Genomic DNA, 60,672 nt, shown 5'->3' on the forward strand with positions numbered 1-60,672 from the left:
CCAATGAGGGCACGAGATAAGTTTGTGCACAGATGGAAGGCTGACAGGCAGGTAGGCCATCCAGTTATTTTAGCCGCGGCTAAAATAACTGGTCGTGCTTTTTACAGTATTACGGCTTCCACAGATTATATTTTTGTATGGATTTTTTGTCAAAGCACTTAAGATATTCATTGCTATCGGGATGGTAAGAGCATTCCATGGAATATAACAAAAAGTGTATCTCGAGCCGGTTTCTCAAACGTACCTACCCCACCTTTAATGTCGTGTAATTAACAAGGATAAACTGATGTTTTTTAGTGGATGAGTACTGGAGGGGAATACGGTTTTATCAGTGGCGACCGGCCCATAGGGGCGCTAGGGGCGCCGCCCCCCCTCTTCCCACATTTTAGATTGTCATTAAAAAAATAATATATATATATATCAACCCGGTATCACGGCAAGACGTAAACATGTGACGATTTACCATGCTGGGAAACGTGAAGATGTCACAATTTCGTCCCTTCAAACGTGACAGTTACACGGTTTTGGTAACATGGCCCAACCAGTGGAGAAATACCCGGAAATGCCAAGCAAATGCTCTACCCCGACGGTCGGTTGTTATTGTCAATATTAATATAATAATTATTTATTTTTTAATAGTCACACTCGATTTCGCCGATTTTCTTGTTGCCCCAGCTGGTTGACACCTCTTTTAGCAGAAAAAAAGGCTACATTAATGTATTAAATCGATGTTAATCCATGTGTGTAGTTGTGGAATTAACGGACGTGACGTTGTGCGATTGCGTTGCCAGTAAGTAAGTAAGCATTCTCTCCGCTTTACTTGACAAACCCTGTGATTAGTCCTCAAGCTCTGTGATTGGATGTTTGAGTGGCAGTGCGCCGAGGGTTACACCGAGCGTCAAACAGCACTTTGAAATGGGATGGAACCACGGCAGACTATCCAAAACTGGATTTGAATGGGTCCACCACCCCCCTCCCGTCCCCAGAACTACACATGCTGGCTATTGTGTGTTTCGCAACATGTTCTATGGCACGTCTCTACTGGGAATTGTAGTTTTAAAAGACGTTTTCGTATTTCCCATAATAAGAAGTTGCCAGTATTAAACTGTGTACATCCCTGGAGGTTTAGGGGATAGGAAACACTCAAATTTAAAACATATAATTAAAAAATGGGTGAAAATTGCTTGGGTCCATAATGGGCAGCATTAAAGGTCCCATGTCATGCTTTTCCCGGTTATTACCCGTCCCCTTGTGTGTTATGAAGGTTTTTATGCATGTAAACGGTCTACAGAGTCAAAAACCCTCAAAGTACACCCTGTAGCGAGTAAAACTCTAACACAGAAAATACCTCCCCAAAACGCCTCGTTGGAGATTTCTCATTTTTCTTCCTGGGTATCGCTATGTAGGGATACAGTAGCCACGCCCAGAGCTATGGCCTGAAGTAAACTCCTTCCGGTTCCTTCGACAAAAACCAATGCAATATTCTCCATAGGATTTTGGAAAATAGCTCGAAATAAGGTCTGTGGTTGACACAAATTGAAGAGACAGATCACGTTTTGTTCAGCCGGATAATATCCACATAATAATCCACTATTTCAAATGACATGGAGGGAAAAGAGCAGTGTGATTTTTTTTTCTGTAAATATGACTGGCTGAGTGAGGTGTCCAGAGCCTCCTTTTATCTAGTGAGGCACACCTGTCTCTGTGCCTTGACATTTGTGTGTTTGTGTGTTTCATGTGTATTCACACAAACACACTTAATCTTAGTTCCTGTGATCCCATTTGGCTTTGTAGTTGTATTTTGATGTATATTATTGTATATAGTCAGTGGCGTTTTTATATGTACAAAAGTGGTGGGGCACAAAAAACTTAGATGTCTATATATAAGCTTCTGCAGTTACGTGCAGTGAGGTTCATGGCTGGTGAGGCACTGGCACTGACTCTTCAGGTTTACAAATATTATATTTTGATGTAAACCAAAATATTATATTATTTTCAAAAGCTTTTTTTGTCTGATGCTTCGATTAATTTTAAACAGACAGTTCAACAAAAGGATACCCAAAAAATGTAATTTTATCATTTAAATATTGAATTGTTCTCTCTTAGTAAGATCCCATTTTCAAAAAATTGCGGTCTTACCTTGACTTGAAGATGAAGTCCATTTGCCTATCCTTCTGGACAAAAATGTCTATAACTTTTTTGTAAAAGTCCTCCTTATCTTCTTGTAGTTTCAAAAGTCTATCATAAATCTAATCGATAGATTTATGATAAAAAAATTATAAAAGTAGGGTAGACATGTGGATGTTATCCGGCTGAACAAAACGTGCATTTATCTAACAGGTACGTTTTCCACAGATCTTATTTCGAGCTATTTTCTAAAATCCTATGGAGAAACCTCATTGCTTTTTTGCAGCTTACTTCCTGGTTTTAGGACGCGTCACTGCAGCTCTCTCGTCTCCTCTTCACACACCACACTTTTCGCGGCACACGTACTTACAGCCAATCAGCTCTGAATGATGTGAGATGACGTATGGTGGGGATGGCAGCTCTGTGCCCCTATGGTCTTTTTTTTTTTGCCACACACATTACATTGAAAAATACTCTGAGCATGCGCAGTGTAGTTTTTACAGTCACCGTTCACTTTGACAGTGAGAGGGTGGGGCATGATCAGGTTTTGTCCCACATGGCTCAAAACGGCACTGTAGACACTAATTAGAAGAACACAGACTAAAACAGCAATGTACAGACGAATCAGATGATTAAACATGACCTTAAAATATATTTTATACATTTTTTTATTTCTTTTTTTGCATCTCTTTGCATTTTTTGTAATCATTATGTGTAATACTTTCTGCTGACACTAGGTGGGGCTGTGCCCCACCTGCCCCTAATGACCAGTCGCCACTGTATATAGTTGAGTTTTGACAGCATCCATCAAACTAGATGTGTTGCCTGAGTGCTCTGTTTTCTAATATTTCTGTGTTTCTGAACCACGTCTGTCTGCATATAATGTTCGTATTTAGTCTCCTGATTTTAAATGGGAATTAAATCATTTGAGTGTTCCCAAAGTTCTGCAGTGTATGGGCCTACTGTACTGTTGCACAGTTTATACTGTAGAAACTATGTCCAGGACAAGGTGTTTTGGTAGATTCATAGCTAACCACACTAAAGATTATGGAGGTATTGATCAGTTTTCTCATGTTTTTAAGCCTCAATTTGTCCTTCCCCCCCCTCTAGCATCACCAGAAGTCATAATTTAAGGGGTCATTTCTCACATTTTTCTTCCCGAGGAGCATCCCCCCGGACCCCCCTAGTATTGTTTGGTCACCATTTCCACAGCCCCAACTAAAATATTTTCCACCAGCCGCCACTGGGTTTTATTATGAAAACTTCGAGACCGGAAATACTGTTTTCACCCCGTGAGGGTTGACGCTAACTTTACATGGACGCTGCCGCATATACACGTTCTCCTGGCGAGACCTTAAATCATCTTCGTAATATCTATCAAACTATATCCTACACATCCACTGGACGTGGATTCTGAAAGTACAATATACACTTCTCGCTAGAAATGATTATATTTCACATCATTAATCCACATCTGTAAAGTAACTAAAGGTATATTAAATAAATGATGTGGAGTAAAAGTACTTGATTTATATCTGAATTGTAGTGGAGTAGGAGCACAAAGTAGCAAAAAATGGAAATACTCAAGTAAAGTATTTGAGTATTAGGTACAGTACATGAGTAAATGTACTTCTCAGATCTTTTAGTTGAGTAAAAGTAGTAATCCAACAGTTTAGAACATTCTCAATTATAAGTAAAATAACTGCATTCTAAATGTACTTAAAAGTACTGAAGTATTAGCATCAAAACATAGTTAAGAACCACAACTGAAAGTACTTATTTTTGGGATAATATAGATTATATCACTGGATAAAATTAGTAGTGCACACACATCTGTAAAATATATCATATGTATCACAACAAAGACATAATGCATGAAATAGACATGAATTGCATTACATTATTTCCACTGCATTCCATAAATCAGGTTTCTGATGAGGTATCAAAACGTAAAATGCCTTGTTACTGTAACTGCTACAAAATGCTCTTTGTGTTTAACACATGCTGCTTTAACTGCTTTGATAAAGAGATAAAGCTCCTTCTTTTAATTAAGTATCTCTGTTGTTTCCATTCAAATACAAAGCTAAAGGCACACTGTGTCTGCAGACAGTAGAGGGCGATGAAGATGGGTATAAATTGAGCAGAGGCATCTAAAGGGAATTCACATGAGCTGTGTTACTGTACTGCAGAGGGGATGAGGCTGTCACAGGATTAGTCAAAATGCAGACAAGCTTTACAATGTGCCCCTATTTTAAGATCAAAACATCATGTTGACACAGACACAGACAAAAGTTTGCATTTATTTCAAGGGAACGCATAAAGTAAAAACATTCACATATTATTTCCATGACCTAAGAAAGTTAAATCAATGAATGTGAACATGAGCTAGTCTCTCTCAAAGCCAGACACCTGAAAAGAAGGTTTCAACTTGTGATGTCATCAAGTATAGTCGAGATGCTCTAAACAATGAAGGAGAGATCTTTTTTTAATATAACAATTTTCTTATGAGCAGTTCCACACTTTGTACAATGGTAAATGTTATAGGTGGATTGCATTTATAAGGTGCTTCTCCAGTCTTTATGATCCCTCAAAGCACTTGAGGATACTAACATTCAGAGATACTCAGAGTTGGTCATAGGAGGAAGTATCTAGCCCAAGGAAACATCAACATGTTGAATGTATAGGCTGGGATCAAACCCCAAACCTTCAGACGACCCCACCACCTCTAAGCCACATAACAGTCGCCTAAACTTGACGACATCACACATTTCGGTTTTTCGAACTCTCGTTTTTTTGATTTAGGAGAGAGTTCACCATATTGTTTTCGGAATGTCTTAGACTATAGGAATAACATGAATATAAATGGTTCCGCTTTAGGACCTCCACTCTGGGTCTTCCAGGATATCCACCGCTGGTGTTCCTGGATTGTCCAGCAGGGAGCTCCACTTTGGGGCTTCAATGGCTTCCAGGAGAGCAGCCAGCTCAACCTCCAACTTCTCCACTGTGTCCTCCACTTTCTGCAGCAGGAACAAGACATATTTGTGTGGTTGACATAATGAATAATGCATTCATTACTTGTATTATGAATAGTAGAATTATCACACATGATGAGTAAGGCAATCATTTAATCATATGACTTATACAGATTAATCGTTAATACTTTTGTATGCATGCTTAGGTTACATTAAGCTGTGTTTGGCTCTTTCCTGCTGTAACAATGTCCCCTCTGTGGGACTAATAAAGGTATTCTGATTCTGATTCTGAAAACATCTGGTTTAGCTAAATTATCTAAGTTAGCGTGGGGGTTGTCCGATGAATGTGGGCTGATCAGCGTTTTTGGAAAAGTAGACAAATATTTGGGTTTTAATGGGCAGTGAGCCACAGCTTTGTCCACATCTTAACCATTAAAGGAAATACTGAGGATTTTCTGGCAGTTGGAGAGAAAGCAAAAAATTTGATAAAGCTGAAAACATTGGCACTAAAAATAAACATAGAGAATCCTGATGGTTTAAACGACCACTGAGCGCTGAAAGTAGTTTGGTTTGGAAACAGCACCTTCTCCACTACATCCAGGCGGGTGTGTAGGCTGTTGTGTTCTTGACAGGCACTTGAACGCGCCACTCGAGGCAGCAGATCAGCTTCAGGTCCTGCAAACAGAAAATAAGCATATCAGAGGGAATCTTAAGAATACCTTGTTAAAATAACTTTATTTAAACAGGTATTAGAAACAAGATCTTTAAAATAATGAGGGACAATTGGAAATGCTTAAGTCTAACATTCAATCAAGTAACTTTTTGCACTTAATATAAGGAGAGTGTTCCGCCTTGAGTCTTTCCCATGATGCTCTTGGTGTGACTTCACTTCAACATGGTGGTTAGGGCCACATGCATTGTTCCAGCCCCCCCCCCCACAGTAATGTTTCCAATTATCTGTTTCTCTTTGAAGCCAACATATTTGTTTGAAGCCAGCAGTCTCTGGCAGGATGTGCTTCCTTTTCTAGCACCTTCTGTGGCTGCAGGCCATCTCCCATTGATAGCAACAAGACTTTATACATGAGTTAGCATTCACTCACTGGAGTCTGGCACTAGTGCTGTTATTTTAATGAAACATGTGTATGCGTCAGCTTGTGCACGAGAGTGTTATCGAACATTAATCCAATCCAACTTTATTTCTATAGCACATCATTAATGGTTTAAATATCCTAATTCCGGGAATTGAAAAGAAAAATGGTTTAAAGGCCAAAGATGAATTTTCTTGTTGTTTTTAATGTTTCTTTTATTATCTTTACTTTTTAATGACTGTTTTTAAATGCCATTTTATAATGTGTTTCAACTGCACTATTTCTTAATGTTCTTAATGTATTTAATTGTTGTGAAGCACTTTAAATTGCCTTGTGTTGAAAGGTACTATATAAATAAACTTACCTTGCCTTACTATATATAATAAAAATAATAAAAATAACAAGCAGATAGGACATAAAACAAATGTATAACACAGGACAATAAAACCATACTTAAAGCCACAGACTGAAAACTCTCATACGTGATGTAAAAACTATATAAAACCATAGGCGGATTTTGCGGGGGGTCAGGGGGGGCATTGCCCCCCCTACTGGCTGAAATATGTTACAGCATTACTACGTTGAAAACTGTTCCAATACAAATATTTAATATATCAATATTTTAATAAGGTAGGACACTGGTTAATAATATTGTAGCGTGTTCAAGTAACCAAGGGATATAGTAGTTATCAAATAAGTATAAGATGTGCACAGTCAGGGGCGGCGCCAGGGGGTAGCTTGGAGTTGCTATAGCAACTCCAACAATTGGCCTAGCAACGGCTGAGCAACCCCATTGTTTTGTTATGAAGATGTATCTATATATATTTATACTAGGGCTGTCAGTCGATTAAAATATTTAATCGCGATTAATCGCATGATTGTCCATAGTTAATCGCGATTAATCGCAAATTAATCGCACATTTTTTATCTGTTCTAAATGTACCTTAGAGGGATATTTTTCAAGTTTTTAATACTCTTATCAACATATGAGTGGACAACTGTGCTTTATATGTTTGTTTATTATCATTTGAACAATGACAAATATTCTCATGAATATTAAACACAACAACCTCTGAACATTACAAATATTCGCCTCAATTCAACCTGGAACCTCTCTCATACAATAATACAATACTGTGTGTGTGTGTGTGTGTGTGTGTGTGTGTGTGTGTGTGTGTGTGTGTGTGTGTGTGAGAGAGAGAGAGAGAGAGAGAGAGAGAGAGAATGTGGAGACACTGTGATGGATCGTTGGAGCTATGTGCAGCTCAAGGCATATATGCCTGTGTGTATGAGCTGTGTTGCGCGCACTATCCGTGCTGAGTGTGCTGTCTGGCTACCTGCATAAAGTCAAGTGCTCGGCGCAGTTGTCGGCGAAATGTCGCTCCTCTGTTTTCATTGAAACAGCTCCTTATATCCGTTAGCTCAGCTAGCTAGCACCAGATGCTAACAACAACACGTAAGGTGTGCTTCGCTCGCGCCACACATACACACACCCTCCCGGTCCTCCCGATGGCCAGTCCGGGCCTGCCGGTGAGCGTGGAAGTGTGGTCTGCCACAAGCGGGCAGCAGGAGCGGGGCTGTCAGCATCAGCTTGTAGATGGTGTTTTACACTCGATGCGCTCTGAAACTACGGCGGCCGAGGACAAAAAATACACATGCGTTAATCGCGTTAAAATAATTAGTGGCGTTAATTTTTTTTTGCGTTAACGCGTTATTAACGCGTTAACTTGACAGCCCTAATTTATACACATTCTCGCGAGATCTATCAGGGGTCATTGTAAGTTAAAGCGCAAACTGTTACTTGGCTAATGTTGTTATAATTCTCAGTATGTGAACACAGATCGAAAATGGAAAGATTTCTCACAAGTCAGCGTAAACGGCCGCGATCTCCAACGGAGCCGGTCCAGCCGGACAACCCTGTGTGTTTGTGTGTGTGTGTTTGTGTGTTTGTGTGTTTGTGTGTTTGTGTGTGTCTGTCTGTTTGCGGTGTGGTGATGAGGTTAAATGCCACAGCATGCCAGTTGAAACAGTGAACGATCGCTATTGTGTACGCTTAGGGTGTAAGCGACGTGCAGTCAGGGGAGGCAGGGGAGGCAGAGCCTCACCTGTCATACTCCAATGTAACGGAAAAACAACTAAAGAAAAACTAAATAGTAATAATAATAAAATGTCTCCACTGATCTGTGTTGTAAGTGTGATTTATGTATGATTCCAATCGCTTTGTATAGTCAAAATCAGCAAATTTGCAGAGCTCCGCTACAGGAGCGATGAGAAGTGAGGCAGGGACGTGCTCTGCCTCTCGTAAGCCCACAGTAACTTGCACGGGCACTAATTTAGCACGGGCACTTATTTTGTGAGCGCGCTCAAGCCAGTTACTGTGGGTTAAGGTGAGGCACAGATGAGATCTGCCTCACCTCAGAATGCGTCACCCCACAGAAACTGTCTGGAAAGTGGGCCCTAAGCGCATGCCTGTTACCATCTCACTGTAGGTCACCAATGTAATGTTTGTAGATCCCTTTATTACATTTATCCTCGCCATCCATAGTCTCTAAATAACTTATTTCACGTATAGATGATATTTAGGCTCGCTGGTCTCATCATACAACGGCAATGAAAAAAGCACCAGGGGAGGCAGCCATAACCTCTACCGCACTGAAGGGGGCGCACGTGAGCCCACAGGTTCTTGTTGCTACTGTAATTCTACGCAGAGACGGTAGATGCAAACAACAAACTAGACTTTTGAAACTACAGGAAGATAAGGAGGACTTTTACAAAAAAGTAATAGAGATTGTTGTCCAGAAGGATAGCATGGACTTCATCTTCAAGTCAAGGTAAGACCACATTTGTAATGAAAATGGGATCTTACTAAGAAAGAACAATCCAATATTTAGATTTTGGGTATCCTTTTGTTGAACGGTCTGTTTAAAATGAATCGAAGCATCAGACTAAAAAAGCTTTTGAAAATAACCGAATATTTGGATTAAAGGGCCCATGTCATGGCCATTTCCACTGATCATAATTACATTGTTGAGGTATACTAAAATAGATTTATACTGTGCAATTTTCCAAACTCACATTGGTTTCGCATACAGCATCTCTGTCAAGCATGTGTATTCAGCAGTATTCACTTTCTCCACTAAACGACTCGTTGGAGCTCTTGCCCCCCCCTCCCTGTGAGCCTAGTGTGCTCCGATTGGTCAGCTCGGCCACTCGTTCTGATTAGTCAACCACCAGAGAGGCTGCGCCCATGTCAGTGCTTTTCCCGGCTGCTCTCAGCGTAACATCAGTCTTATCATGGCGTCGGTACAGCGGTATATTTTATATACATATATATTTTTAACTGTTGTTATAGAAGAGTGTGACGGCCCCAGGGCCTTTGTCTTACGGTGGAGCTGAAGAAGCTAATCAGCACGATCACGGACACCTCCGGACACTACGGCCCCAGTCTCTCTCCAAAGCGGCTGCAGGAAGACTAACTCTGCGATCCTCTCAACCACCTATCTTTGCATTTACCACAATAAATGTGCCGTGGTTTTGTAAACTCGTGTATGTCTCCTTGTCTTTCCGTTGTGGCCTACGAGCTACTCTCATAACAAAGAGTAAGTTATTTTTACCCGTTATAAACTACTACTGTTTGATGAGAAATCAAATCATGGTTTGCTATATATGAATTCAGGGAAGAAAGGATAGGCCTACTAAGTATTTCCATTAAACTTTATTTTTAGAAATGTACAAAATGAACATAAATATACATATATACACGGTATATCATCCATTCCTCCTCCTCTTGCCTGCGCACAGCCGGTGCGGTGCGGTGCCTTTTAGCACGAGGCCTCAGTAGTAGTAGAATCCCTTCCCCGTCATGGATTGTCCGCCAGGATCTGGCTGGACGAAATCAAATGCAAATCACAAAATATTAGAGAAACTTAGTTGTTTTAGATTCGTTAGTAGTAGTTGTGTAATGAACAGCTTGCCTGCTAATATGCTAACCTAGCTTTGTTTACCTTGGTAGCTAACACGATATGAACGTTAGCTTGGAGGAAAGGCAACTATAATGCAGTGTAATAAAACTACTATGAACAAAAGCTAGTGGTTCATATTAGGCTAGCAATAACGTGTTTATAATTGCAATCGTATACGGGTATTCTGCTACCATACAATGTAACTTGCATGAATACATTGTTTTGCGCTAGCATACAGCTAGCCTCGTTAGCTACATGCAGTATATGTACGGTCACAATGTACGGTAAACCGGAGTATACTGTATGAGTATTCCGTGTGTGTGACTGCAGACATTCTCCTGCCATGACAAACATGTAAGGCCATCTGCTGACATTGTAGTTGATATATTTAAACGCTAGCAACGTAGCATCACAAAAATGTTTTTCTGACCAAAACTAGCTCAAGCTCCGTGTGTTAGATCGCTACGCCAGCTATAATGTAATTACGTTTCGCGACTGACCGGCAAATCACCCGCAGTATACTGTCAATAGGTATTTTGTGTGTGAATGCAGACATTCTCCTGCTATGAGATACATGTATGCAAGGCCATCTGCTGATATTAGAGTTGATATATGGAAACTCTAGCAACTTAGTTAGCACAGTTAGCACTGTGTCAATGGCTTAGCAGTCCAACACAGTTTACACATTTAAACAGTCTTGTTTGATAAATACACAAATAACAATGCAAACTTACAGGTTGTATACCCAGATCTTCCCCTGCTCCAAACGGTCCAAACAAGCTGTGCATATCCGGCCTCAAACTGGGCAATGTTTTTGGAAGCTTTCGTCTGTGAAATGCCGGTTCTTCGAACCTCTGGAGGAGGAACACGCCGCTGCTGGTGTGGCCATAGCTCTTCGGGATTGGTCCATTTCGTTCCGGGTACCGCATGACATCAGGCGGTACCCGGAACTAAATGGAAGACTCAAATGGGCAGTGACGTATCTCCAACGAGGCGTTTTGGGGAGGTATTTTCTGTGTTAGAGTTTTACTCGCTACAGGGTGTACTTTGAGGGTTTTGACTCTGCACACCGTTTACATGCATAAAAACCTTCATAACACACAAGGGGACGGGTAATAACCGGAAAAGCATGACATGGGAGCTTTAAGGTCAAAATATAATATTTGTAAATCTGACTCAGTGAGTCTGTGCCTCACCAGCCATGAACCTCACCGCACGTCACTAATGGTATTATACACAAATATTGTAGGAGCACAGAAACAGTGTTCAAATTCTGCTTTTACAAACTTATTTTGGTTGTGCTTACCTTGCAAAGTAATGTTATAAGTGTCAAAGGAATGTTTTAATGTAAATATTAATGATAATATTGTAGCGTGTCCAAGTTAATAGTTATTTCAGTTATCAGATGTGCACAGTTTAGTACATTTGTAAAGTTATTTAGCCAATGTTGTTGGCGGGAGTTAGGGAGAGACTGCCCTTTCCAGGTGTGTGTGTGCGTTTTCCGGTGTAGGGAGTACGAGACGGTAGGAGTTGTGTTCGAGTGTGGGGATTCTGGGGAAAAGTCATAATGAGTGTTATACTATTGATTGGCTCTGTAAGGCGTGGCTGTGGCCGTCAATACCATAAAATAAAGAGAACGTTTTCGACATTGAAGGCTCGTGATCTGTGATCTTGAATAGCGATGAACGCTACAATATGAACAGGCTCGTGCTTGGCCCACTGGTATTGTTTGTTTATTTATTTTAAACTAGCAAATTAAAATTAACTAGCAACGCCGTGCTGTCATATAGCAACTGCTAAAATCCTGGCGCCGCCCATGTTATGATAAGTTTTACAGTTATGTAATGCACTGTTGTTGGAGGGAGAGACCGCCCCTTCCATATGAGTGTGTGTGTACGGCGGGCATGAAAAAGTCATACTCAGTGCGGTGAGCGCTGGCTTTATTGCTACTGTATCCGTAGCACCCCACGCAATAGTTGGGACTGTGTACTGACGTCAGTAAAAAAGGTTTGCCCCCCCCCAAGTGCAAATGTCAAACTCCGCCCAATTTAAAAGCACAGACTGACATGTCCTATACAGACCCGGCGCCAGAACAAATCTACAGAGAGGGCATATGATTTTCATGGGAGGGCACACAAAACCGTCATGTGCCGCGGCCAGTGTCGACGCCAGAGATTTTCTTTTGGTGGTGCTGTGGGGTAGCTTGACGTTTCATAGAGGGTGCTCAAACATGTAGGCATGGGTTATTATTTGAGTAGGTGTGTCTGAGCTTCTGGTACCGGGCGGACCCAGTGGGGCGCAGACTACATCATGCTTCGCTCTTAACCCAATAGCGATAGCCTTAGAGGGTGAAGCCTATACGAAATAGAACTGAAGTTACCTACTGTAACTCCAGCTTCTATGAGTATAGGCATAGGTAGCCCTCTAATGGCGCGTTTCCACTACAGCGCGGAGCACGGTTTAAGAGGGCTGTGACGTCAGCGGCCCGTTTTTGGTTGCGTTTCCACTTGGCCTAGTACCGGCCGGCGGGTCCTAATTCACAGTTTTTCTGGCCTCATAAAATCGTGGGTCTAGGGCCAGAGACAACGAGGCTGAGTCGGGCTGAGTATGCTAAACTAGAGAGAGAATTGCTGGCAAGGGGGCTACAACTACAACAAGATGGACATATTTGACCGTGATTTAATTGTAATACACGTTTCAAAATGATGCCGAAGTAACAACATACTGATACCGGTTAGTAAAAACCATGAATTAATGCTTTGACAAGTCTGCAGACAGACGGCAGGCGAAAAACCTTTTAAAATGCGTGTTTTCTAAATGGAGATTGGCTAAGCTAACGCAGTATATGCTCCGACCGTCCACACTCACAACAACGGCCAATACAGACATAAATAAAGCAGCGACTGTATTCGCCATGACACAGGCAGTCTGTGGTTTGTACTTGTTTAAGTTTTGTCTAGTTTCTGAACATATATGAGGAGCTGTGAGCTCTGAGTGCAAACAGCTAACGGCTGTGTTGTTTTTCTGGGGTTCTCATTGAAGATGACGTCACGGCTCCGCCTACACTGCGTTACTATAGATACTACCCCAGTTCCTAAACTGTAATGGAAATGCGCCATAAAGTGAGCCAGTCTTAACGAGGCCTAGCCATACCGAGCGAGGCCGTGCGAGGCCGTGTAGTGGAAATGCGCCATAAGTTCTGGGCCCCAATGGCTCCACGAATAGCTGAAGAAAAGCTGTTTGTGTGGGAGCAGATTGTCGGGCCTCCTTCCTATTTATACCGGAAGTGAGTCCGAAGGTGGGGCCCACCTCGCTGGTGGGCATGGACTACAAGTGTTTTCAGTGCTGCGCGGGTGCGCAGGGGATTACCCAATAGCGATAGCCTTAGCCTGTTAAGCCCCAAAGACCCCTTCGGCGGGTCTTTTTTTAAAAAAATTCACGACACTGTGTCTCAGGGCATCTTAATATTTAAAAACCTATTAATGTGTTATACCAGATTAACGGGAAGAATCTCAGCTAACTGACAATATGAACCATTTTTACCAAAACAAAACACAAGTCTCATAAAAAGCATCTAAATGACCCCTGAGCGAAAAAAATGCTAACGCATTTGGCACAGAACTCAAGATAAAGATACTTTACTTATCGTGACTGCACATACAAGATATCCGATTAAATCTGAGACTCCACAGATTATATAGGTATAGTATCATCACTGAGCGATCAGAACTCGCGACAGGGGAAGCAAACACAGACATCACAACACGTAGCATTACGGAGCAAAAACGGGACATCGTCTCACCTTAGCTGTCATTCTGATCAAAAGTCGTGTTCAATGGCATTAAAACGATAAAAACGCTGCTGAAGTCCATATCCATAGGTTATACCAATGTGTCTGTCACTTTGAAAAAATTATTTATAATCCATAATTCAATGTTTATGTAAAAATCGGAGAATAAAAGTTAGCTGCTAATGGTAGCCACCAGAGTTATCTCAGCTTCCGGTTTTGGCTACGCGTCACTCTCACTCCTTATTTGGTAACGTGTGTGTATGTGGGAGTTCCCCTCGATTCCATTGGCTCTAGCGGTTAAAAAGAGATGTCAATCACCAAAATCCACCCAAATGACCCCAGAAGTGGGTTTTTTGTGCTAAATCTCTCTTAAAAAGGTCAAATTTCACTTGTTTTGCTTCAATCTTGATACAGGGTACTTATTATATGCTGTACTTTGGATTCCTAAAGCTTTTAGTCTACCATCCCATCATCCAAGGGTAGTTTTCACTATAAGTAAAAAAGAATTTTTGGACGGACACTATAATTTACAGTTTTTTACTATGTTTAATCTGAATTTTCTTTAAAATAAAAAACATCTATATTGATTCTGACTTTTCTACATCCAACTCAAAGGTTTATCATTACTTTGAGAAAAAAGATTATTGATTTTCCCCTTTTAGAAGTGTAGTTATGGTCATTTGTTCTGGAAATGTCATTTTCGAGCCTGAGACCTGAAAAACAGGCTCGGGGCTTAACAGGAGGGCGAAGCCTATACTCATAGAAGCTGGAGTTACAGTAGGTAACTTCAGTTTTTTTTTGTATAAACCAAAAGGCAAAGAGCTGGTCACCTCCAATGAGCCAACATACCTTGGGCTCTTTTCAAACTCAACTGTACAACCCTAAACTGGTTTTATTAAATGGAAAATATCTTTGTTTTACATTCTCAGTTTTCTGGGTTAAATAAATGATTTTCCGACACCTACCATTTCACACCTTCATATTACTCATATTGTCCTCTGCTTCTTTTTCCTCATTGGAAAACCACAGAGCTTCACATGTGCACACTTGGAAATAAACATCAAAGAACAAAAACACAGAGTCTGCAGTCAAATAAACTCAGACTGTGAATTCACCAGATTTACATCTAGATTTAACTAAAGAAAATTAAGACTTTTGCTTTCGCAAGTGCACATTTAAATACATTTTAATACATTTAATTTGGTTTAAATAGAAACAAAGGTGAAGTCAAATATTCCTGGGCAGGGAATAATTTATTTATTTATTTGTATTATTAATTTGAATTTGAATACCCATTTTTTCTAATAAAATCTATTAGTAATATAATAATAAATCTGTATGCTTTAATGAATTTATATTGTAAACATCACGCAATGAAGAATGCTTTTTCAAACATGGTACATTAACATTTTAATGTAGATTTATTATTATATTACTAATAGATTTTATTAGAAAACATGGGTATTCAAATTCAAATGAATAATGAAAAAAATAGATAAATAAATAAATTATTCCCTGCACAGGAATATTTGACTTCACCTTTGTTTATATTTAAACCAAATTAAATGTATTAAAAAGTATTTAAATGTGCACTTGCAAAAGCAAAAGTCTTAATTTTCTTTAGTTAAATCTAGATGTAAATCTGGTGAATTCACAGTCTGAGTTTATTTGACTGCAGACTCTGTGTGAAGCTCTGTGGGCCAGAAATAATTGTGGCCCTCTCAGCTTATTCTGCACATTGTCTCCCACAAAGCCATGCCTTAGCATCAAGCTGCATACAGATGGAGCCTCTTATTTTGGACCCCAGCATACAGCTTCCTGCCGACTGCCAGCCAGTTGCCAGCCAGTTGCCTGCCAAAGACCAGTATTCAGGAATGTTAGGCCCTCCCACTATTCTCCAATTTCAGGGTTTAACCAGGAGATGGCGCTATATATTAAATAACTAAGACTTAGTTTTTCACAATAGAAAATGCAGATATTATATAAAAAACTAAAGTTAAAATCTTGTTTTTAATGCCCCAAGAGCAATAACATCTTGTCACAAGCTTTTTGGAAGAAAAAGACTGACTCAAGAGACCTGTAGTTGACTAATTACAGGCCTCAATAAAGTTCTGCCATTGGTTGTGAAAAACAACGGTGGACATAGTGGAAAGTGAAATTGACATTGTCGAATTTAATAAAAATACAAAATAATGTATCTGTGTACGTGTTTTACTATGTGATCTGCACTTATCAAACATCTAATTAAGGCGAGACACCCCAGGTGAATAGGGTATTTTTAACTTAAAGATATCAGCTAAATATTTCTCCAGTTAATTACTTACAATAAGGCAATTGTTTTTTGTATTACAAGTTTTCTGAAATAGCATGTTTAAATATCCAAATGAACCATTATCTCATGAAATATGCGCATATTTTAACACATTTCAGGAACCGAAATCTGAACTTTGGATAAAGCCAGGATCAAAATTATTGTTTCATTTTGTAGTCATATTAGTATCTAAGGCTTTTACAGAAGGGATTTTGGATATCTCTTTTTATCACTCCATAAATCAGAAAATACTGTCAACAGCCCTAAAATATCAATTTTCACCATGTTTTTAGGTATAAAATGTTATATAATTCAGGCTATGAATTATATATGACCAAACCCTTCTGTAAAAGCCTTCATAATATTGATAGGAATATAACTGGAAGGTTTGGTGTATGTAACTGCTGAGTGATTCTACAATTTAGGGTACATTCCATGTCCATTGATGTCCATTGATGATAATTATAATTATTCTAACTATTTTCTTCAAAAATATCATATTTTGCCTATTATTGGAAAGCATGTTATAATATCACACAAACATTATGTGCATCCTATGCTTTATTTAGCTTGAAATGTGTCATGATGTTCTTAAATTGTCAGTTTTTGCTATGTCCGTTTTTCAGTTGAGGGTGTCTTGGATTCAAAATAATGAATAAAAACCATTAAAGTAAATTTAAAAAATGATTCATTTATTTCAAAAGTCTAAATACTAAAGAATAATAACATATTTTTAATTGATTTCCCCCTTTAAATAATTTAAATATCTTAATATATGAATGTCCGCAAAAGTTCTGTCAACTATGTTACTAACAGAACTTCCCCCTTTAACTCAAAAATTGTTTGTCCCAATACCATGTCACCAGCATCACATGATGCCATGTTCCTCTTTGGCAGACATTTTGAACACACTGTGGTGATTGTCCTCTACATTTTTACAATATTTTATGTATAATAGCACATGGTCAATTAATATACTCATTGACAATCAACAATGTTACGTACATTGTTATGGTTTACAATTGTTTAATGATTTTAATTCAATTATATGTGCAAATGTGATGTTAACCTGTTCAAGAAAATGACATGTGGTCATCCAGGCAAGGCCTACCATTGAAATGATGGGTCAAAATAGGGAAATTGTCAACTAGGTTACCTGTCAACTGAGTTACCCAGTACTGTAATAACTGTAGTAACTTAGTTGACAGGTAACCTAGTTGACAATTTGTACGACATGTAGACGTCATTACACATCATTATCAATGGAATTTTGCACTTCTGCCTTGAAATTAACATAGTGCTGATGGTTAATAATGTGTCCAGTCAACTATGTTATTTGCGTCAAATGTTTGACTTTCATTGTCAACTATGTTGCACCTCATTTTTTCAAATTTAAAATATCTAAAATAGTGCTTCTGATATCCTTTATAGTATAATGTATATCTACACAGGTTGGAGTTTTACATGACATCTCTTAAAACTATCAAAATGACCTGTATGGTAGTTTTATAATACAAAATATCCCTAAACTTAATGACAGTGCTGAACATATCACATGAAAAAACAAAACTTTAATACAATTATTTTTTAAACTTTAAAAAATCTTTGGATATATGGTAGAATAGACTCAAGAGCCTTTCAAATTTGATTTTACTTGAAGTGCAGGACTTAATCAAATGATTGTAATGACATCAAGTTTGTCCGTAACATAGTTGACAAACTGAGTAGTGAAAACATCCTTTCCCTTAAAATAAAAAAATATATAAAAATGTTTAAGCTTTGCAACTAGTGGATATGTTACACTGAGGAATATACTAACTTGAACCACTGATTGTTCTATCTATACATTTTATTTGGCATTAGTAAATAATTATGCACATTTACAGATATTTTACATGATATGAGTGATAACACGTGTTATAAGGGCTATTTCGCACAATAGGTGTGCCTTGAGATTTTTACTTGTCCTTTGGTGTGCCTTGGGCACAAAAAGTTTGGGAACCACTGCTGTAGAGAAATGTAAACGTTCACCATCCCCCACCCGCCTACTGTATGTTGCTTTTTGACATGTAAATGGATAACTACCCCCCTCTGAGTGAATACCTGTTGTACCTGTCCGGGGCTAAGCCCATAGGACGATGCTCTGATGTCATCACCCTCGCACATTGGTCATATGTTTACAAAAAACGATGTTAACACTTTCTCGTTCTTAATATATGCTATATTTAGGGTCGATATGTGTTGAATTTACTTTAAAATAGCAGATCACTGTGATTCACTTCTCCGCGGCTCCTCCGTGCAGAGAGGCCCCCCCCCCCGTTGACAATTCACGAGCGTCTAACTCTCTCCCCCCTGTGAAGAGATATCACAGGGGGGGGTTGGGACACACACATTCCGATGGCCAATTCGTTTTAAACAAAGAGTGGGGTGGGGGCTGGTGAACGGTATGGTCAATGTTTGTAAACACTGTGACATTTTGACTTTATTTGATCATTTCAGTTAAAAACTAACATTCATATTTCATATTACTGTTTTGCCTGGCTGGACCTGTAATTTACAGGAAAGGAGTGCACGCTACTAAAGAGACACGCTACCATGGAAACCAAACAATGGTGTTGCTGTATTGAAGTCCGAGTGGAAACAGTCATATTTGGAGCGTTATGTTAGAATGAAACAGCGAGGTCGTGACTCACAAAAAAAAAGTGTTACTTCACTAACTGTAAGCTTGTCACTCAGAGTAACCTACAGTTAACTTAACTGTTGGAAAAGAAAGATCAGAGTTAGGAGTGTGAACACACAGCTGAGAGCTGCCGTTTCATTCTGACTGTTTAAAAAACGGTAACAACGGACTATTTTTCTTAGCGGATGCATGTAAATTTAAATCAATACATAGAACTATGTTTTAAATCAATAAAAATATTTTCTAAATCCATAAAAGCATTTTAATTAATATTGGGAGTCATGTCGTTACTTTGTTGAGAATGTGGCCATGTAATAAGCGGGGTAATTTGCAGCGACTTGGTCATTATGGGGAAAAATAACACCCAGGGATCAAGATCCCTCCGCGACGCGGAGGGATCAGTAATTTTTAGTGAATTACTGAGTTTAGGCACGTTAATAACATTTTAATGAAGTTGAATACAGTATATTCATATTTGTCAGTGATTTCATGTCAATTCGGCGAACATAAACGATTAAATTAGGATTAAAAATCGAGAGCCGGCTACTGTTCGTTACGGTAACCCAACTAGGACACTTGACACAGTGGCTTTTGGCAAAGCACACAAAGAAAACAAAAAAAACCGAGAGAGATGAGTTATTGTTATTACAACGTGACTTCACTATTATTTAACAACTATTTTTATTGGGTTCTTTTATTTGGGGTTATGTACATTGTCAGAATAAGTGAGAAATGGATTTAACTTCTGTTAGACAGCTATCATACTGAATAAATATTTATGCAAAAATGTATGGCATTAATAATGTATATCTAATTACATTTAAAAATGTATGGCATTAATAATGTATATCTAATTACATTAACTGTGAATGTCTTTCATTTTATTTAAAATGAAATAAAATTACATAAAACATTTTCCATAAAAAAGTTGATTCAAGAACAAATCAGTACTTTTCTTATATGACTATTATTGCTAAATTTGAAAGGTCTTTACCAGCTTTGGAATTATATATATATATATATATAGCACCTTCTGCCATCCCATCTCTACTGACATATGGATCTTAACAAAGATCCGCTATACATTAGTACCAGATATACTGTACACGGACATTTTAGTGAACCAGACCAGCTGTTTCCGCCGGGTCTTCGCTTCCCGGGCATCACGTTGTTTACAAGTGTGTTCAGATGCTAAATGACAAGTGCAAGTGACAATTGTTGTCGTCTTCTCTGTGAACGTTTTTTTCTCCGTTATTTTGCCATTTTCAGATTTAAATTTCGAGCGGAAAGCTAACCAGGAAGTAATAATTACTTAAGCGGAGAACGGAGAAAGTAAACGTTACAGCAGGCATAACAACAGCCGGTGTTTATTTTATTATAATATATATCATTTGTTTTAAAGCTCAATATATAGTTCTATCCGTGACATATGGATCTTAACAAAGATCCGCTATACATTAGTACCAGATATACTGTACACGGACATTTTAGTGAACCAGACCAGCTGTTTCCGCCGGGTCTTCGCTTCCCGGGCATCACGTTGTTTACAAGTGTGTTCAGATGCTAAATAAAAGTTTAGCTTGTACTTTTGATACCCCGCCTCTCGGCACCACAACATCCAGTTTACTGTATTTCACATGAGCGATGTCGAACATTGAAAAGTCCTTATAAAATCTCTGTTATTAGATCAGTACTTTTCTTATATGACTATTATTGACTTGAACACTGAGAATGTATTTATTAACTTCAGACATTTGAAATATTTGAAATCAGATGAAAACAAACTGTAACGGACCCTGCCGTGTTATCTATGATTACTATGCCTTACTGTACATTCATAATTTCAGCCGGAGGTAGGTGGTAGGCGTTGCGGAGGAGCAGATTGCGAGTGAGGTGCCTGTTCTAAACGAACTATTCCAGCTGTTATAAAGCATTAAATAAAAAGTAAGCAAGGAATACAGAATGTTTCGTTACGTAACTTTGTTGAGAATGTAGCCATGTACATGTAATACATGGGATCATTTGCAGCGACTTGGTCATTGTGGGGAAAAATAACACCCATCCTGATCGTTTCAATGAAGTTGAATACAGAATATTCATATTTGTCAGTGATTTCATGTCAATTCGGCGAACATAAACATCAATGATGATGATTAAATTAGGATTAAAAATCGGGAGAGCCGGCTCGTTCGTTTTTTCCGACTAAACAACATCTATTATTTAGAAGTTGATTTCACATGACTCCAGTGTGGAACCCCACTGCACCCCCTGGTGGATCAATGATCCATTGCAGCTGGCTTCACAATAATTAAATGTATTTATCATGGGGGCGGTATCAAGTCTGACTGGGGGCCGGCCGGCCATCACGGAACGTGCATGAACCGATCACGACCCTCGCACTTTAAACTGTCCAAAATAAGACGCTTCATCTGTAGATTTCACACATACTCAAACATGGAAACATTTTACAAGCTCCATTACACTGATGGGAGCGGAGCCAATTTCATCACAGTTAGGGAAACAAGATGGATGGAGGGTACAGTAAGTACATTTTCTCACAGATGTCTGCCCTGGTGTGTCCTCCATTACAAAGCTTTGGTTTGGCAGATGCATTATCAGCAGTGTGACTTAGAGACTTATGGCGCATTTCCACTGCAGGGCCTCGCACGGCTTAGTACGGTATAGTTAGGCCTTGGTAGGTCAGGCTCACTTTATGCTGCGTTTCCATTACAGTTTAGGAACTGGGGTAGTAACTATAGTAACGCAGTGTAGGCGGAGCCGTGACGTCATCTTCAATGCGAAACACAAAACCAACATCAGCCGTTAGCTGTTAGCCCTCATATCTGTTCAGAAACTAGACAAAAGTTAAACAAGTACAAACCACAGACTGTCTGTGTCATGGCGAATACAGTCGCTGGTTTATTTATGTCTGTATAGGCCATTGTTGTGAGTGTGGACGGTCGGAGCATATACTGCGTTAGCTTAGCCGATATCCATTCAGAAAACACACATTTTAAAAGGTTTTTCGCCTGCCGTCTGTCTCCAGACTTGTCAAAGCATTAATTCATGGTTTTTACTAACCGGTATCAGTATGTTGTTACTTCGGCATCATTTTGTATTACAATTAAATCACGGTCAAATATGTTCATTTTGTTGTAGTTGCCAGCGATTCTCTCACTAGTTTAGCATACTCAGCCCGGTTGTTGGCCTGGAAAGAACCTCAATTTTTGAGAGCCAGAAAACTGTGAAAAAGTACCCGCTAGCCGGAACTACGCCTAGTGTAAACGCAACCAAAAACGGGCCAGGCACGGCACGCTTAAACCGTGCTCCGTGCTGTAGTGGAAATGCGCCATAAGAGATTTCCTACACAGCATGTGGAGTTAGAAGTCATTAAAGTGTTGGTTTCCTGTTGTTGCATTTCAAAACGACCACATTTTTCAGCTGTAGCGGAATGTGCTGCTAGATAACACATCAGCACAATGTGCCTCAGTTTGAGTGTCAGTGTGTGTTGATGTGGAAAGCTGCAACAGAGAGTATACATGCTGATGTTCCTGATGAATGCTGTTATGAGAAGGAATAAGTGTCTGTGCTGGATGCAAGAAGCAGATGTGAGGTTTTATTATAAATCTGATTTTCCAAACTTCCAAAAATGTTTGTGTTGGCTTTTGCCTTTTGTCCAGCTCATATGAATAATTTCCCCCTGCCAGAAGTATTCCAGGAGGTTGTGGAATCACACAGGAACCCCTTCACACTATTAGGAAATACAGCACCGGAAAAGCAAACAGATATGATGAACCCACTGACAAACTCCACCCAGGGATAGAGGTGAATGACCGTGTGTGTGTGTGTGTGTGTATGTGTGTGAGATAGTGCATGTGCTCTCTCTGCAGGAAAGAGGGAGCTCAGCCAAGTCCACAATTGTTTGTGTGGCTCTGTGTATGTGAATGTGTGCATGTCGCACCTATTGCAAATTTGCACTTTTGTTCAAACAACTAAATGATCCATGATCATTTTTTTCACAAATTATTTCAACAATTTATTTGAAACTTTTGTAAAATGTAATCACAGCAGCAAGACACCATCTAAACCCATCAGGTTACACAATGAAAATAGTTTCCCCAGGGTTCTGCAAGCTTGGGCGTAAGTCTGGCCTGAGCATCTTTTTCAAATGTAGATTTAAGAAATGTATTCTACTAAAGTAATAACTCAGGTTGGTTAACAGTATCAAGTTTGGTTGAGAGACACTCTGACACAAAGAGATGTTTTTCAATGGCTTTCAGTGCTTAAACGTCAACTGACATTTCCAGTGTTTAACATTTCAACCCAGATATCTCACCTGCTAAAGGGCTGCGACCTCATCTGTAGCCAACCACTTACAAACAACACAATGTTTCCAATGCGCACTTATTTCCTCAGAAATATGAGGCCATATCTAGGGTTTATTTCTCATTGTCTTTCCATTGCGGGTTAATTGTTTCTGACTTACATATCCAATACTATATTTTTGCAGGGAGGTGGCCTAAAAAAGGCGTTAAACAACTACTGCTTCTATCTTTCAATATAACTATATTTAAATTAGATTACATGCTTGTGTCTGTGTGGTTGGAAGCAAGTGTGGTTGGAAGCAAGTGTGTGTGTTCACTTTGCCTCCTGCAGTTGGTCATTCCTGCAGTATGCAGTCAGAGTAATTCACACTTGAGGCTGTCCCTCGCAGATTTGGCTCTCGAGGATTGACTCACATTTCTGTGATTTTCCGTTGGACTTTAGTAATACTGGTAAACACTCTGGTTAGGAGCGGGCAGAAGAACATGAAGAGTGACTGTTTTCAAACTATGTCGACACGCTTTGAAATTAGAAGCAGATGTGCTGAACACACACACACACACGCACACACACACACACACACACACACACACACACACACACACACACACACACACACACACACACACACACACACACACACACACACACACACACACGTATGGACATTAACTCCCATGATGTCCAGTGTTTCTCTACACACACATCTGTGTGCAACAAAGACATCATGTATGTACAAGGCATGACTGGCACCATAATATATTTTAACTGCACAACATAAGTCATCTTTATAGTCAATCAGCACACCTTCATCACAGCTGACCCACTCAGTTCCCAGCTGTCTGACCTTTGACCCCTCCCCCCTCCCTCCTTTCAACACCTAGCTACATCTCTTACCTGCAGCAGCGTAGCCAATCAGAATGAAGATGAGTCCAACCGAGGAAGTGAAGAAGCCGGTCATGATGAACCCTGGCGAGCAGCTGAAGAGTGAAGCGTGTTTAAGAGATAAAACACAAAAGACAGAAGGATCTGCTCTGATTCAGACTGAAAGCTAAACTATTTCTCCTCACCCTCTCTCCCCCTCTCCCTCTTTGCCCTGCACGCTCTCCTGCTCTCTTATCCTTCCCACGTTGACTCGGTTGCGCCCAGTTTTCTAATGAAAACATGAATTGTAGAACAAAAAGCTCAGTATCTGGGAGGGGGCGGGGGGATGTTCTGGGGAGGGGTCTCAGATCGGAGTTCAACCACAGGCTGGCTTCAAAACTGGTGAACTGTGCTTGGTTCGTCATGTGGCGTTAGCTTTTTGTTGAATTTGTGATGACTGGCATCAAAATGCAGTTAATAATGTTATTGTCGGGAGGATAATGTTATATCAATCTTGGACCTAGTCATAGTAACTAGGTATGTTATTAAGTTACAGTTTCCATAGAATCGTCTCTTTGCTAATTATTACGTTAAGTGAGCTGACGCCAAGCTCAGAGGAAATGCAAAGAGGCTACATTTAGATATAATACAGTTAAGTGTTAGTTAATGGAAGAAATGTATGTGCGTTCATGTGCAGACGTATATATAGTTTGTTAATTGGATAATTCATATCCGGCAAGACTCCTAAAGACGTCATGAGATGATGACCTTTCGACATCTGGAACATGTCCAAGTTTAGGAGAACTGACAATGTGTGTGCGTTAAACATGTTTAGGGAACATGTTCGTGTGTCATTTAGGAAACGTATATTTGCCCCTGTGTTTCTTGTATTCGTGGGGGCATTTCTGCGATTGGTTGCTGTTGAAGCAAGGTAATGTTTCCCCATTGTTGTTTGGTGGTGCGCAACTAAATAATAATGATTAATCTCAACTATTTCTGTGTTTGTGTTTCATTGATTCCTCTCTGTTTCATTCTTTCCTGTTGTGTGAGTACTGGATCGCCACAACAATTACAGGAGCTGCTGATCTCTTTCTGAGAAGATCAGTCAGTGTTTGTGTTCGGCAGGAAGTCAGAGATATCAACATCCATTCAGCAGCAGAGAAGGCCCTTTATGATCACAATGATTGGTTCCTGTTATTGTCACTGAATTTACTTTTCTCTCTCTGGCTCTGTCTCTGACTCACACACCTACCAACACACACCTCTAAAAAAACACACCTTCCCACACACACACAAACAGAGCCTGGCTTAATGAAGATAACCACGAAGACAATCACTACGTAACGTCTTGGCTGTCTTCGGCCTCCGGCTCTCGTCTGGCCTCTTAACTCTCCTGTTATCCTTGGGGTCAATTTGACCCCATTCAATGTTTAACATATCTAAAAAAATGGTTCACATTATTTTTTTTGCTTAGTATTTCATGACTTTTCCTAATTTAGTGAGGATTAATGGGCAAACATAAAATGAACATGAAGATATTTTTTAAATGTCCTGTATACACTTTGTACGCATCGGTGTTCCTTGGGGTCAATTTTACCCCAGGCTGTTTTAGTAGTATAAAACATATACAAATGTCAATATTTTACACATATTTGTGTTGATTGTGTAGGATGATATTGAGGTGACTATTAAATGCAAATGCATCATTGTAAAACAAAACTACCCTCTGCTTTAGTTATTGCTCCTTTAACAACATCAAAAAGATCTTACTTTAACATGTTATTTCTGTCAGTGAGTTTTTATGGTGATTTATATATTTGTCGATAGTCACATAATAGGAATTCTGGATGTATAAAGGGGTCTGTAGGGGGGAAGGTTGGGGTAATGTTTTATTTAAATGGTTATTTAGGTAGTCAACTAAGATACCTAAAGCACCAGAGACATACATTTTGGTTAACATTTGGAATATGATCATTGTCTTGAGTTTTAAACTACTGGGGTCAAATTGACTCCAGAGGATAAAGGGTGTAAAGTAAATCTGAGGATAACAGGAGGGTTAAGCAGATCTTCAGGTTAAGCAGCAGAAAAGAAAAATGGAGGAAAAGTGAGTGAAGGGCTCACAGGAGAGAGGAGGGTTCTGTTGGTCAGTGGATAGAAAACAGCAGAGGTGGGATAAGTACTCAGATCTTGTACTTGAGTAAAAGTATAAGTACTCTGTTGAAAGTAAAAGTCCTGCATTGCAAATGTTATTCAAGAAAAAGTATAGGTCAGCATCAAAATATACGTAGGTACCAAAAGTAAAAGTACGCCTTATGCAGATTGGACCATTTCAGAAATATATATATTTTATGTTTTGATTATAAAATATAAACTTTACACCACTGCAAAACAGGACACATACAAAAACAATTGTTATAGGGAAAAAAATATATATATTACTAATATATATATTTTTTTATATTACTAATAATTAGTAATATAATAACTCTATATACTATAATACATTTGATATTCTTAACATCACACAATGAAGAATGCTTTTTCAAACATGGCCCATTCATAAAAAATGTAAGGTGCTCCTTAAAGGTGGGGTATGTAATTTTGGAGAAACCAGCTCGAGTGCGCTAGAATTTGAAAGTACAACACACACGAACGAGCACATGACCAATGAGGGCACGAGATAAGTTTGTGCACAGATGGAAGGCTGACAGGCAGGTAGGCCATCCAGTTACTTTAGCCGGGCCGGCTAAAATGATTGGTCGTGCTTTTTACAGCGCTACGGCTTCCACAGATGACATTTTTTTATGTATTTATTGTCAAAGCATTTAATTTAAATTAAAAGTTTTTCTGAAATAAATTACATACCCCACCTTTAAGGTCCTGACACACCAAGCCGATTTTCGGCGCCGATAGATGTCGATAGATGTCTGGCCGTCGATGAGCGTCGTGTCGCCCTACTCAGATTGGTGTGTCCGGCCCCGTCGTGTCTTTTCGCCCGTGCCGACACCTTCCGCCACCGGCTGTCAGTAAAATGCCGTCGGCTAAAGAAATCACTCTGATTGGCTGTTCAGCTTAGCGAATCAGTGCATGAGAAGCGAAATGGAAGTGAGGGACCCAAACAAACAATTAAGAAGGCAAATCTGAGATTTAATTTAACTCCAGCTCTCGACACAGGTTCGGGAAAGCCCCATGAGCTTCTCGCTGTAGAGTGAAAATAAAACGCACACGCTATTTGTTGTTTGTTTATATCACGCAGTCTGTTCTTCTTCTCTCGGTGTATCACGCAGTCTGTCTTCCGGTTGTTGCCTCTTTTGAATGACGAATACACACTACCGCCGCCTGCTGGTAAGGAGAGTTATTGCCACTCACGCATGCGCAGTTCGTACGTGCTACTTGGCCGTCGGCTGAAGTCTTTGCGGTGTGTTCCAGTGCGACTGTTGGCCAAGACGCAGGAGACGTGAGGCGACACAACAGTCGGGTCCGTCCAAGCCCCCACGAAGTGCGCCGGACTCTGATGAAAATATTTGTTGTGTCCAAACGGCGGTACTACAATTTCCGTATCAGTCCGTGACGTCACTGGGCCCAGAAAGACTTTTTCCCATTGACTAACATTGGGAAAGAGACGTCTGTATATCAGCGGATCTTTTTTTTAAACGAAATAAACTACCCAGTATGAACTGTTTTATAGCCCTTATTATAATCATTAGGTCCTTAAAGTTGTAAAACGCACTAAAAGCCGAATCTAGATTTATTTTCTGTCTCCATTCATTCTACTGAGCCGAGAGTGGGAGCTACGGGGGCGGGGCTTAAGGGGCGCATGCTCTGTGAGTGCACATACGGGTTCTTCCGCTCTGACAGCCAGGCATGATGGGTAATCTGTGACGTTTCGCTCTCTCAAAAGTTGGGCCATTTTGTCCTCATGCGCCAATGAGCAGCTCTCATAGGAAAGAACGAGACCCCGCCTCCGACGCTGTATCCAGTTCTTATTATACATCCATGGGACCGTCGGGACGTGTTCTTTGGTGTCAGTTTGGTGTGTAGGGGCCTTTACAGACACCCTCAAAAGGTGAATTCAATCTATTTTAGTTCTGAATTATTCAAAAGACAATTAATTTTTGAAATTACTCATGCAACAGGGACAGTGTATACTAGCATTGCTCCTGTCCCTTTACGGACATTACATAGTCCCGGTAAAAAAGAAGATTATATAAACATTTTCAAACTAAATCAAATTGAAATGGTTTATGCAGAAAAATAATGTACACGTTTGTTTTATGTTGGAACACCAAAGCACTGCACCATTAGGTCTTATTAAAAACATGCAAAACAGAAGTAAACAATACAATTAATGCAATAAAACTGAGTTATAAATGTTAAATGTGGGGCATTAATAGTGGCTAAATATTGTGATTTGCAGCAAGCTGCAACATCTGGTTCTGATTGTATAGAAGTCTATGAGAAAATGAGAAAACTCTTGTCATGTTGACTAGTAGGAGTTAGACAAGGAGTTATTTCTTACATTTTAAATATAAATGAAATTAGTTTTCAATTAAGTTGACCCTCTAATTGCAGTTTGTTAAATATGGGTACTTTTAGGCTACATTTTCTAGGACCCACAATTCTCAAAATGGAATGGATCATTGAAAATGTATCATGAAATTATTATAGATATTTCAAATGTTTTCGTTTTTCATTATCACATGAATGTGTAGCAGAAATGAAATAGTATTTTAAACCAGTATGATATTAAATGTGAATGTGTGTCAAGGTTCATCTCGGATCAGGTAGTACATGCAGAACAGAGTGTCTGCCTGCACACAGAGCCAGAGGATCCTGGCATCAGAGTTTGGGCGTCACGCTGATCTGTGGTGTGACAGACTGCTGGAGGTGGGGTCACCTTCCCTCCGGCTATTCCTGTCCAGTTCACCTCTGTGAGCTGTCTGTTTGTCTGCTGCTTTAGTTCAAAACGCCTACCAGTAGGTATGATGATGTCCTCACAAGCAGGGTGAAATTGAGACCCTCATCTTCCCCTTCATCCCTTTATCCTGTCAAACCATTATCTTCTTTTGAACAAAGAGCTCATTAACCTGGTTGTTGCCAAGAAGAGTGCTCAGCTCCCTCAACCTGTCTGGCCCCTGGCAAACACAGTGTTCCTGACACTTTTTAAATCTAATTTGGATGAGGTGTGTGGTAGTTAGTGTGTGTACGCTCTGACTCTATCAAAAGAATCAAAGCTCAACCCTTTGCTTTTAAAACAAGTCTTTAGTTGACCTTTGATTTCCTCTGACTGTGTCCTAATCCTATTGTAAGATTTGTTGTACTTACAGAAACAACAGCTTGACTGATAGGATTCCTCCAGGTTTTTGGAGGTTTGTCATGTGGTCAGCTTGGGGGAAAACTGGGTGGGTTGTCCCATTCGTTCTTGCTATTATATCTTTAATAGTCAATATTATTTTGGTTCATTTGCATAGAAGTTATCTTGTAAATGTTTACATTTGGTATGTCTAAATGTCCCGTTGTTCATACTTTTTCTTTCTCATTTTCTAGGCGAGTCTACCCTATGTTTAGGTTGGGGCAATTTTTTTTTCTGTACCAAATAGAAGGGAAATGTTAGTTTAATAACCAATGTTTTGGGCTTGTCAACATTTTATAATAAAACCAAATGTTGGTATTGAAATGTTCAGAATTGTGGTCAATAGGTCGCCTACAGGGTAAATTCAGGAGTACAGCACTTTTAGTAAATGTTCAGCTCTTCTGTGTTTCTTATCTAGGCTTTTACACAATGGGTTTATAATAAATAACCATCTTTCAATCTATGAAAGTGAAGCATACGTTTAAGATATAACAGGCATGATATGTGAAACATTCTTAGTTTCCTCTGCTGTGACTGACACTGTACTTGACATTATCTGCACTATGCGAAGGCTTTTAGCTCCACCCACCCTACTCTCCAGTCACTATACCCTTAGATGTACCTGCAAATAGAGTTTGAGCCATGTCTGCTAAAAGGATTATCTCTGATTATATACATTCCTGTGCTGATTTGAGGTACATTTGTTATCCGCAAGGAACCGGTTGAATGCTGGCACCCTGTTGCTCCAGATTCTAGGGATACGATGGACATCCGATCAGTGGCGTATAGGATCTGGACCGCCTGCTGAGAGCTGGCATCAGCCAATTTACCTCTTCTCCACTTTCCCCCCTTTATTTACAGGCTGTTTGTTTTTCTTTACAGTTCAACTACATGCCCTTGTTTATACAGTCCAGGAAAGCCTTGCTCTTCTGCAGCAACATCCTGCTTCAGTTTCTTTCAGATGCGAGTCCTGACAGTGAGCAGAAAATTCAAGGCTTTTATTGTCATTTGTGCATAGCTACAGTGTAGTTATGACAATGGAAATCTTAGGTCACAGGCTCCTCAAACAGCGCAACACAATAAAACAGATAAAATAGTGCAAGTAAATAAAATAAAATAGAATATAGTAGAAATAGTGCAGAATAGTCTATAGTAATTGGAATATTGATATAAGTTGCAAACAGATTAATGTTATGGATGTTCTTTAAAAAGTTCAGGTGTTTAACAGTCTTACGGCCTGTGGGATGAAACTGTCCCTTAGTCTGGTAGTTTTAGACCCGATGCTGCATTAGTAAAATAGTCTACTAGTTAATAGAGAGCACTTTGAAGGATTCTAGATATGGGAATGGACATTTGGGAATCACCTATGGCCCCTTATTAGCTATTTTGCAGGAACAATTATTGGATTCTGCTGTTTTTTGGACACAAACAAGCATTTGTACCCTTTCAAGCACAAACCGCCCCACTTCTGTCATTTCTAATCCTCTAGTGGTCACATATGTATCGTTGAGCCTCCAGATCACTGCTTCCTAGATAAACCCTAAGTCTGCATCTATCTTCTTAGACTGTCTGATTAGCACAACGTCATAGCATGGGGTAGTAATCCCAGTCTGGGCCCAGGAATAGAGCGCTGGGAGGGGCCAGGCCACTGGAGAGACGGTAGAGCCAACGTGCATGTGTCACCTGGGTAATCCCTAGTTAAATAACCCCCCTGGGCAGGAAAAAGAGGGAGGGAGCTGAGGGCAGGGGACGTGACACCGTGGGAGCAGCTCCAGTCAGTGTCCTCCTATCCCTGGGACACAGCACAGCAGCCGAAGAAGGAGAGGGATTCAAAGACTTGTTGGACTGTAGGAAGACAGTGCTTCGATCAGGATGAACTTTGCCGCCCAGTTTTTCTATTCGAGCTACTTGAGTGAGCGACTTGAGCGTTTGTACTCACCCAGGCCTGCACTTAAAGACGGAGATGAGAAGGACCCCTTCTGGCAGAGGTGGGATATTACAACATGTAGCCCTTTGGATCCTCAAGACCCCTCCCCTAACCAGCTTAGTCCAGTAGGAAAATATTTACCCTCTGTGCTTAGTTTGGAAAAAGCTTCTACCTTCATCGATTCAGCTCTTCCTTTAGTTACTTCCTTCCCTCCTCCTTATCCACTTTTTTTGAAGCATTCCCTGACAAATACACCCTCAAATCTCCAATCTATTCCTCTGCCACCTCCTCCTCAACTCAATCACAAAAGGAAATCAACTACCCCACCCATTTGTCTTCCAAATCCATGTTCGGCTGCTGAGATCCCCCAATCGAGGCTTTATGAAATCCCTTCCAACGTTCTTTCTCCTCAGATGATTCTCCCAAAACCTTCTCCAGCTCCATCCAGGTCCCCAGCAGAAATGGCTTCTATCGGTGTGTCCCCTTCTTCCTCCTCTTCCTCAGTTCCTGCCCCTTTGAGAGGAGAGCTCCTCCCAACCTTCCAAGCCCTGGTAGACTTGCTCCTTCGCTTGGTCCTCTACCTTGTTTTCATCTGCGTCCCCAGGTTACTCTCGATAAGAGAAAGACAGAGAGAAATCAAAAGCAAACAATCAAAGAGGTGGGCTGTTCAAGAATCATTAGAGTGCAGTACTCTGCCACTGCTTTGGGCAATATATTCTGTCAATGACATCACATCTAGGGTCACATGAAGGGTTCCAGTGGTTCTTAGCAAAAACGGAACAACCATGATTGTCATTGTCATGATTGGGTCGATTTTAAATGGACATGTCCAGACAAACTAAGAAAAACAACTTTCAAGAACTTTGGTATGAGTATCTAAACCATCTGGTGCTACTTGTGGTACTTTGACTTAAACAAACTGTACAAAGCATGCAATTTGGATGTCATACCCATGCCTGAATGACAGAAAGATGAAAAATGGCACTTACAACAATGCATCATCAACAATTGGGGTAATATAGTGCTTGGAGGACTTTTCTCCTCTCAAGGGATCATTGTTCCATTATAGGAAAAAAGAAGCAAAACAGCAGCCATTTTGGGCTTTTCGTTTTTAAATGGACATTAGAAGCTAAGATAACCAATGACCAAAGTCTGGCGGGCTGAAATATCTTTGGCCTTGTAATAATTTGTGTTGCCAATTTTAATTAAAATAACCTTCTTTACCATTTGAGGGATGCTTTTTGAGGCTTCATCCTGGCGGCCATTTTGCTATTTTCCCCCTTTTGATGTTGTTTTTTAACTCTGCCTTTGATCAGAAGCACCCTCCTCAGAGGTGCAGCCTCTGACTGTTCAAGTCATAAGTGCACACTGAGTGTCTTAATAAGGAACTGGAATTAACTGACAAGTAGAGCAGAGGGCAGCAATGGACCCTGTGGACGCGGTGAAAGGTCACACTCTTGTTTATGCCAACCATTGTGACATAAATAGACTGGTGTGTTCTCTGAGGAGTGCAGATTTAGACGTTTCTTAGGGAGAACTGCTCTATCTGGTGGGAGATTGGTATTCAAACACACTAATACCTAACGCTAAAGCACTTTCATGACTGGATTATTTTTTAGTTATTTTTAGTTACTCAGCTCTATCTGGACTGATACAGCAAACCCTGCCCATCTGAAGACATAAACACATATGTTCATACCGTAGATCTGAAGACGACTTGGATCCATTGACTAAGCTTATTCAAATTTAGCTATTAACTATTTGTGATCTGCTTATGTGGCTAGGTGACAAGGTTAATCTCCAAAGGGTGTAATCCTATTATTATGTTTATATTGTGTACAGTGCCTCCGTAAGATGGTTAGAGAAGTGTCAACAATTGATTGTGAGGTTTAATCCAATTTTGGCAATGTCATTTGAGAAATTAACAGTAAACAAGAACTCAGATATTTAACTTGACTAAAATATGCTATAAATAAAGTTACAATTAAAAGTATTGCATTCAAATTGAAGAGGTAGGGCTCATTTTAACCACCTACTATATTGCTTGGTAACCTATTATAACTTATTTGCAAATGTAGATCTTTAAAACTTAAAGTGGACCTATCATGCTATATTTTAATAATATAGTGTAGGACCATACCTATATAAGGCATATTTATACTTTTTTTTGTTCAAAATACCATATCAATATCATGCACTTTAGCCATGCCTCATTTCGCTCAATTTGCACTTTTGTAGCACTGTTTTTGCGAGGGGTGATTCTGTGAGAACAGCACCACCTACAGGCCTGGCATATGTACTACAGCGTCTCCAGCGCTTTCGAACGGCAATGGCCGTGGCTGTCTCCTCCTGATTGGTGGAGTTGGCCCAATAGCCGTAGCGCCACCGTCCTGACGTCAGGACAGTGTTCAAATCTGGATCAGTTTTTATCAGATCCGTTGCAGCCCCTTTTTTTAGAGATTTGGGTATGGAGGAAAATAGAGAGGGTTGTGTTTTCTGACACTTGGTGAGTTCCCTGGAACACCGGGGACACATATTCATGTATAAAAGACGTACAAAAGTGCATTTTGCATGATAGGTCCCCTTTAAATCTAAATGAATGTACTAACTAGTAACTAAAGCTTTAAATTGAATGAAACTTGGAAATGTAGTAAAGTAGAAGTATAAAGTAATAGACAGTAAGTTGTAAATACTCAAGTAGTGTAAAAACACCTCAACATTTTAAGTACATTTCTGAGAAAGAATGAACTATTTAAGTGAGTTATACTGTTTGGTTATATTCAATGGTCATGTACTGAGCTGTTATAAATGTAGAAAAAGTCTTCCAGGGTGGTGCATTTGTGTGTTTTGGGGAAGTTCAAACTTTATGATCTGAGGTCTGGATGCTGAACACCAACCCTTTTAATTCAAGGAGCTATGAAAAGCAAATTATTCTTTTGTTTGGGAATTGTTTTTCCTCTGGGTTGGAGTCTTGCCAACTAGTTCAGTGACAGATGCATCTGGATTCCCAGCTTTTGGTCCACAAATTAACCAGAGTTGCTCACTGGTCTCTGTCTGATTAAATTAATCTGTATGTTCATCGTAATGAAGTTCAGGCAAGTTTCAAGGTTTTGAGGATATAATTAGGACAAGGAATTAAGGTACTTCCTACCTCGTCTAATCTGTGTATCATCATTGTGTTGAAGTACATGTCAGTTTTCTCAAAGGCATGATATCCCAATCTAAAATGAATTACAATATGTCTACCTGGTGTTTCCTTCTCAGAGATGAGTTGTGTCTGGGCCCCAGTCAGCCTGGAGGCTCTGACAAATGTGGCCACATCACTAACGGTAATGCAGTCCGTGGATCCACCCTCATTGAACCGGAGCGTCTGAAGGACTTCGGTGAGGAGGAGCTGTTCAATGGGGACGTGAAGATCTATAGCACCAAGGTGGTGGGGGGTCCTGCTGAGATCGTGCTCAAGGACCCCCCTAAAACCAGACGTATGAGCGAGTTCAGGAACAACCCCAGACCTCTTGTCCCGTTTCTCCGCTTTGAGGACATCAGCGCCGCAGCCTTCAGGATCCAGGCTGGGATCCAGAAGACCCCCTGCACGGTAAGCTATAGAAGGACTATAGTGATGTGGTGGGGAAAGAAAAGGTTAACAAAAATGATATAGAGTGCTTCAGAACCCTCACTAAAAAATATAAACACACATCTTTGGAACTATATATTTCTATATTGCATTTATACTTAATACTGTAAAATCTTTGACAATTTTGCACATTTCTGCTCCAAATTACCATTGTAAAAACTACAGAAGTCTTGTCATGTTAATTAAAAAGTATTTTATATATTTATATATATTATATATACTTTTCATAACTTTATAGCATTTTTCCTCTATTCTTTTGTATGTTTTAGGATTTTTGTAATTCTATTTTTTATGTTATTTCAAATTGCTAACCCTAACCCTAACCCTTACTAACCAATACACCAAAGCAGATTCCCTGTACGTGAACACCTACAATTGGCAATACACCATCTTCTGAATAAATATAGACAACATTTGATGAACAAACAGACATTACTGGAATGATAGTTGCACCAACAGGGATTAAAGAATGAATAAGTAGATAATAATATCTGAATACATTGTCATAGACTAAAGAAATGTTGTTCCAGAAGATGAGCTAAAGTTATAGCTTTTGACCTATACAGTACAGTTCAGTTAACTCAGTTCAGTTAATTAAACATAGAGCTTCTCTTAAAATGCTTCTTCTTTGTGTGTTTGTGCAGTACTCCAGACTCTCCAAGCAGTATGGGATGGAGATCTACCTGAAGAAGGAGCACCTGCACTACACAGGCTCTGTGAAGGAGAGAGGAGTCCGGTACATGCTCAGCTCCCTCACACAGGTCAGAGACAGAGATAGATGATCCCTTCCTGTCCGTCAGGTCACAGCTAGTGATCTACTATTTGTGTGCTCCTGCAGACACTGACCAATACTGACTTGCAGTTACAAAAATAGTCTGAGTGCAGCTTTAATTGACAGTGGCCTGGAAACGTTTCCCTTAGCTTATCTTTGAGAGAACTTAAATAATGTTCAACCAACCTTACAAATGGCCTATCAGCAGAGTTGTGTTAATACGTTTCTTATATATTCTTAGGTTTAAGCCAACTGTTGAGCACACTGATGGAAAAAATGACTTCAGACGCCTTTATCCTCGCCAGTAAAGCCATGCAAAGATCTGCTTTGTGTCAGGAAGCATCAGGGATTATGGAAACTGTGGTTTACATTTTGAGAAACACTGGCTTTACATAGAAGGCCTCATTCGGTCGAGGCCAGAAATGAACCTAGAACATCTTTTGTGGTGATGGAACTTGGTGCAATGTTAAACCTTTTAAAGGACTAGTTTGCTATTTTGAGAAATATGCCAATTTGCTTTCTAGTGGAGGGTTAATGAGAACATCACCATTAGCTTAGCATAAAGATAACAAAGGGAAACAGCTAGCCTTGTTCTGTACAAATGTAACAATATCCACCAGTATGTGTTAAGCTCACTTATTAACATTGTATCTTGTTTTTTTAATCCATCCTTGAGTGTAAAATAAACCAATTTGCTAAGAAGTAGTCCCGCACAGAACCACTTGCAAGACAGCGGACCATTCTTATGCTGGAAGTGCAAATGTTAGTTCACACTGTGGAGGATTCTTCATTGACTTCCACTAAATCGGTTGACGTTGGCTGTGTGTACATACATTATATGACATATGAATACATATCAACGTGTTTTTGTCCCCCCAGGCTCAGCAGAGGAAGGGCGTAATCGTTGCCACTGACTGTAACTTCTCCATGGCCGTGGCCCACCATGCAGTAGAGCTGAACATCCCGGTGTTTGTCATCATGCCGTCATGCTGCTCCTCGCCTCGCCTTCGGATCTACAGAGACTACGGAGCCATGGTCATCTCCTACGGCAGCACCGGCCACGACTCCCAGAACCACGCCCGTCATCTGGCCTCAGAGAACGGATACCTCTACCTGGAAGAGTCAGTGTTAACATTCTCAACTAATACTTTTTATACCCAGTAGTTGTGGTCTTTAATTGACCAGGCACACATTTTGGGAAAGCACTGATGTAACTAATAACGTTAAGGAGGAACTCCGTTCCCAAATTCTCCATGCACTAGATACTTTCACAGTATTCATACACGTTCCCTATAGTCAAAAAGACTTTCTACAATATGGGACCTTTAAGGGGAAAAACTCCAGCAACACTTGTAATATTAAAGACAAACTTACAACCGAAAGTTGAGTTTACTTCTTTGGAAACCACTATGTTCTTCGCGTGTTTTCCTATTGGCCAAACGCTGCTACTACACTTTCGTGTCAGTCCGTGAAGTGATAAAATAATGACTAATAATGACTGTGATTAAATATTTTTAAGGTAAATCAGCTTGCCAGTTGCCTCATGGGCAAACATTGTTTAGTTGCCTCATGGGTAATGTAGGCTTATGGAGGTCGGTTTGGCGTGGTTTTACAAAGGAAATCTACAATATGAGGTCTGCGGATCATCAGGACTTCACCTGTTACACTTTTTTTTCTGATTTACAGAGAAGAAAATGAAGCATACCTGGCAGGACTGGGCACTGTTGGCATGGAGATCTACGAGCAAGTGTCTAAACTGGACGCAGTGGTTATTCCGGCAGCTGGACAGTACGGGCTACTGGCTGCTACAGCTGCAGCCATCAAACACCTCAACTCCAGAATTCTTGTCATAGTAAGTACACGCTCAAATTAGGTTGTTTAATGATCTGCATAATTGTCTACCTACTGTAATGTTTAAGTATATAATATAATTAAGTAATGGGTTGATCTGTAGCCCAATCTAACACCAGCACATTTCCCATAATTCTTTCTTCTGATTACAAATAAGTACAACTCCCTGGTGTTAATCCAAGTGTGTGTTGCCGATGTTGAAAGGTATCTGGTTATAGTATTCAATTTCCAAACACTAATGTGTTTGGTTTACGTCTTGTTTATACATGTGGTAATATGGTGAAAATACATTGGCTTTCTCCAACAGGGAATTGAACCAGAAGGATTCCCTCTGCTGCAACAATCTCTGAAAAGTAACGGCCCAATCAAAAACATGAACAGCAACCCCAATAAGAAACTCTATGGAGGTAAACTCAGTTAAACATTTAATAGTCAGGTCTTGTTCAAGGCTATTAAAGAACTGTGACATGCATGTTCAACAAACTTCATAATTATCTGCTAATTTTTCTAAGAGAAGCTTATGGCTTTTTTATTTCTCTATTGCAGATCTAATGGAGCATTCCCTGGGAGATAACACCTTCCAGCTGGCAAAGAAATTTGTGGATAAAGTCGTCTCTGTCAGGTACTTCACATTTACACTTTCACGCTTCATCTGAAAACATTTTCAATTAGATATTGGACTCCCAGTGTGTGAAAACTCATTTAATATTCTGAATATAGTTCACTGTAAAACCCCATTTGAAATGATTACTGCTCTGAAATGTAGAATTCCAGGTATTTTGATGCAGATATTGAATATTTTAGAAAATACTCACTGTTATAATCTTTTTATATCAAACCCTAATTTGAAAACGTATAGACCGGGAATTCTAACCGTGTTTTCCAATTGAGGACTTATATTTCTTATGGCTGCTGTAACTTATTTTTCTTTCTTTGCCTCTGCCTCACAGTGAGGAGGACTCTCTGGTGGCGATGCTGCGGTTTCAGGAGTTTGAACGCTCCACTGTGGACACAGAGGGAGCTATGGGACTGGCAGCCATCTTGGCTGGAAAACTACCAGAGCTGAAAGGCAAAAGGTGTGTCAAACTTGTTAATATTATTGAACCTTACAATGCCCAATTGGCAAATTATCTTAACAGTGTACTACAGCAGTTATATTCATGTTATAGCAGAAACACTCTTCAACTAAGAAAAAAACACAAGTGGTTCTTTTAACGTTTGGCTGCAGATAAAACAAGACTTGTGTGTGTATGTATATATGTTTATGTATGTGTGTGTGTCTGTCCTCTGTAGGGTTGCTGTAGTGGTGACCAGTGCTAACATGGAGCTGGAGCTGATGAGGCAGTGTGTGGACCGGGCCCTGGTGCTGGATGATCGGATCAGTAAGTTCTCCGTGCAGCTGGGGGAATATCCAGGAGACATGGCTAAGCTGCTGGACGTCCTGTCCAGAGAGGAAGTCAGGTAGGGGCAACCCCTGTTCATTTGAAAGATCTGTTGATCAATCTCTCGCTTCACGCTGAGGTCTAGTTTATGTATAATATCTCTTGATGCCACCTTTTATTCCTTAATGTCTTCGTCTATTTCCTCTAAGGTTGTTGGATGTCTGCCAACGGAGACAAAGTGACAAGTCAGACCTCTTCAAGGCAAAGGTATGCAACATATCTCTCCTCTACACATCATCATTTGTTGTCCTCGTCTTCAATTTGCACATTTTCTTTTCTTGCATTGCCATGAAACTCATGGCTTTGAGTTAATGGGACAGATTAGTGTAACTAAAAATACAATTTAAGAGAAATATAGAGATATCAGTGCTCTTTTTTCTAGTTTGTTTTATCCCGTAAGAACATATGCTTACACTGCAAGGCACAGCCAATAAAAACCCAAGATTTCACTTTTTTTGTCAGGAATAAAGTGTATTGTAACTTGTGTTATGAACGATTTATGAACTAACACCTACACAAAAAGCTTCAGAATATAGATAGGGATGAAACTGCAAAATATGGTGTATGTAAGTGCTACTGAAGTGGAGATTTCTGGCTCAGTATGAGGAAAAAATGACTTGAATACATTTTTCAACAGGTGAATAGGGTAAAATATAGAACCAGTACACATTACCATGGACCTTCCCTAAATTGATTGCTCGCATTAAGATTATGTATGTTTTAAAGGTTTTCAAGTTATGTTTAAATATGCAAATGAATAATGATCGAATCTAAAAATGCAAAGAGACCAAAATAGTCAAATAAAAACCAACATTTTTATTTGGAGTGTTTACTATCAACAATGTCAGAAGACATATTATGAAATCAAAGTAGCACAAAACCAATTTACAAGTGCATGAAAAAACGGTGTTGTTTGAAATAAGACCTCATTCTTACCATCCAAAGTAACATGACCTTTATCAAAATCTGAATAATGTCATATTGTGAAAAACAGAGGAACATGAGTAAGCATGCACCTAGTCTCCTGGTTCTCCTCTGCAGTTTACACTAACAAATTGGCACCATACTGTTTTTCTTCACCTTTGGTCAACAGCCACGACAAAAGGTGAAGGTGTTGCATAATTCACTCACTGACCTAATTCTAGGGTGTGTGATGTTAGAGGGCTAACTGTATGTGGATGTGTGTGTGTTGGCAGGTGGAGTGTGTGGTGGAAACCAGGGATAAAACACAAAGCATTCAGCTACGCAAGGTCCTGAGTGAGCGCTACCCCTCTATATGCTGGCTGGATCGGTGATCACAACATGAACACAAAGACTAGAACACGGAAAAATAACATGACATGACACATGAATATAATGTGAGCTGCCGTGCAAACACACCCTGCTACATACACTACTACAATATATGAACTCTGTTATAGGAATACCATTAAGACAGTGGCTGTTAAGCAAACCTAAGTGCATAAAGAAAAGCCTTGAGATTGTGTAGAGAATACTATTCATGTAACTTCTATTACTTATGCTGCTATCGTTCTTTAATTATGCCCCTGTGTAATTATGGTAAAGTGCATAGGCTGTATTCAGAAGATGAATATACTTATAGTTCACAGAGCATTATTCAAGCACTGAATATGTACTCCTTTAGTGCCCTCTACGTAAAGTAAGTACACACTATGCAACTTCCTAAACCATCTGCATCAAATATGTATTTTATTTTCAATCCATATTGTATTTTTGTATATATTTCTGTATTTATTCTGCCTATGGTAGAGTAAAATTGTAAAAAGTGTTCTCGAAATAAACATTGACTGTCTATGACTTGTTTTTGTGGTTTTCTGATGTTGTGATGGCTGGTGTAAACTCTCAAGAAAAAAAAATGAAACATGATGGGAAAGTGAAATGTTTCTTTACTGCCAACTCCTGATAAGAGCAGAGGATTGCTGCAGTGGAGGCTGGGCTATTTAAGACGGGCTAATGCTCTTATGTTCATAAGCAGAGGACATTGTGCAACTGCTTCGTGCAACGTCACACTTGTAGACCTGCAGAATATCTGTTTGTCGGTTGCTTGAAACACAACTTCAAATGAAAGCTTATGTTGCCTAATTTTTTCATATCTCAATATATCAAATTAAAAGTATGCTTTTGTTGAATTGTGTACTCACATTATCCCAAATGTTTCCAACACTTTACGAGCATCCTTTATTTCAGTCAAGTTTATTGGTCCGTTTCATTCACAGTGGTTGTCTGCCAGAAGCTTTTATGAATGTAACTTTTATCGGTTTGTAATCTTTGTTCTAATGACCATTGGTTTTAGATCTTGGTGATTTAAAATGATAATGTTGTGGAGATCCAGCATTCACACAACAGGAAATAATGAAACAGAGAGGAATCAATTAAACACAAACACAGATATAGTTGATCAGTAATTATTATTTAGTTGTTGCAACAAACAAACAATAATGGGGAGTACATCACCTGCTGCCACAGCAGCCAATCGCGGAACTGCCCCCCCAGAACAGAAGAAACACAGGGCTAGATATACTTTTCTAAATGACACACGAACATGTTCCCTCAACATGTTTAACGCACACACATTGTCAGTTCTCCTGAACTTGGACATGTTCCAACCTTATACAGTCATATATGTTGCATCCTCTGAGTTCTACATGATCCCAGATTTAATGACCTTATTTAGCAGCTACCACACATGCCAATGTATACAACTGCTGGTGAAGAGTTTCAGCTGGTTGCCTATAGATGGTCCTCCTTCCAGCAAACCAAATGAACAACACACCGTCCACTATACTGTTGCTTAATACCATGTGACATTAATGAATATACCAGAAATACGCTGTAATAAACATTCTGCTATAACAATATTTCAGCCAAATTCAGGAATTTAGTCTTCTGTTAAACACTCCCTCCTTTGGGGTTTTCTCCCCCTCTTCTTTGCTCCCTTAGCGTGCTTCTGATTGGCCCTCGGCTCCATCTTTGCTCAGGTGTTTCAGATCTGCCCTCACACATATTATATAAGGAAGGCTGGAGGAGAAGTAGCTCCTGTATTGTTTTCCTGCCAGACACTGCAGAGCTCTGTCGTCCTTAAATTAGGGTTTTACTCAATTTTTTCCCTTATTTATTTTGAAGATGGAGGATCTGGAGACCCAGTTTTCGCAGCTTTATGTCTTAGCTTAGTTGGTCTCAAATTCCATCGCACAAAACTGGTCTCTTTGGCGTCTCAAATATATGTTGCTGGTCACAAACTAAGCCACAAAGGTTATGTGATGCCAGGTGGCTGTAACACATTGGACATCTAGCAGCGTCAGTTAGCTTGCAGCCTCACCAACCTATGTCTGCATTGAAAAAACTAATATTTTTTTAACATGACATTGCTTTATTCTATACATTTGAATTCATTTTGATTTGACCTCTATGGATGATTCAGATTCCTGTAAAAGTTCCTGAACATTGAACAATGAAGAAATCCTGACTGGGAGAAGCTGACTGCAATGACAGAAATGTTGGTCAAGAACATATAGCTCCTTAGCAACTACCTGAAAACTCAAACGGTCTTGTCTTTGTTTTTGGATTTAAAGACCTCTAGAGTCAGAGAACTACATAATGTGCTTTCTACATTTCCTGACGAAGAGCTGGGCAATAGAGGACCCTGGATAAATAGGGATAAGGATATACAGTATAGGAAATGTAGCAACACGCTAACAGCTAGCTTGTTCCTGGTGGTCCAACAACCAACAAATTATTATTAAGGTAGGCACACAACCTTATTATTACATGCATACTTTAAAAATGTTGATGTTCTCTTAACATTATACTTAAAGCCACCATCAGTTCAAAGTTTTAGTTTTTTAACAACATACCCCATTAGCCTCAGCTATACTCTTTTTGAATTGGAAATTAGCGAATGTTAGCATGCCAACACGTAGGATAAAACAATAAATCTTACTCATTATTTCCCCCTAATCTCGGGTCCTTCTGTGCCTTACTATGGCTTCACAGGTCCACTGTAAAATCTTAATTTTGTATTAACTGGTTTAGAGGGAATTCTTAAGTAAAATGTAATAAACTAAAGGATTAAGTCAGAGCATTTCAAGAAAAATAAATAATTCAGCAAAACACATTTCCTGCAGTTTGTAATTAACTCTTTATTTTTCAATGTTAACATTAAGAAATTCCAGTCTTCAGTTTAAAAAGTTGAACACAAAGCACTTCAGTATATTAAAAGGCAAATTCAAACAGCAACTCACTTTATTTTTATCCTGGAGAAGAGGAAGATGGCAGTGTACCATCTGCAGTTCCATCTTCATTACAGCAGCTGAGAAAATATCCCAAGTACCATTGAACAGTGAGAGCACAACATCATGTCATTAAAGATAACCCTTGTATTGCACTAACATTTTCAGCCCGGAATCATCAAGAGAACTCTGATGCTATATAATATAAAAATAATGTTAATATTATTATCCAGAAAAAACTTCCCTGGTTTATTAATAGAAAATCCATGGAATTAAATTGTGTCCATCATATGAACACATTAAGTTATATGAACTAAGACGGAAAATTGTAGTGTCTCTATAAAGCTGTCTTGACTTCAAATAAGAGGAGGCACAAATTGATTTTGTTCTTTCAGCTTATGTAGTGTTGTTCTTCTGGCTTCATCTTGCCGGACTCAGTGCTGTTTGGGGCGCTCTGGGTCGTATTTGACCAGCAGGCCGAGGGAGGCGAAGCCAAACAGGAAGGTCTGGATGAACCACAGGCAGCGAGAGGTCAGGTTGGTGATGCCTTTCTCACTGCAGGGGAAAAGAGAATATAGAATGAACAACAAAGTTAAGTTAGAAGCAGCTGTATAAAACCCCAATCCTTATAGAATTTGAAAGGGAGGGGTAATCCGGTAGTATTAAGTTGGTACATTTGAGTTCAAACCCTAAACACTGGTCCTTTTTTAAATATACTTTAAACTACATTTAGATTCAGGGTAGGAATTACCTTCAAAAACTTCCCATCTCTGCTGCCACTGCTAGCAAACACAGAGGTAACTGAAAAAGCTTCAGTAATTGTTAACACAATATAGGATCAAAATTGGACATAAAGAAGTGCTTATTTATTTTTTACAGAAATGTCACTAAATAATAATATCCCTGGTGCCTGAAGCACACACTAAAGCATGTGAGAGAAGGTAGCTTTTGGACGTCTATTTATACTCAAGTATGATGCGTTTGAGTTTTAAAGGCTGTTGCCTAATTTCATTGGCAAAAATGTGACTACATCACCATCCAGTGGACGATCAGGTTCTTGTCATTCTTACCGGCACATCCTCATTGCAATATAGGCCTCATACAAATGGATAGCCCAGGCAGCCCACCATCTGTAACAGACAAATGTGTGTTATAGTCCTCGGATTTTATATTACACGCTTTCTATTTTTGCACTTTTTCTTGGTACAGCATTACAGGCGCCCCTTTTAAAGTCATACAGTCTGAGAACATGGTGAAACTGCACATAATGTTTTGTTTGTCTTCATGTAAAGTTATGTAACACCCAGCAATGAGTCCTGGGGTCACATGACTACCTAAAAACAGATTAAATTACTTACTTCACAAATGTAAAAACACCAAGTACTGGATGGTCCACGCAGTATTAACGGCTGTCTTTACTGTCACATGACTCAGATGACAACAAAACATTATGTGTTGATTGCTGTCTTAATTCTCTACTGTTGCTACGGCAGTCATGTGACTTAAACGACTAATTAGCAGAGTGCTTTAGCAGTGGAAGTGTGTGTAACGACCTGTGAATGGGAGAACCATTAAGGCTGTAGGTGATTAAAAACTGTATTCAAGTCTTGTGAGGGTACTTTGCACATTATCTGATTGTCTTTGCTCTTCAGTAGAGACAGTCATGTGATTGCCTTTATTCTAATAAGGCAAAATCTCGTTTTTTGAGCAAGTGAGAACTGTCAAAACTGTAAAAAAAAAAGTAAACATTTGTCTAAGGCAGATTTAAAAAATAATAATGATAGCAGTGTTTGCTTCTTATCACTTACCCTTTGTACATAATGCTAGCATAGTTATCCACGAGATGAGTGCAGAAGCTGCCAAATGGACCAAGGTGCTCGAATGGGATTTTTTCAGGTGCAAACACAATGCACTGCAAAACAAAGAAAGAGTAATTTGACATTAAACAATACTCATACAGTATGCTGTTTATCTTATGAGATACTGCTACAAATGGTTTTCTATAAAAGAAGAACATTCCAATAAAAAAATAAACGGTGCAGTTTCTAATTTTTGCCAAACACTTTAGGGAATTAATTTTTTAGGATCAAACCGCTTATGAATAAAGTTTGACAAATCTAAAACATCTTTAATATCTGAAATTCCTTTACCTAACAAGAATTAAAAAACGTGGCCAGTTTGTTATCTGAAAAAGTCATCCTTTAACTTCCTGCCTTCTCAAAATCCTTTTATATGTTCAACACTCCAAAAAAGGTGGATTTGGGTTTGATTTATTTCTCAATCATTATTTTCAAGAAAAGATGATAAACAGCAAAAGTAAAAAGAGAAATAAATGGAAGATCACATGACAATATTAAAGAGGCCCTATTGTGCTTTTTGGGGTTTTCCCTTTCCCTGTAGTGTGATATAGGTTTTAGTGCATGTCAACGGTCTGCAAAGGCTATAATCCCAAAGTTCCCTCAAGAGGGAATTCCGAGCTATAATAATTTCATCTTCCATCTAATTTGACCCTACATTTCTCTAATATAATAATTTTCATATAGTTTCTTAGCCTAAAAACAGATTTCTTTCTTTCAGGGATCTCTAAACTTCATATTGAAGTCAAAGGACTGTTTGTTTTAGAACAAATTTGAGTTCTAGGTTCTGCCTCTGAAGGTTAGCTCTGTGTTCCCTGAATGTTCCGGTCCATTAACGGGAAAGTCCAGAGCTGGTTAAAACCATAGACTGTATATATAAATGGACATAGTGTCCGTGACATCACCCATAGGATTCGGCAGAGTTGCAGAGAAGCCTAAAGTAGGCGGTGTCGGCCACTAACGTCTCGACAGTGACGTCAGAGTCTAACTCCCGCCTGCTCCAGCCTGATCCAAATAAGGGCAAAGAGGCGGAGGCGGGACCTGCTGCCACCGAGCTGGAAGTTCCAGAGCTAGCTGAGGCTACCAAGCTAAGCTAACATGCTCAGCAGTGCTGCTCTGTGATGCTAGCCGGCTAACCCATAAAAGGGTCGCGTTATAAAACAATTCACTCACCAATTCATAATCATGAAGGTGGAATCTAACTATATCCCGAATAATTTTTATTGCATCCAGGGGTAGAAACATGTTTTTTTGTTGGGCATTTTAACATGGGGGTCTATGGAAATTGCTCCTTTCTGCAGTCATCGCCTATCGGCCAATAGATGAACTGCAGTTTGTGGCACTTCCTTATAGAGTGGCGAAGTCCCTCCCCTTCCGGTGGACCTCCATGGGACCTTATTTCGGAAAAATTATGTATTGAAGTCAATGGAGAGAGAAAGATTATCTTTCGATCCCGTTTGAATTGTGCCACGAATTACACATATGATGTTTGTCAATTTAAAAGATAATTTTGCAAGTCAAAAAAGAAAAAAATATGTCGTAAAACTGTGAAGTAACACATTTGTTTGTGTGAAACGCTCAATGAACTACATCTCCGGTCTCGCACAATAACACACGTCACCAAGATGGCCGTCACTGCTGTCTTGTCAAAAAAAGGATTGACTACCCTCACTATGAATGTCATGCAAAGCTGCCTGCCTTCCTTTGATTCTCTCTGAACTGCCTGGTCTTTTTAATGTTTAATGTCAACCATTTGTGCAGATAGCATGAAGTGCAAAAGATCGCCGATGCTAATGTGGCGTTAGCGTTAGCCTTTCTCCCCTGGGCTTAAATTGTGTATTATAGAATGATCACACCGGTGACAGTACTCTTCAAAGGGTTCACGAAATATGACTACTACTCTTACTGTTTAACATTTTGGGTTACTTAATGTTACTTCATGTTAAGGCTAATACAAATGACAAGGCTGTAATGCTAACTAACGTGCTAGCTAGTAGCTAGGTAGCTAACTTGATCAAGCCACTCCTGGTCCTTTCATCAGACGGGAAGCGAAAGAACGTGCAAGACCCATTGCTGGTATGATAACAACCTGGTACTAAGCACACAGGCATCTTGTTAAAGTTATCTTATCTTAGCCAGCGCCATATAGATAGATTCTATCTATATGGCGCTGATCTTAGCTATCTCTTAGTGGAGGAAAACAATTGTGACATCACTTACGCGACTCTGGGATTTGTAGTCTTTCTAGTTGCGTATTTTTCATAGTCTTATATTTCAACAGTTTTACGACAAACTGTGACTTTTTTGACATGGAAATGATTTTTTAAGATTGACAAACATCATATGTGTAATTCATGGCACAATTCAAACGGGATCGAAAGATAAGTTTTCTCTCCCCATTGACTTCAATGCATAATTTTTCCGAAATAAGGTCCCATGGACCAGAAGTAGATGGGCGTGACTTCGCCACTCTATTGGCCTCCCGGCTCTGCCCCAGAGTTTGCCGCTTGGTTAAAACTAACTATCATCTGTCTGTTCTTACAGTGTTTCAATTACACAGTGGCATTTATGAACTGTATGATATTAGGGTTTCCCGAACAGCACTATTGGCTCTTTTTGCTGCAATGAGGGTCATGACTGTATCACAAGGGGGAGCCTTGTTAAGAGATATGCCACTAAAATTCAATTTGACACAGTTCTGCACCATGGTGGGTTTTTTGATGGGTTGGTATTTCATTTTTTTTCATGTGAAACGGTAGGCTACAGGATATTTTCTAGGCTCTACTGTAGGTCAGACTAAATGTGATCTATGTTACTTTCAGAATCAGTGTTTTTTTTCTGCCTTTACACACATTCTGCTTACAACCAGTTCACCTGATAACAGATAGAAGTTACATTCTAATCAATTGCTTTCTGACACTGCATCCCATTTATTTCCAACATTTTTGATCAGATATTTGTTTCTTAGTAAATGACTAAGCATACGAAGTAATAGAACAAAGATTGTACACTTGACACACACTACAAATCCCAGTGAAATCTACATGATGTAATATAGCGTTGTGCCATTCTGCTATTGTCCTCCTCAGTGCACAGGTGTGACATGTCAGGTATGTGTCAATATGGACCATGACTGCTCAATGGAAAAGACAATAGTATATTGTTTAAAGGGCCCCTCAACCCAGAGAATGCAGGTCATTTATGGTGTTATGGTCAGACACACCTAAAGGCAGAACCACCATTTTTCATACTATTACTGATTATGAAATAACTTAACTTTTCTTAATTTACCTAACATGAACAGTTGTCATTTTCTTACTACATTAAGGTCTCTCTTAACCTTACTGTGTAGCCTACGTGGCAAGTGGTAGTATAAATAAACCTGTTTGAGACAATGCGACATGCTCCAAATCCCATGTAAAAGGTTACATGTTGGTGCATTTTACTTGTTAGTCCAGGATAGCAACTTTTTAAAACAATTTACAGTTTACGAAAAGACAGTCCATTGATCAATTCGGCATATATTTGAGTGACCAAGCACTACTACATTACAACGAAATCCCAATATCTGTCAACTAATTAGCTTTACTGCGAATTTAGCATCCATGTAAGCATTTGGCAGAAAGCCAAATTAAATTAAACTAACACATTTTGAATGGAGTTGGCACGTTATTGTTTGCTTTTCAAATGCAATGGGCGGTGCCAGGACAAGCATTAGCTAAAGTAAGGGTTAACACTGGACTACTTACTAACATGTCCAGTGGACTCTGGACAGAAGTACCTATACTCTTACTTAGGACTGAATGATCCCGATAAGATTAGATATCAATTAAACAGTGACTTGGCAATGACCTCGAAGGCTACTTTACCAACTAAAAACATTTTCATACAAACTCAAGCGAAACATCGATATAGAATTAATGATAATGAAGAAACAGCAACATAAAAATAGCGTTTTATATTTTGAGAGAAAATAAAACCCGGAGGACATTTAATGCAACACAGAAAGGTGGCATCGTAGGCAAGGAGAAGTTATGTGTAACACTGTTATCTATGCTATCTTACTTCTATTATAGGTAAAAGCACAACGAACTTACAGTAAAATATCCCATGCCGAGTGTCACGGCGACGAGCCAGAACAGGCTGGTTCTTTTAAAGTAATCGCATCCATCACTTTTCGCCATAGCTGCTGCTGGTGTTCGCTGGTCCCGCTGTCAAATACGACCGTGTAGTAACAGCTGAGATGAGAAGTGACGGGAGGAAGGGAGGGTGATACCGTTTTCATATTCATGCATAATGGAAGGGCTATTACATAAGTGGAAAAAGCTATTGAAAAAAAAAACATAATTGTTTTATATGAACTTGTCAGGTGTTCTCACTATATATTTGTATTTTTGCTATTTATACTTATTATAATAAGCTGTAACAAAATACAGATTAATAACAACGTTTTACTGCATTGTTGCCACCTAATGCAGTGGTTCCCAACCTGGGGGGGCGCCAAAGATCGCAGGGGGGGCGCCAGGCCTCAGATGATTTGAGGCCAAATATCATATTTAGACTTTTTTATTTATTTATTTATTTATTTTTACATATAATTGTAACGCAATACATGATTGTCACTAAAAGCCTTGTCTCTACATTACAATAAAATATAAAAAATAATTGATTAATTAATTTGAATAAAGATTCAAGTTAGTAGCTATTATAGGCATCAAAAGACAGACATGTATAATTCTTTCTTTAATAGAAATGTTTCTTCTGCCCGTAAAGTGTCCAAACCAGGCTTTTCTGGATAAGCGCATTTTTAAAACATAGTCATTGTCCATGCCGGTTTCAGATTATTTGTCACAGTTGCTCCGATCAGATCGGTCTCCTCCATTTTGTTGATTATTTACGACTTTTGAATCCCCATAAACACATCGGCAAAATCCGGCTTACTTTGAGCATGTGTTTTAAACAGTTTAATCCCTTTACTCCAATAGTGCTCCTTAATTACGCTTTCATCCTCCTTTAACAAAATACTTCACATTCATCCAGTTTGTGACAGTAGTTGTAGCATTTTTGAGACTTTTAAACTTTAATTACTGCTGTAGCCCAGAGTATCTTACATTCAAAATATATAGATAATTTTGTAGAAGTAATAGAAGAATAACATATTCTATGTATTCAATAAATACAAACCAATAGAATCAAACAAACCATTATAAACACCAGAGATAATATCATAATATATATATTTTTAAAATATAAAACTACTCCAAAATACAAATCTACATTAAAAGATCTGTGTTTAATTGTATATATTTAATATAGAATATTTTATATGCATATTAGCTAAAACATGTTTTTTTCATTGACGTCATAACCATGTTTTTTCACAGAATGGAACTATTATTACCTGTAATTAAAATGCAATGCATGATGTCAGAATAATAATGTATTACAAAAAAGGCATTCCTTCATCTCACCTTGTCATTTTGCATGGTTTTCTACTTGAATTACCAATTAAAAATTAAAACATTTCTATGCAACGTTCAACGATTGAATTTTAAATCCATATCCAACTTCAAGTCTTCTTCCCTTCTTTCCAATACACCTCAAATATGAAAAATAAAAGAAGTACAAACTTACCACAGGGGATTCCAAACTGTGACAGGCTGTTTTGCTTTTGCATCCCTGACATCTGCAGCATGGCCGTCTCCCTGTTTGGAGGATTATACTTTGCAAATTACATGAAGAGATAAACTGAACAGATGAGTTTTTACTTTTTTAATATGCAGATCTCTAACCTAAACAGCTCTTTATAGTGATTTTGCATTAGCTGAAAAGCCTAGATGCTAAACCAGCGCTTAGTTATCTTCAATCATTCGATCACTGTATGTAAACCTGATGGCAAGTAAGTAATCTGCTGAAATGGGTTATTGATAACACTCTTTCCCATGTTGCTATTTTATCAGACTGATTTTAGATATGAAAAACAAAGTGTTGGATACGTACTTTTTGAAATGTAATAGGTATAATGTAACTTATTTATAACAAATAAAGCTTCAAAAGGTCCTAAAAACATAAATTTAAAGGCAGGAAAAACCTCACAACATTTATCACTGTCAAAATGTTATATAGGTTCCTAAATGTGACTTCAAATATGATTCAAACAGAGCGTGTTATAAGTCTATACAATAGCTTTTTACCTAAAAGTATATATTCAAATGTAAGCTCTTTTTTCAACTCGCTAAAATTACAATTATTATATAATTTAATAACTTAACGGAGGTAAATGCAACTAGTTTCTTCTCATCACTGGCAATACATGTCAAATGTTAATTATATGAGTACCCAGAATTCCTTTGAATCATATGAATTGGTGACTTTGGCAGCTTCCACAGTTGGCAGAGTGTGTGTGAGGTCTGATAGGATTTGGATAAAGTACAGAGGGAGAGTTGAGGGACTTTCAGGAGCCGGCTCCACACATGGAGACATTGATTCTGCGAGTTGTCCTGATAAACATGAAAAGAGCCAGTCTTAGCTTGTTTGGTTGTGTCAGATAACTCTGCTAGACTTCAAGCTGCATTGTTTTCCCACAGTTACTGTAAATCTGTTCCTGCACTTTGACCCTTTGTACTATCTGACTCTAGATTCAGTTTGTTAGCATTTACATTTTCAATGTGTGACATGCAGCAGCTCAGACGTCAGGAAATGTAAACAACAAGAGGGAGGTCGAAGTTCCAGACTATAATAATGCTCATGGAGAGGTCCTTTTTCTCTCTTTACCTACACTTTCAGTTCTTTTTTATTTCTGCATATCATTTTTGTATTTATTTATTTGTTTTCTAATTTAATTCTCAGATTTATTTCATTTACTGCTTATTATATATACATATACGTCTTATTGCACCTTTTTTTCTCCCCTATGATTTTCATATTGATCTCAGTGGATTGCGGCATTTCCCCTTATTTGTTATTCCTATAATTTCCATTATTTGATTTCTTTTTTACTTATACTCTTATTTCTTTATGATGGAGAAAAAAAAATAGCTAAACTAATAAAGAAAATATATAATAAAAAAATATTGTATTTGTATATATAATGTATATACATTATATATGATGTACATATAAATACCTATATATGTATAAATACAGCTCTGGGAAAAATTGTGAGACCACTGCAAAATGATCAGTTTCTCTGGTTTTACTATTTATAGTGTGTTTGAGTAAAATACATACATTTGTTATCCTATAAACTACTGACAACATTTCTCTGTGTTGGAATTCAACAAACACTGGAATGGAATGTCTGCTATACATGTAGAAATTGAGATTTAAGAAACATCTGGAGTGTTTTTTTTTTTCCAGAGCTGTATATATATACATACATATTTGTATTAATGATATTTTAGCTTTATTATTCCTCCATCAGTTGTTATAGCTTCCAATTGTTTGTTTTTTGGGGGGCTAAATTCAGGTGTTTCTTAAATGTGTTGTATTTTTGGCTTTTATTTATCATGGAAAATCAATAAAGGGATCTACCCAATAAAAACAAATTATATTTGAAAGAAGTAATTTATTGTTTTCCAGCAGACTGTCAGTGCGCACATTTGATAGTGAGGTTAAATGTCACATCATCTGCATTCAGCTCGGTCAAAGCCTTGACATGTTACACCGTTTGACAGGCTGACTCTGAGTCAGCGCTCCGAGGCGGCTGGTTCACCGTCTAATTCATCACAGAATAATGACCCACCTTTGTCTTTCCTCCTGATAGCAGGACGCTGCTCTGCATATGAAAGACAACAGGAGCCATTGATAGGCTTCAAGCTGTGAAGTGTGTTTTGTTTTTTGCTAAGGCCTGTGAGTTAATATTTCTTTAAGACTATTGTTGGTTGATCAGTGGTCAACAGTTTGCAAAACTGCCAGTGTTTGTGTTCAACCCTAATCACATGACCCCCATTAGCCACATTTAAATGAATGATGGCTTTGAATATTAAGAAAGACACGGCTCTAATCCTTCTTTAAATAAATTATTTAAAGCTAAAACATCTGTGCCGTGAGAGATGCTGGCAAACAAATATATATTTATATGCCTTATAATAACAAAGTGTACATTAATGACATCTCTTTGGTAAGAATGATAAAACCCCAATACACATTTGAATTTTCTTTATGCCATCTTTAGAATATTAGCCAAAAAAAAGACAAATCATTCATGAGATAGCTCCTCGCTTTGTATACTATTATTGAATATCAGTTGTGTATTGCCTGTGACATCTAAATCACAAGCTTGCACACTCATCATACACAAAAAGCATGAGAAGATAATCCTTTTCAGTGCCTTGCAAATATTAGTATAATAAATAATGATACATACAAACACATACAAATCTGCACAAACAGGGGCATTCTAAAAGAAATATGTCAATAAACAAATAATGATAAGATCTCTATCTGCCATTTTTAATATCAACAGCTTTTTCCAGAATGCGTGGGCTAAACGGCACATAAAGTCTATTTTTCTTTTCACTTTTTGTGCATTAATCCACTTAATGTTAACAATCAGGTAAACATAACTAAAATAATAAATACATAATAATAAGGACTAGTTCATAATGGAAATAATGTCAATAAAATGTATCAGATGTACTGTAGTGATGGATTGAACTAAATACATATAGTTAGTTTTACCTTTTTGACATATTTGTACTTTACTTGAGTATTTACATTTAATGCTACTGTATACTTCGACTCCGCAACATTTCAGAGACAAATATTAAACTTCTCACTCCACTACATTTATTTTTAAAACGTACAGTTAATAGTTATTTTGTACATATAAAAACACACGATATGCTGATATGGTATAATGCATTACTGTACTACTGTTGTACACAGTATTTCTAGTATCTAAATTGCTCCACATTGACAAACAAAAATACTTAAATGTTCTTACATGTATACAAATAAGATAATATACTAACCATTATAATATAATACTGTGAAAAGATACATTCTGCATAACAAGATACTTGAAGTAAATGTAGCTGATAATACTTCTGTACTTTATGTTACTGAAATTAATCATTGTGCAGAATGAAAACTTTGTGTACTTTAAGTATATTTTGTTTAAGTAACATTGGGAAATCAGGACTTTTACTATGTGGTTGTTCTATATGTCACATATTCAGCAGCACAGAAAAGACAAACAATCACATGTTTGTCGTCTTGTTGTTAAGTGGTATCGATGAGGCTAACGACTTTCTTTTGTCTCTCCAAAGATCATTCTGTCATATTTGCCGTTGACCTTGCCTCCACTCTGATGGGGATGAGGTGATAACTGGGGGGGGGGTGGAGGTGCCACTCTAACATTCTCCTGGCTCTACCATGGCCTTCTGGGATTGATCAATATAAAAGGTACCCTGACACAAGCAGGAGACACAGGTCAGGAGCTCAGTGAAGGAACAACACACACTGACCTCAGAAGTCCATTACAAATCCATTCATTTGCAGAGCTCCATTCATTTACCTGCAACTATGTGGAAAGACTCCAGCAATGGTAAGAAACACTTTGTGATATAGAAGGTTTGATTGTTGGGAACGTCAACTTTGTGTAGTGCTTCATTTTTCAAATTCGAATTGGTATGATCTAGTTTAAATAGTAAGCAGTGTCAGAGGGATGGGTTTTATTGCACCAGGATGACTCATATAGGTTGTATCAGGTATTGGCCAATGTCAGATATGTTTCTATTATTGGGCAAACATTTTGGCAGGCAATGCGTAAGGCAAATTACAAACTAGGTTGTCTAAAACATAACAAATTTGACACATTTTGGTTTGGTATAAACAGCCGGAAGAAACACAGTGGCAGTAGAAATAATAACATAATTGATAATGCTATGTGTAAGTTAGAATACAGCATGAGTACAGCAAGAAAGTCATTATGCTGACTGATATTTGGCTGTAAAACAACACAATGCTTTTTTTCTCTCATTCAATTCAATGTAGTGCATGTATGTATTCAGATTCAACCAGAATATACAAGACAATTGATTATTTGTATCACTGTCTATATTCAACATGTGCACTGAATGAGTGATGTCTTCTAGAAAGAAGGCCAATAACTATCCAAACATCCCCTGGTTAAGAGCACAAGCATGGTTCGGAACTGAGAAAGAATTAAAAAAGTACAACCATTAAGGATCTTTTCTCTCCTCTTCCCTCAGATGATGCCAGACCTGTGTCCTCCAGTGGCGGTTCCTCTCGCAGCACAAGTCGCAGGAAGAGAACCAGCTTCTCCAAAGGCCACGTGGAGCTCCTGCGGGTCACCTTCGAGACCGACCCGTACCCTGGCATCGGCCTCAGGGAGAGCCTGTCCCAGACCACAGGCCTGCCGGAGTCACGCATCCAGGTACACAGTCCCACGCTGCCTTTTATACAACAGAATATCAGGGGGTTAAAGTGAGATGAAATGAATCTAACTGAGTTGTTTATGGTCATTGAAGTTGTCAGTTGATCAATGGAATTATCTTTATTTGGGTAATGAGGAACTGGTGTTATCCAAGATTAAATGCACAAATGCGTATTTTCCACAAGTACACCAGTGGACAGTAGTACATTTTCTCAACTACACTAAAGTAACATTTTAAGGTATTTGTACTTCAATTAAGTGTTTGCATGTTTTATACTTGTACTTTATTACAAGATGCACATTTTGCACTTTTACTCCACAAGTTTATTTGACAGCTTTAGGTTAGAAGATTCTGACAAAAAATAAGCATACAATAATGTATAAGGTATTGATATAGGTTAAGATAAAACTGTATTGATTTTTGGTGGAGCTCCCAGCTGTACCCATAGTAAAAAGTAGTTGTGTAAGCTCTCTTGAACTGCTGTTTCTTATCATAAAAAGCCTCTGTGTTCAAATGCATCCTGCATAGAATTGCAGATACCGCTATCCCTCTATCACTTTATATCTTTATCTTTATAGATGACACAGGCTGTTTTTATCGGGATCTTGTTTGAGCTAACAGATAAACTGTACATCATGGCTCTGACCCCCCCCCCCCCCCCCCCCCCCCCCTTATACTCCACTGGTGCCCAGAAAATGATTAACAGAACAGAATGTGTTGTTTATCTCCCCTGATTTGAATAGAAGCTTATTTCTTTCCTGTCCAGGTGTGGTTTCAGAACAGAAGAGCTCGCACCCTGAAGGTCAAAGGAGCCAACAAGGCTCTGTGGCAGTCAGATAGCCCGGTCCATGATGCTCTGTCCCCCCTTCATGCTGTAGCCAGCAGGGGTCCTGGCTCAGTGCATCTGCCTCCTCACGGCCCTCCGCCTGCCTACCCAACCCAGGTGAAGAAGGAGGTAGATGAATCCTACTACTACAGACAGCATCCTCCAGCATACTCCACCATTGAGGAGCATTATGGCTCCATGTATGGCCTCCAGCAGGGCAGAGCATTGGGAGGCACCTCCAGCCCACCCTTGAGGGGCTTCTGGTCCCAGCCTGGCAGCCAATCCTCCCCAGTCCCTTCTTGGTGGTGCCACTCCCCCCTGGAGATGAGAAACTACGGGTCCAGTCAGGCAGCCGCCATGTATCCAGGATCCGCAGAGCAGCAGATGTATATGCCCGGCTCCACCTCCCACTCCTCAACTCCTGACACCCCTGATTCTGGATACTGGGACGCCAGTGTGGAGAGCAGCCCACCGGCGGAGAGTCAGAACTCACAGCTGGAGGATTCGTGGAGCGGAGCTGCTCCGGAGGGAACCCTGGGGTCCAAACCTCTGGCCCCTCTGCCTGAGCTGTCCCTGCAGGAGATCCTGGGGGTTCTGGAGGATGACTGGGTGGGAGGAGAGGGACTGGACACTCACACCTCTGGGGAAAACATTTCCTTCTGCTAATGTCTCTGTCACAAGGATTTACAATGGACAATTTGAAATCATATGTAATATTTTGATTCTGGTCATCTGTGATGTGTAAAAAGAAAAGAAAACGATTGAAAAGGGGATACACATTTCCAAAATCCTACATGATTTTTTATTTATTCCACACTGACTACATTTTATTTTGCTTAATGTATTTTTTTTCCATTATTCACCTTTTTATTTACACTTATTTATTACCTGTATTTATGATTCTGTGCACTTTTATACTAATAAATTAGTTGTAATATACCTTTGTTTGTTTTGTATTTTTTATATCCAATAATTAGCTTGAGGTTGACTTACAACCGTTACTATTTGGCTTAGTCATTGACAGAAAGACAAGAAATCCTCTTGTAATGAGACAGATTTAACTGCTATTTAACCAGTAGAAAGGTATGTGATGCGTTACACAACCAGCAGATGGTGACTCTGAGTTGGAAGAAGGATTAGAAGGATTGATTTATTTTAGAATGTGGGAATACATAAAAAAGTCCAAAGACGTTTTTTAGTTCCATATTAAATAATTATCTTCATAAAAATATAACTTTTTTTTATTTTTCTCCTCTTTCCACAGGATGGAATGAAACAGCAGGTTATACACTGTCATTAAGGGAAACGCATAGCTTGAAAGTAATCAAATGTATCATTATGTATTTATCTAATATAGGCAGAAATATTTAAGGTACAGTAGGCAACATAGAATTTACGTTGAGATTGAACAATTAGCCTCCCTTCACAAAATCTAGGAAACAGTTACTTAAAGGTGGGGTAGGTAAGTTTGAGAAACCGGCTCGAGATACACTTTTTGTTATATTCCATGGAATGCTCTTAACATCCCGATAGCAATGAATATCTTAAGTGCTTTGACAAAAAATCCATCAAAAAATGTCATCTGTGGAAGCCGTAGTACTGTAAAAAGCACGACCAATCATTTTAGCCGGCCCGGCTAAAATAACTGGATGGCCTACCTGCCTGTCAGCCTTCCATCTGTGCACAAACTTATCTAATGCCCTCATTGGTCATGTGCGCGTTCGTGTGTATTTTCAAATTCTAGCGCACTCGAGCTGGTTTCTCCAAAATTATCTATCCCACCTTTAAGAAGTAAAAAATGAAGCTAAATACACAAATAACTGGTTCTTGATGACAGCAAGTAGCTTTTTAACTAGCTGACCCTGTGGTAAGGCCTAATTAGGTTAGCATGCCGTTTAAAATTATTTCGCTAAGAGTTTATACAGTCATGCTACTACAGTAGCCTCGTATTAGGATTAACATTAACGCACTTGTGTGGCTTTTTGACAAAGGTTAGCTTCAACTAGGTAGCTAGCTGAAAACCTTTCTCTAAGTTTTTAGAAACCAACATTTGTTTAGCTAGTCCTTTTGATTTACTCTGTAGATGAAAATAAGAAACAATGTGAAGGAAATGTTATTGTCTGGGAAAAGTGTGGAAACAGTTGAAAGATACATTGAATAGTAAATATGTCTTAAAGGGGACCTATCATGCCAAATGCACTTTTTATACATAAATATGTGTCCCCGGTGTGTCAGGGAACTCACGCAGCGTCAGAAAATAAAACCCTCTCTCTTTTCCTCCGTACCCAAATCTCTAAAAACGGGGGTACAACGGAGATGATCCAGATTTGTGTCCGATATGACGTAATATCGGAAATGTGGACCCACGGCACTATCAGAAAGTTGCTATCAGAAACAATGCCAGACTGCTTTGGACGTAATATGGTCGGTGTTCACATTAGCATCGCTAACACTCAGAGCTAACCTGTACAGGAGAGAATGTGTGTGAAGAAGCAGGAAATAAAAATGAACTCAACTTGTGGTATAACTGGCAAGAGAGAAAGCCTTTGAGCTCCATACTGTTTCAGAAATAATCCTTGATAATCCATGATATGGCATTTCATCACGGCAGTATTTAGTTTAGACAGTAGCTGCCGGGTCCCGCATGAGCTCAGCCCCCTCCTTTTTTTTTATCGATTCTTTTAAAAAAAAAACTTTATACCCAAAATCAGCACTTTTGAAACCGGAAGTGAAATAGAGGGATATGAGGCATGGCTAGAATGGGTGATCTGTTTGGTATTTTGAGCAAAACACTTCATAGACATGTTTTTTATATATTTGTATATATCTGAGACCTATGCTATTGCCTAAAAATAGCATGATAGGTGACCTTTAAAATAAAATAGCTACATCTTGTCTTTTTACCATCTGTCAACAGACCCATGTGTGTATCAGCTGTTTTCCTAACCTATGACAACCACAACATATTATTTTTCAAACATCAGTGAAAAACACAGTACACAGGATGTTAGGCTTGACACTGTTTCCCGCAACAGTGAAACGTGCTTTTATTGTTTAGACTGCTCTTGGCCTCCTGCCTTCATCCTCAACGTGAGAGGAAGGGTGTTGTCCTTTTGTTTGTATCTGGCGACTGTTCCTGCACCCAAAAAAACACACAACGGGCCGGGATGCAGTAGAGAACGTATCTTCAGCCTCCTGTACTCACTAAAGATAGACTATCAGAGGAAATGTATCAGACTGGAGGCGTCTGACGCGTGTCGGCCAGGTGTTTGCCCAGCACGGGGTTCTCCATAAACAAGATGCAGACTGCTGGCTTGAAAGAGTAGTGGCAGTAAACCAAAGTAAGTAAAGTCAAGTTTGACTAAAACTGCCAACAGTTTACATTTATATTCTTGTAGCCATTGTCTTATCAAGATTACGCAGGAATTTATCTGAAGCAGGGCTGCCAAATATTGGGCTCGAAGGCCAAGGTTGGGTTGCCACAAGATTCCGTTTGGCTTGATTCATTTATTATATTTCATAAGCTGAGAATAGTGGACAGAGTGACTTTTTGGGCGGGAAGTTCACCGGTGTGGTGAGAAAATAATGGTAAGGCAAAGACATTGGCACACAGAAAAAGGCATTCTTACTAATATAAGGGAAGTACCATTTTGCACCTTGTCAATAATAAAATAGGTATTTGTTTTTTGTCTTTGACCCACCATTTAGTTTCAGTTTTGGCCCGCCAAGGGACAAAGTTTGGGTACCCCTGCTCATAAGTGTACAGTACTCCTTTTGGGCTCAAGTTCTTGGTAAATAAAGACTTATAATATTAATAAGTTACTTATACTTAAAGGTGGGGTAAGTTTGAGAAACCGGCTCGAGATACACTTTTTGTTATATTCCATGGAATGCTCTTAACATCCCGATAGCAATGAATATCTTAAGTGCTTTGACAAAAAATCCATAAAAAAATTTCATCTGTGGAAGCCGTAATACTGTAAAAAGCACGACCAATCATTTTAGTATATACTGGATGGCCTACCTGCCTGTCAGCCTTCCATCTGTGCACAAACTTATCTCGTGCCCTCATTGGTCATGTGCGCGTTCGTGTGTGTTGGAGGAGGGGCTCTATAAGGAAGTGGCAGATTTTCTCCGGTTGTGTATTTTCAAATTCTAGCGATCTCGAGCCGGTTTCTCAAACTTACCTACCCTACCTTTAACAACATATCGGTATACAAAAAGTTATCTTATTCAAAGTA

The 60,672-nt window shown here is 39.0% G+C and overlaps 4 protein-coding genes across 4 annotated transcripts; 2 read left to right on the top strand and 2 right to left on the bottom strand.

Annotated features, from left to right (window-relative positions):
• Positions 1-4,408: 4,408 nt before the first annotated feature.
• Positions 4,409-24,392, bottom strand: LOC117476225 (placenta-specific protein 9-like). The gene is made up of 3 exons (XM_034122609.1): positions 24,151-24,392; positions 5,683-5,774; positions 4,409-5,144 (listed from the first exon to the last, which is right to left on the bottom strand). Exons 1-3 carry the CDS (start codon positions 24,212-24,214, stop codon positions 5,001-5,003), a joined length of 300 nt encoding a protein of 99 aa, XP_033978500.1. The 5' UTR covers positions 24,215-24,392; the 3' UTR covers positions 4,409-5,000.
• Positions 24,393-34,635: 10,243 nt separating this feature from the next.
• Positions 34,636-40,391, top strand: LOC117476236 (serine racemase). The gene is made up of 10 exons (XM_034122624.1): positions 34,636-34,992; positions 35,676-35,792; positions 36,683-36,924; positions 37,490-37,655; positions 37,962-38,061; positions 38,201-38,276; positions 38,605-38,730; positions 38,948-39,115; positions 39,246-39,303; positions 40,293-40,391. Exons 1-10 carry the CDS (start codon positions 34,636-34,638, stop codon positions 40,389-40,391), a joined length of 1,509 nt encoding a protein of 502 aa, XP_033978515.1.
• Positions 40,392-43,231: 2,840 nt separating this feature from the next.
• tmem254 (transmembrane protein 254) lies at positions 43,232-49,454 on the bottom strand. Its single transcript, XM_034122622.1, has 4 exons — positions 49,300-49,454; positions 45,155-45,258; positions 44,417-44,476; positions 43,232-43,901 (listed from the first exon to the last, which is right to left on the bottom strand). Exons 1-4 carry the CDS (start codon positions 49,384-49,386, stop codon positions 43,781-43,783), a joined length of 372 nt encoding a protein of 123 aa, XP_033978513.1. The 5' UTR covers positions 49,387-49,454; the 3' UTR covers positions 43,232-43,780.
• Positions 49,455-54,730: 5,276 nt separating this feature from the next.
• On the top strand, positions 54,731-57,097 carry mxtx1 (mix-type homeobox gene 1). Its single transcript, XM_034122625.1, has 3 exons — positions 54,731-54,752; positions 55,420-55,604; positions 56,372-57,097. The coding sequence occupies exons 1-3, from the start codon at positions 54,731-54,733 to the stop codon at positions 57,095-57,097; spliced, it is 933 nt and encodes a 310-aa protein (XP_033978516.1).
• Positions 57,098-60,672: the final 3,575 nt, after the last annotated feature.

Source organism: Trematomus bernacchii, unplaced genomic scaffold, assembly GCF_902827165.1.
Source record: "Trematomus bernacchii unplaced genomic scaffold, fTreBer1.1, whole genome shotgun sequence".
Taxonomy (NCBI): Eukaryota; Metazoa; Chordata; class Actinopteri; order Perciformes; family Nototheniidae; genus Trematomus; species Trematomus bernacchii.

Bases quoted from the DNA above. Each gene is read 5' to 3' on its own strand.
- LOC117476225 (XM_034122609.1), bottom strand. From the start codon at position 24,214: ATGACCGGCTTCTTCACTTCCTCGGTTGGACTCATCTTCATTCTGATT. The intron at 5,775-24,150 runs GTAAGAGATGTA...TTCTGTTTGCAG, and splicing joins GATTGGCTACGCTGCTGCAG to GACCTGAAGCTGATCTGCTG. The intron at 5,145-5,682 runs GTGCTGTTTCCA...TTCCTGCTGCAG, and splicing joins GCCTGGATGTAGTGGAGAAG to AAAGTGGAGGACACAGTGGA.
- LOC117476236 (XM_034122624.1), top strand. From the start codon at position 34,636: ATGTCTACCTGGTGTTTCCTTCTCAGAGATGAGTTGTGTCTGGGCCCC. The intron at 34,993-35,675 runs GTAAGCTATAGA...GTGTTTGTGCAG, and splicing joins TCCAGAAGACCCCCTGCACG to TACTCCAGACTCTCCAAGCA. The intron at 39,304-40,292 runs GTATGCAACATA...GTGTGTTGGCAG, and splicing joins CAGACCTCTTCAAGGCAAAG to GTGGAGTGTGTGGTGGAAAC.
- tmem254 (XM_034122622.1), bottom strand. From the start codon at position 49,386: ATGGCGAAAAGTGATGGATGCGATTACTTTAAAAGAACCAGCCTGTTC. The intron at 45,259-49,299 runs GTAAGTTCGTTG...TTTGTTTTGCAG, and splicing joins TCGGCATGGGATATTTTACT to TGCATTGTGTTTGCACCTGA. The intron at 43,902-44,416 runs GTAAGAATGACA...TTTCCCCTGCAG, and splicing joins ATTGCAATGAGGATGTGCCG to TGAGAAAGGCATCACCAACC.
- mxtx1 (XM_034122625.1), top strand. From the start codon at position 54,731: ATGTGGAAAGACTCCAGCAATG. The intron at 54,753-55,419 runs GTAAGAAACACT...CTCTTCCCTCAG, and splicing joins GTGGAAAGACTCCAGCAATG to ATGATGCCAGACCTGTGTCC. The intron at 55,605-56,371 runs GTACACAGTCCC...TTTCCTGTCCAG, and splicing joins TGCCGGAGTCACGCATCCAG to GTGTGGTTTCAGAACAGAAG.